Below are 72,089 nucleotides of genomic sequence, written 5' to 3' on the forward strand. Positions count from 1 at the left end.
TGGTCCTCATTTATAACTGCAACCGGACCCCCATCTAGGGACAGCCATAGCTCTACTACTAAAATGTAATTGTCAATTGCTTTGGCAGCCCGTAAAAGAAAACAATCAAGTGTAGAGTTCTGGAGGGGCTTTGGAGTATTCACCCTTCCCCCCGTTTGCTTCAATTTGGCCATCGTTTGAAAAAGGATAAAAGAAGGGAGAGCAACGCTGTTTAAAAAGAGAGTTAATTAATTTGGGGCAAATAGACTTACTTGTACAGATGGCCAAAGTTCAGATGGCTTTTTGAAAGGCTTTACATAGTGGGTGCAGGGAAGTAACCAGAACCAAGAGCCAAGAGAGTAGGCCCAGCCCAGCCTCCTCCGGGCTCCAACACGCACACCTGTGCACGTCCTGTGCTACGGGAGCCATGTGTCAGACTTTATACGCCTCCTGGTGCATTGACGACATGCAGGCACCTCCTGGCACAGAGGTAGATGAGGGATGCAGTCCCCAAAAGGTAAAGTGGCATGTGCAGCCTACTGGGATGCTGGACTCTGTGGCGGGCTCCAGTGCTGCAGGAGCCTGTAACTGGCTTTATGCGCCTCCTGGCACGTTGATGATGTGCAGGCACCTCCTGGTGCACAGGCAGATGTGGGATGCAGTCCTTGAAAGGAAAAGTGATGTGTGCAGGCTACTCGGGTTGCTGGACTCTGTGGCGGGCTCCCGAGCTGCGGGAGTCTGTGACTGGCTTTATGCAACTCCAGACACGTTGACGATGTGCAGGTGCCTCCTGGTGCACATGCAGATGGGGGTACAGTCCCCGAAAGGTAAAGTGGCGTGTGCAGGATGCTGGACTATGTGGCGGTCAGCATATTTCAGCCATCACACCAATGCCTCACTGTGCTAGTTGGCTTTCATCAGGACCTCACAAGGATCCTGTTAACATCCTATTTGTTTGCATTCAATTGTGAAACTTCCATTCACCATATTCAAACATGCCACCCATACTGATCCATTTGGTCGCTGTGTATGCATTTCTTTAGTAGCGTCCTATTTAGAGCTCCATCTGGGTAAGTAGATAGGCGAACCTCGTAGTCAAACTTTAATCACAGGTCTCTACCCGGTCACGAACCTATTTGGGTCCTCTTTTCCCCACATCCTAGATTCTTATTATACATGTTCCAACGTTACAGCCAACAAAATCTAACACAAGAGAGAGATTTGGCTGGGATCACAGAAGTTGGTCAAGCTGGAAAGACGGGATTGATCCCAGGTGTTCTGCTTTCACATTGTTCATTTCAGCCATTAGATGGACATATCTTTATTTCTGCTATTTCTACTGTTTTCCATCCATTGTTAATGTTTTGCCTTTAATTCTTGGCAAATTAGGGTGAAACTTGAGTGGCGGGCAGATGCTGCAACTGTGCACTTTTCACTTCAAATAAGGACTGCCTTGCAGAAGCCTGCTTGCTCCTCCATGACTCAGATATTTAGGTTTTGTGCAGAAGTATCTAAATCTGCAACAACACAACAAAAAATTATTTCCAAACATTTGAAATCATGTGCTTTATTTACCAGTTCCAATCACTAAATGTTAAAGAGCTTTTTTCCCCGAAAGGAAGACACATTGCATTTTTGTAACTCTGGCAATATGAGAGCGCTGGATATGGCTATGTTACATTTTGTCAAGTTGTTACCCTACCGAGGTATGGGTGTTTTTGTTTTTTGCCCTTCTCACACCTACCTACTGCAAGGATGTTGCAAATTTGACAATGTACTGTTTTGAAACACAATAACACAGGATAGCTTTGTTGTTATGATGCTCTTAGGTTTGGTAGACTGATGTATTCCAGAGTTATGCCATCTATGAAATAAAAGCTCATGTGTGCCTCCCTAGGACTAGCTCCTTCAGGATGAGGTTACAGTGAGTAGGTGAGCTCACAGGTCAGTGTTACTCTAAACAAGTAGTCCATCAATGGTGCACCATGTTGAAAGTGTAATATATCTAGGATATGCAGAGGTCTTATCAGTGAGCAAGGTCTAGTGTAGATTTGATTAATAGCGATAGTTTGTGGTGTCTCTCAATGTTCCTACATCTCACAAGTTGGGTAGTTTTTCTATGCAAACTAGTAATAATTGTTCCGAAGGCCATTATTTTCTTGAAAGTGCCAGTTGGGACTGGAATTGCATGTGCCATTTTCTTGTGAGTGACTTTTGTCACCATTTCCTTTTCATCCTTGGATACAGTGCAGCATACACATTTTTTGATGGCAAGCTGATACCTCTTACTTTCAAACTTATGGTTCATTCTTTGTGTCTGCATTCTGGTGGTAGGGATTCCAGGGTGAGCTGTCAGGTTGTTCTGGTAAATGTGAGGGTTGTTTGGCTATAGTTATGCCAACAAAGACAACATGAGAGATATCTGCTGCTAAATGTGAGTTGACATTTTGGGACTAGTGTGTAATTTGTAAAAACATATATGCAGAGCCCCAAACTTTTTCTTAGGGTCCTACTGCTGAATGCCAATGTTGCAAAACCCTTTTTATTTCACTACCCTAAAATTGCTTATTCTCGCAGGTTTTTTGTCATCCTCTTTTCTGCATTCATCATTGTTTTCTTGTCCCTCTCCTTTTTTCCCTTTCTGTCTTTCTCTCTTCCTTTGGGTAATGGTTTGTTGGAGAAAAGTTACCCACAGTCTCCTAAAATGAGTGCAGGTGGATAAGTCTGAGTAAGAATACTTCGCATAGGAGAGTGGTTTCACCTCTGGAGAGCGCGGTCATCTAAAGCTATTGCATCTACATGGAAATGTGGGATATAATGCATAGTTGAGTAGGCTGGTGATAGTGTTAGTTTGTTCAATCCTTGGGTAAAGGAAGCTTTATGCTGACAAAAGGCAACATTGTTTTATGTTTAGCTTACAAAAGTGTGAATCTTCTGTCTAAATCAGGAGGGTTTGCATGTATGCTCAAATTGCACTCAAATGCATAAACTTGCTAAACATATATATGAGGTGCTTAAGATCTGATGTCACTTCTTGTGATGCCACTTCCTGTAAAGTCGTGGCTTGTAATGCCACTTCCTATGATGCCAATTGATTTGATGCCACCTGTGATGTCATGCACCATGATGTCATGTGCAGTGATGTCATACCATGATGTCACATGTGGTGATGCCACACGTTGTGATGTCACTTGCATACTGCCTAACCAGGTTAGACCAGGTTAGTCCTCCTACCTCATTTTTTAGGACATGTGCCCTGGTTATCATCCTCAGACAGATGGACAGACAGGGAGAGAGAACCAATGTTTAGAACAACACATAAGATGCCGGTTTCTACAAACTGTTGCTGATTGGGATAAGCTTTTATGGACAGTGGAATTCACATACAACAATATGCAGCACAGTTGAATCAAAATAACACCTTTTCAATGTAAATATGGTTATCATCCCCGTTTTTGCATTATCAACTCCAGTATCTGTCGCTGGGGTCCCAGCGGTTCAGAATTTTTTAGAACAGACCGAGGAGTATCAGCTACAAGCTCAAAGTATTCTGGATCAAGGTAAACTTCTACACAAAAGATATGCAGATAAACATCGCGAGCCAGTCCTAAATATCAGGTTGGTGACAGTTTTGGCTATCAACACAACATATTCATTTGAAGGGGCTTTGGAAATTCCAATCATGAATTATAGATGCAGTATTCAAGTTTTTAAGGTCCAAGTGCTCTCTCCCTGGGTTAATAATGCCCCTTTCTTTTGAATAAGCGTAGGACGCTGCTCGAGGTTTGGTCCTTCCTTGCCTCTGTTATTAGAAATTATGTAGGGGTTGAGCTTGTCCTCCTGTTTAATTTGAGATTATTTATTAGTTTTTTTACATCCTTCTGATGTAGCATGCAAAGAAACACAATAAGACCTGTTTCATTTGTGGTATTGCTTTTTTAATTCTCAGATCAAGATTTTCATCATATTCATAGTATCTTTCAACAGCTGGTGATTTTTGGGCAGCCGACATGTGTTTCGCCCCCTATTAGTTAATTGGCCTTGGGCTTTCTCAAGGCTTCAAAAAATATGATGGATATCAGAAATCATGGGGTCCAATCAAATCGAATGTGGCCTCCACCACGTGCAAAGTGAATAAAATCCTCGAATGCACTAGGCAAAGTAACCCCATTGATTGCTGAGTTGATATCAAGCAGAAAGGTACATTTCCCATGATGCCAGGGAGTGTGACATATTGGTGTCAAAAGGATTTGGATCAACATGTTACGTCACAGAGTGCTACAACATGGTTAGTTGTTATATTATGAGGGAGAAAAAAGTGTAATGGAAGTGCTGGCAAATGCAAGTTTTCAGTGTGGATGAGCAGTCTAAGCACATCATGTGTCAAATGAGGCATTGAACATATATTCCATGCACAATTTCTTTGGCTTGGTGTGGTGGACAGTTCATCAGAAGCGGTCGCTCCCCATGCTGCTCCCTGCTCCTACCTGCGGTATCGTAGCTCTAGACTGGCTGACCTTGTTGTTTGATATTCCACTTATTCTACATTGTGTGCTGCTCGCTTGCCTTATTGCGCTGTTGCTGCCTGATTTGCCCCTACCTGCGGTATCGTAGCGCTAGACTGGCTGACCTTGTTGTTTGATATTTAATTTACTTTACATCGTGTGCTGCTCGCTTGCCTAATAGCGCTGTTGCTGCCTGATTGTGCCAGTACTGCTCGGCCATTTGTTCTCGTTTGTTGAGGCTGTGCCCCAAAGTCGTCCTGCTTCGCTTTTTGGCTCGCATCCATTTTGTTGTTGTTATTGCACCTCCCAGCCCGGCTCTCCACCCCGCTCCCGCCTCCCAGCTGATCCCCCTCCCACAGAAAGGTTAGGCTCTTCCCTCGCTAGCGAACGCTGTGACCATCCTGAGTGCTTCAGAAGCGGTCGCTCCCCACGCTGCTCCCTGCTCCTACCTGCGGTATTGTAGCGCTAGACTGGCTGACCTTGTTGTTTGATATTTCACTTATTCGACATTGTGTGCTGCTCGCTTGTCTTATTGCGCTGTTGCTGCCTGATTTGCCCCTACCTGCGGTATCGTAGCGCTAGACTGGCTGACCTTGTTGTTTGATATTTCACTTATTCTACATTGTGTGCTGCTCGCTTGCCTTATTGCGCTGTTGCTGCCTGATTTGCCCCTACCTGCGGTATCGTAGCGCTAGACTGGCTGACCTTGTTGTTTGATATTTAATTTACTTTACATCGTGTGCTGCTCGCTTGCCTAATAGCGCTGTTGCTGCCTGATTGTGCCAGTACTGCTTGGCCATTTGTTCTCGTTTGTTGAGGCTGTGCCCCAAAGTCGTCCTGCTTCGCTTTTTGGCTCGCATCCATTTCGTTGTTGTTATTGCGCCTCCCAGCCCGGCTCTCCACCCCGCTCCCGCCTCCCAGCTGATCCCCCCTCGCTCCGCCCCCTCCACCATCCTCTTATGACAGATGCTTTTGCGCGCAGCGGTCGTGCCCCATGCGTGCCGAAGGTGCGCCAAAGGTAAGCCCGTCTACGCCCGTCCGCGCCTGGACCGCGCCCAGCGCCAGACCCCCTGGCCCCCGCAAAATGCACCCCACCTGCATATCGTATGACGCCGCTACCCTCTTCGCCCTTAATCCCGGACGCACACCACAATGCTGCGAAGCTGCCCCAGGACACACCCATGGACCCTTCGCCTGCCAATCCTGCAAGTTCGCCTGCATCAGGACTCACACCAAATCCACTAACTCCAAACACAACTCCGAATCTAACCACCTGAAATGCATCCTGCTGAACACCCGCTCTATCCACAGACACGCCACTGAACTCTGGGACCTACTCGACACTGCATCACCGGACGTCGCCTTCCTCACAGAAACCTGGATGAACGCCTCATCAGCGCCCGACATCGCCATAGCCATACCGGACACTTACAAGATCATCCGAAAAGACCGCACCAACAAAACAGGAGGAGGCATTGCCATCGTCCATAAGAACACCATCCGAATCACGACCAGCTCCGACGATAACCTCGCCTCCGCCGAACACCTCCACTTCCAGATCCACACCGACCTCAGGACCACACTTAGAGGCACCCTTATCTACAGACCTCCAGGAACCCGCACACAATTCAACGAAGACATCACTGACTTCGTCAGCCCACATGCCCTCACCTCCGAGAACTACATTCTACTGGGAGACCTCAACTTCCACCTGGAAAAGAAAAACGACAGCAACACCACCACCCTTCTGGACAACTTGACCAATCTCGGACTCAAACAACTTGTTGACACCCCCACCCACCTTGCCGGACACACGCTCGACCCTATCTTCACCTCCAGCAAGCACATCTCCTTCGATCACACCACAGCTCTCCATTGGACGGACCACAGCTGCGTTCACTTCAGCTACAAAAAGACCTCGACCCACAACCCCCCACAACCTATTCCTCGAAGAAAAAATCACCACCGACCAACTCTTCGCATCGCTTAACCAAAACCCTCCTGCCATATCATCGGACCCAAACCAAGCCGCCACCAAACTCACACAATGGATCACCCACAGCGCTGACGAATTAGCACTCTTGAAAAACCACCAGATCAAACAAGGTAGCAAAAAGGCCCCCTGGTTCAACGATGACCTTAAGAAATCCAAGAAGTTATGTCGTACTCTCGAGAAAACATGGAGAAAAAACCCAACCACTGACAACCTGACCACCTTCAAGGACGCCACCCGCAAACACCACCAACTGATCTGATCCACCAAGAAATCAGCATTCAAGGATCGACTCGACAATAACGCCCACAACAGCAAGGAACTATTCAACATCGTCAAAGAATTTACCAACCCCACTGCCGGCACCAACGACATTACTCCCTCCCAAGACCTCTGCGACTCCCTATCCTCTTTCTTCCACAACAAAATCGCCGACATACATAACAGCTTTAAAAACCAGCCCGAAGAACAGACCACTCCACCCACCACCGAAACAAAACAGCACCCTCACAACCTTTGCGCCTGGAACCCAATCACTACTGAAGACACCATCCACCTTGATGAACTCTATCCACTCGGGATCGCCAACCGACCCATGTCCCCACCACATTTTCAGCAAAGCAGACTCCATCATCGCACCCCATCTCCGCGATGTCATCAACTGCTCCTTCAACACCGCTACCTTCCCAGAAAGCAGGAAACATGCCGAACTCTGCGCCCTTCTGAAGAAACCCACAGCAGACCCTTCTGAACTTAAGAACTACCGCCCCATCTCACTCCTCCCATTCCCTGCCAAAGTCATTGAGAAGGCCATCAATAGTCAGCTCGCCGCCTTCCTTGAATCCAACAATTCCCTCGACCCCTCACAGTCCGGCTTCCGTGCCAAACACAGCACCGAAACCGCCCTCATCGCAGCTACAGACGACATCCGAACACTACTGGACAACGGAGAAACAGTTGCCCTCATCTTACTGGACCTCTCCGCCGCCTTCGACACAGTCTGTCATAACACCCTTATACAACGCCTCAGCAACGTTGGAATACAAGGAAAAGCTCTGGAATGGATCATCTCGTTCCTCGACGGGAGAACGCAGAGAGTCTGCCTCCCCCCATTCAAATCAGAAGCCACCGAAGTCATATGCGGAGTACCACAAGGATCATCACTCAGTCCCACCCTCTTCAACGTTTACATGAGTCCCCTCGCATCCATCGCGCGACAAAACAACCTCAACATCATCTCCTATGCAGATGACACCCAGCTGATCCTCTCCCTCACCAAAGACCCAAACACCGCCAAAACCAATCTACACGAAGGAATGAAAGAAGTAGCCGAATGGATGAAGAACAGCCGTTTAAAACTAAACTCAGACAAAACGGAAGTCCCCATCTTAGGATCATCCCCCTCTGCCTGGGACGACTCATGGTGGCCACCAGCCCTGGGTACAGCACCCAGACCTACAGATCACGCACGTAACCTTGGCTTCATCCTAGACTCCTCCCTCTCGATGACCAGACAAGTCAACGCTGTCTCATCATCATGCTTCAACATCCTTCGCATGCTCAAAAAAATCTTCCGTTGGATCCCCACCGAAACAAGAAAGACAGTCACCCATGCACTGGTCACTAGCCGACTGGATTATGGAAACACCCTCTACGCCGGAACCTCAGCCAAATTACAGAAAAAACTCCAACGTATCCAAAACGCCTCAGCCAGACTCATATTGGAGATTCCCCGTTAAGTTCACATTTCCAGTCACCTGAAAGACCTCCACTGGCTCCCCGTCAACAAGAGAATAACGTTTCGTCTCCTCACCCACGCACACAAGGCCCTCTACGACATAGGACCCGAATGCCTCAACACATGACTGACATTCTACACACCCACCCGCCAACTACGATTATCCAATAAAGCCCTCGCCGTAATTCCGCGCATCCACATATCCACCATGGGAGGAAGATCCTTCTCCTACTTAGCGGCCAAAACCTGGAATTCTCTCCCCACTCACTTCCGCCTTTCACAGAACCACCTCTCCTTCAGGAAGCAGCTAAAAACCTGGCTATTCGATAAGTAATGCACACACCCTCCCTCAAGCGCCTTGAGACCCTCTGGGTGAGTAGTGCGCTATACAAATTCCTAACTTGAACTTGAACTTATTATGCTAGGTGCCTGTATTTAGATGTGTGACAGAAATTAATTATCCATGCTTTAGCATGGTTACGTGGGTTAATTGTAGTTTTTTTAGAGAACAATTTATAAAGTCAATTCATGCCACTAGCAGAATGCCGCAGGGGAACTCAAAGCCACATAACGCCCTGGTACCGCACCTGGAGGCACCGACGCTCCTTGTGCGCTCGAAGGCACTTTAAATCTCATTGCCTTGCCTGCTTTGCGGGAGTAGCTAGCAGAACACCACAGGGGGACTCAAAGCCCCATAATGCCCTGGTACCGCGCCTGGAGGCGCTGACGCTGCTTGTGCGCCCAGAGGTGCTTTAAATCTCATTGCGATGCCCACTTCATAGGACCCACTAGCTGAATGCCGCAGGGGGACTCAAAGCTCCATAACGCCCTGGTACAGCGCCTGTAGGCGCTGACGTTGCTTGTGCGCCCAGAGGCGCTTTAAATCTCATCGCGGCACCCGCATCGCGGGATAGTCACGGACGAGCACGGGCAAAGTCCGGGCCAAGTGCGGGCCTGTCCGTGCCCATCAGCGCTGTAAGAGGCTGGGCCTACCCTCTAGGCTTTTCGAGGGAGATCGGTGCTGTGCTAGGAACTGACCGCTACTAGCCTGAAGGCAATGGTAGGGAGGCGTTGGACCTTGTTCGGCCTTACAATTTGCAGATTTTAATACAAGCGTTGTACTGCTGGGCAAGTTGGCACGCCGAAGCAGAAGCAGGGTAACTAGTATTACTGTGGGAAAAATGAGTAAAAAAAAGATTGCTAAGGAAAAACAAGGGTCTGGACATGTTGGGACCCTGGATGACAGAATCTGTCCTGGCTCATGAAATCGAACTTACTGAGAGAAGGCTTTCTTTGGACACACTGATCGAACATTCTTCTTTGGGTGGAGGGACTTTAGCCATTGGCTGATTGAATCCTGGACAATTAGTAGATGAACTGAGTTCTGCTGCAGCTCCAGCGGTGAATCTATCTTTACCCACCACCATTATAGATGAAGACTACAATACAACTAAGGAGCAATTAACGTCCAATCATGCGGAAACTAACTATCCGGATGCGAAATCTAAAAAAAGAAAGGGAGGTGGTCCCTTAAAACAAAAAACACTAAAGCTGGTTTGTAAGGAGAAAGATACCGGGTGCAAGAGATTGGACACGGGACTTTCATCACAATTAAGAACTACTAGATCTACCAGACATAGTGAAATTTCCAATCAACCAGATTTGGAGACTGATCATCCTTGTAACTCTGACCTAATGGAAAGATTAGAGACTATGATGTCCGCATTACTGAACCTTATATTGTATAAATTGTCTAAGATAGAGGGAAAATGATCTTCTCTTGAGGCCTCTCATCTCTTAAGTCAGCCTCCCCCTGATACTACTATGCTAACTGACGTAGTTAGACCCAATCCCCAACTAGTCATGGTCCCCCTTACGTTGCCTGATGGGCCAAATGTAACTAATGATAGTATGGGAAGCCATGCCCTACGACAGTCAATGGGGCTTCCTACTGTTTTGCCTGGCTCTGTCAGTGATTCTGGTAAAACACTGAGAGCCAACATACACAAAAAAAATGGTAGGACACGGACACAGACAGAGGTACAAGAGAACCGTGAGAATTCTGGTTGCTCAATGTTACATAGTGATCCTCAAATATTTACTAGCCCCATAGTTCCTCGCCAACATACTATCCCATCTGTACTTACAATTTGTTTAAAGGAAAGGTCACAATCAGCGTGCTTGGGAAGGAGACCTTCTCAGCACCATGATGAAAGTGGTAAGCCTAAGTCAAGATTAGATCTCCCCCAGCTGCTTGGCCGTATGTTATAGTTCTAGCTAATGTCCCAGAACTGAAACCAAATATGATAGAAAATACGGAGCAGCTAATAAACAAATCCCAGCATTGGCTATCTAATTGCCTAGATGAAAACTTTAATGCCCACCATAATATTATTATGGATAGGAGGGTTTCATGGGTAGGAAGAGTTCCCAAAAGTATTAAAGGTGACTGTATAATAGTGAACTTTGATAATTATCATATAGTGGGTGAACTATTATCTGTCTTACCAAATATACCATATTTTCACTCTGAAATGTTTGCTTTACCTTTGGGTATCTTTTATAAACCCTATCCTTCACCACAGTTGTCTACTGCTAGATCACATGTTACCTGGAGGCCATCCCGTTACCCGTTTAAGCAATCTCTTCCCCCCTTAGTCTCACCGTTCCCTCTAAGGAATAGATTTGGTGCTCAGGAAGGCCTGTCCCCCTGTGACTCACTGGATTCTCAGACTATATTATCTAGTGGGGATGGCGTTTTAGATCTACAAAAGCGTCTCCCTAGCTATAATTTCAGAGGTGACACTAGCCAGCCACCAAGTCAGCCTAAACTTGTCCAAGAGTCCACAACCTCAAGAGAACCTCTTAGGATCTATAGTGGCTATGTCTTGGAACATTGCTGGTTACAATCAAAAAATGTCTAATATCGACTAGCTGTCCTTGTTATCTACTGACATAGTGTGCCTTCAAGAGACCTGAAAAATAGATCCAATATTTTTGAATGGGTATTGCTCCTTTCAAACTCCTGCTGTACCATCACCTGCTGGTCGGGCTAAGGGTGGTTTGCTGATGGTACTTTCTAACGCTTTTCCTTTTAAAGTGAAGTCATTCTTGAATATGTCACCGTATCATCATATAATTTTTAATTGAATATTGTGTAGATTATTGTTGGCTTCTTGTTAACTTTTACAACAATAACTTTGGTAGTAATCATGCAGAGGTGTTGGCCGCTCTGGAAAAAGATATCAATGACCTACAAGACAATATGCACCAAACCCTGCGGTATAATGTGGCTTGTGGATTTCAACATTTACCCATGTGATAAGATTAATGTGTTAGCTTGTGGAGTACAGGATGATGATGGGGAGAGTGTTCCTCATTTCTGTCACACGGAGTATGGTAACACCCTAAATAGATTACTAACAATAAATAACCTTGTATTTTTAAACAGTCCTGAAAATTTAACTGGTCAATTAGACTTTACTTTTTTAAATCATTTTTCCTCTTCTACCCTTGACTATGTGTTAGTCTCTGTAACTATGAAAGGCCTTTTTCCTCATTTTGAGCTTGTACTTTACCGATTCAGTGATCATGCTGCAATAACTTTTTTATGCCATTTGTAAAGAAAGTTGATTGTGCTTCTAAACTCCCTATAAATCCCGTAATTGAAAGAGAAAATCGGATTGTTCTGAAGTGGGAAAAAGTAGACACTGGGAGATTTTTGGGCAACTTAGTGCGTCTTGGGGAGATAATGCTGTGCTTAGATCCAGTCTTACGTGACAGCATGCCTTCGGATTTTGAGTTAATTGTATCCGACGTCAAAAATAACTTAAGCTGTATTATCCGTAATGGCCAGCGTAAAAAATGTAGTTGGTTTGATGACGACTGTGATTAATCACTAAAGAGTCTACATATAGCCTTGAAGTCCAAACCTAAAAATCTAGCATTGGTCAAATATTTGCGTAAAGCTTATTAAAAAGCAAGACTCACCAGGCTTAAGACCCTAAAGGAAGAATGGTGGGAAAACCTGCAGAAGGCTGCAATATTAAAAAGCTTGCAGCATTTTGGTCTCTGATTAATGCTCCGTTTTTAAAAGACGAGCAGGCTATGACCACAGATACCAATGTTGATCAGGAAGCATGGGTGACCCGTCTTTAAAGGTCTTTTCGGAGCGACGACATGACAATTCTACAATCTACTCCCCAAATTTTAGAAGGTGTTGGGCCTACTGCTAGTTTTACACTTCCTGAAACTAAGCGTGCTCTAAACCAATGCAAATGGGCAAAGGCTCCGGGACCAGACAGAGTCCCCATTGACTTGTTCTTAGATAAACAAGATCTTTGGGCCCCCCTTTTAACAAATGTTTTTAATAAAATTGCCCAAACAGGTGCACCGCTAGCGCTGAAGACAACTGTATTCATTCCAATATACAAAAAGGGGGATAGGTCGATTGCGAAAAACTATAGACCTATCTCTCCGATAGATTCTACTGCTAAGCTACTTGTTCGATTGATTTTAAACAGTCTAGAGGACTGGGCCTTAGAAAAAGAAATGTATTATTCCATGCCAGTTCGGCTTTAGAAAAGGAAAAGGCACTGTGGATCAGTGTCTGAACCTCAGCCTAATTATAGCGAAATATACAGCTGCAAAAAAAGGTCATCTCCATTTAGCCTTAATGGATCTGTCCACAGCCTTTGACTGCGTGGCACAGCCTAGGCTGTGGCAGATCATGGCGGCAATTGGGATTTACCTGAATAATATTAATATCATCCGAGACCTGTATTCAGGTGCTTCAGGCAGTGTTTGCTTTGGAAGGGATGGTGAGTGCACCAGGTCTTTAAAATTGCAAGAGGTGTAAGGCAAGGGTGCCTTCTTCCCCTCTTCTTATTTGCACTCTACACCAAGTGTGTAGAATCTGCACTGTTGGGTTCCACTCCAGATGTCCCTGATATTAATTCAGCACAGCTGCCAATTTTATTATATGCGGACGACACAGTCATTTTAGCTCGTACTAGTAACGCAATGCATCGTCTAGTCCTGGAATACACACAATTTATTAATAATCTAGATATGAAAGTTAATTATTCAAAGTCTTTTATTCTAGTAGCAGGCACTAGGCAGCGAAATCAGCCACAAATTACTACTGTAGGGGAAAAAATGGGAGTCGTTGCTTCTTTTAATTATCTGGGGATTCTGTTTGACTCCGAAATTAACTGGCAAAAGATGATTGCTAACAGATTTTCTCAGATGGAAAAGAATATTGGAGCACTAACTAAATTCATTTAAAAAAACTGCCCTAAAACCAATAGATCTAATAAAAAGAGCATACCAAGCTACGTCTGTATCCACTGCCACCTATGGAGCAGCTGTTTGGGGAACTAGAGATTGTGAAAAACTGCAGACAATTGAAGATACCTTTTTAAAAAGGGTCCTCTCTCTGCCAAAGTCATGTGCCAACTATAAGTGCCACATGGAATTGCAAGCACCTTACATTACCGATAAATTTGCAATGGCGCCCATTCTAATGTGGCACTCAATAAGGCGAAATGAGACCCTTGCTCTAACAAGAGACATAATATAGGATGTTTTGAAATTAGATGGGGTAGGTAACATTACTTGGTTAACTTATGTTGAATCCACAAAGCAGTTGGGCTACATCGACTTTTTTTGGAACCTACTACTTGTTGTTCGATCTCTAAGGATCTAAGGATGACCTAAAAGCGCATTTGCTTTCTAATCGGCAGATAAGAAGGGAGACAAAAAATATCAATCTTTCAACAATAAAAACATACTTGGCTTCCCCTAGTATAACGCAAATGGATATAAATTCAATATATCTATCCTTCGTCACTAACTTACAACACAGGTACATCCTGGTGAGATATTGTTTAAATTATATTCTGCTTATGTTAGGTTCTCCTAGTAACGTTTATGTTGTTTCTGACCTCCCATTTTGTTTCTGTGATGAGCAATCCGTACAGAATGATATACACTTTTTATTCTTCTGTAAATTTTATTGTAATGAAAGAAAATGATTTATTATCCCCATTATGCGTAAAATGAACTTCAAACAGTGTCGTGTAGCCCTTTATTACCTGCAATTACTACCTGACCCTTTTATCTTTTTTCTTTGGCGTCCTTTTTGTTATCTACACTAAAAAAAGAGACGTACAATCTGCTAAAATGATATCCCGAATAATTAATTGATTTTACTGCATTTTGGAAATAATTATGAATTTCTATTTTAATCCAATAATTCTCTTTACATTTTTACATATTTTTACCTTACTGTAATGCTGTGAAATGCTGTTAAATGTTTATTTTCAAATGTAGTATACTTTTTATGCCTACATTTTATCATCAAGTCAATTCATGAAATAACAGATTACCGCTTGTAATATTTAACACATCTTAGTTCTCAAACTTGCATATATCTTGATTAAACAATTGTATTCAGCAGAAGAGTTGAACTGGAAGTATTTTTCTGTATAGAAGGAAAGTATAATACATTGCATGATGTCGTTTGGGAATAACTTTGTTAGAATAACATTTGCATCATAAAGTGATGAACAGCAGTCTTGTTAAACAGATGCGTTCTGAGAAAAATAACATGTACTGTCTTATTGTATAAGGGTAGATTTTTAGAGTATAAGATTCCTTCTGGGGTTCTAGGGGTAAAAACGGCTCTTAGGGCCAGCTGCATTAAAGGGTTTTGCCCATTCTGTGTCCATGGGAAAATGTGTTCATGCTTATGGTCCTTAGAGTCTAATGTGTTGTGCTCAGTGCTCGAAAGGAGATAGCTCCATCAGTTTATCTGGAGGACAGTAAAAGAGAACATCCAGGTCAAGATAATTAAACTAACAGAATGCCCACGCTTACATATGAATGGGGACCCAGGGGGACCTTGGCACGAGCCGGTGTCCCCCTGGGGTGATTCGCGTGGTGGAACAATCCACCCAGCGCGATAGGTAGGCAGGCTTGGGGGCGGGGCCTAGTGTAGGAGCATGGGGAGGCGCTTGCGGCGGGATCGTTTTCTGAGGGGTTTCAGCCGGCAGTCTCACGTTTGAGGCGCTTGAGGCTGTTTTTTCCCCGCTGTGAAGTTTGGTTTTTGCTGCTGCGGGATTGCGTCGGTGATGGACGTCGTCACAGTCTCAGGTGGAGTTGTCCTGGTGTTCCTGCAGAGATGGAGGTGAGTTTTGGGTGCCCGCATCGACTGGTGGCCCGGGGGTGCGTGACGCTGTGGCGGCTTACTGGCAGTCTGTGCGGCGCTCGCACTTGGGGCCGGCTGCTGAGGTGATATATTTCTGCGTTTTTTGTGTAGCGCGGTCTTTGCCAGAGGGCGCCGGAGCGCTTCACAATGGGAACAGTAAATAGTCACTTCAGGGCCACAGGAACCCCCCGCCCCCATATAACAAACATCCCGCAAATAACACACAGACACAAGTGTTAAGATTGGGAAAAATTGCTGCAGGTTTATTGTTACATACAACATTATGTAATCACGTTGGGTTATCTTACTGGCAATCCAAGGGCAGGCCGCATTCTCGCCACCTGCCCGCCTGATGAGCCAATCAGCACAGTGGCGAACCACCCAGCTGCTGATCATTATGGTAATAAACTACTCACGCCCCTTGCGGGGCGTATCTAAGCAACCCCCGGTTGCACAGGCCCACAACCGCCCGAAGGACTACTGGGGTGCCGTCTCGGATTCCTAGCCTCCCATGAGGTTCTAGGTTAGGCTCTGGCACCCCTATGTGCCCGCTGAAGTACTGTGTTGCACCTCTCTGTTTCCGGATTGCCCTGTAACTCCGCCTGCAACGAAAAGGAAACACATTAAAACTCCCTCAGGAGCCCCCCCATAGCTGACACTCAGGGTTAGAGGTAGGGAGGGAAAGAGTGTCCCGACGTGTTAGACGCAACGTCCGGAGCGGCAAAGAGGCCGCCACAACGGCCAGTGGGGGGAGATATACCCTCTCCCTGCCAGCCCCGGACGTGCGTCACAGGTCCGCCCACCTCCACCGGGCAACCTGCCCTGAGGAGGGGTGGCAACCATTAGCTGGGGGGCGGGGGCAGCCCTACGTGACTAAGGGCCCGCCCTCCTGATGGCCACCGGGTGGCCTCGGGCAGGCGCATAGTCACTTCAGGGCCACAGGAACCCCCCGCCCCCATATAACAAACATCCCGCAAATAACACACAGACACAAGTGTTAAGATTGGGAAAAATTGCTGCAGGTTTATTGTTACATACAACATTATGTAATCACGTTGGGTTATCTTACGGGCAATCCAAGGGCAGGCCGCATTCTCGCCACCTGCCCGCCTGATGAGCCAATCAGCACAGTGGCGAACCACCCAGCTGCTGATCATTATGGTAATAAACTACTCACGCCCCTTGCGGGGCGTATCTAAGCAACCCCCGGTTGCACAGGCCCACAACCGCCCGAAGGACTACTGGGGTGCCGTCTCGGATTCCTAGCCTCCCATGAGGTTCTAGGTTAGGCTCTGGCACCCCTATGTGCCCGCTGAAGTACTGTGTTGCACCTCTCTGTTTCCGGATTGCCCTGTAACTCCGCCACAGCCCGTGCGATGGTCCCCGCCGCCGCACGGGCCCCCCACCAACGCTACTACCTTTACCTGCAACCTTTGCTCAGAAGAGCCTCTTTTAAATAGAGGAGGAATAGGTCAACGCCCACAGGCGTGAGATGAACCCCATCCGTCTCAAAAATAGCCTTAGACTTTGTCCTAATGTTTCAAGTTTGAAGAAACCCCGCCCCTCCGTATGGGAAGATTTCTTCATGGCGCTGTGCTTTACTTCCTAGACCTGACAATTGCTTGGCACAACTTAGCGCCCCACCAGAGACCTGATCCTGACATGAAATACCTGCCTGAGGAACCCAGGCCCTTCTGCCACTAATCTGCAGCTACCCCGGGTCTTACTCCTTTGCAACATTATTGTAACCATCCCCGGGTCGTGTAGTCATACTACCAGGTAAGTGACAAAGTGAAGAGGAGTGGCCCCTACTGCTGAAGGCGCTTCGTATAAATTAATAGACGTTCCAGCACAGGCCGTGAAACTCAAACACCCTTCACGACAAGCGCCAGCAGGCTACACCCAGCTAAGTTACAACCTGCTGTAACGCCGCTCTCCGCATAACATAGGACAGTGTGCTTATGAAAACGCTTGTGCTGCTATAGTCAAAGAGCACAGAGGCATAGAAGGGATAAACATATATTACTATGTAACTAGGACGATGCCCATGCATGTGCCAATACAGATAGGGACTGGAACCAAGTGCACACTAAGATCCCGACCTGCATCATGACATGCCTGCTGACCAAAAGCCCCTCTGACACTAAAGAGCATATACCCCCGTGACAAACCCTCTACAGCCATAGTGTCGACTATCCCAGGTTCGAGGGGTCCCCCGTAACGTATAACTTCTGCCGAAGCACAGTTCTCCAAATTCAACAGTAACTGTGCTTAGTGAATGCTTGTGCTAGACCTGACTTTGTCCTGAATCGTTTCATGTTTGAAGAAACCCAGCCCCTCCGTTGGGAAAATTTCTTCATGGCGCTGTGCTTTACTTCCTAGACCTTACAATTGCTTGGCACAACTTAGCGCCCCACCAGAGACCTGATCCTGACATGGCAGCATGCCTGAAGAAACCCAGGCCCTTCTGCCACTAATCTGCAGATACCCCGGGTCTTACTCCTTTACAACATTAGTGTAACCATCCCCGGTCGTGTAGTCATACTACCCGGTAAGTGACAAAGTGAAGAGGAGTGGCCCCTACTGCTGAAGGCACTTCGTATAAATTAATAGGCGTTCCAGCACAAGCCATGAAACTCAAACACCCTTCGCGACAAGCGCCAGCAGGCTACACCCAGCTAAGTTACCACACTGCTGTAACGCCGCTCTACGCATAACAGAAAGGCGGTGTGCTCAAGAGAACGCTTGTGCTGCTATACTCCGAGCACCGAGGCATAGAAGTATTAACATATCATACTATAGCTAGGACGATGTCCATGCATGTGCCAATACAGATTTGAAAGGTATTAACAGCAGGCATCACCAGCCCTCTCGGGTTTTAGTCTGGAACAGCTTAGGCCGTGCTACCTCTAAGATAGCTTGTCTGTACGATAGACTTACGATCAACACACAGGGATTGCAGGGGCTGAAACCAGGTGCCCCCTTAAGATCCCGGTTTTTCAGTGTGCTAAGCGAAATTTGGTATAACTTGTGAGGTGGACTTACATTTTATATACAGGATGGCAAAGGTAAACAGCTGGTATCACATGCCCCCAAGACCTGGAGGAAGCTCAACCATGCTACCTCATGACTAGCTTGTCTATAAAGTTGACTTACGACCCCCGCCAAGGGGTTTCTGAACCAAGGTGCTCACAATATTGGCAATATCAACCTCAGGCCATCTCCCCACCTAAGGAGGAGCACAAGGAAACCAACGGATACTCAGATTCATCACAAGGCTGTTTGGACGCAAGCCAGGGGAGCCAAACCATGCTAACCCTGAGCGAGAAACCGTGAGTCCAATTCCTGCTATGAACCCATCGTGCAAGCCACCACCCATAATAGTGAAACGAACAAAAGGGGGCTGGAATACCAGATAGACATTCTGAGTCTTCATCCAGCTGTTACTTTAATTCCTGAGCAATTCTATATTGAGAGACTTCTGGGGGCCCACTTCTATCAGTAATATTGGCAGTCCAGGCTCAGGCAGTGGTTGCAGTTGCTCCACTAGTACGAGAACTGAGTGAACACTGCAGGCTGTAGACCCTACATACGACTGGGAGGCAGCAGGAGCTCCCGAGCTGATGGCTCAGCGGGTTGGCTGCCTTCCCGATACCAGAGCCTTGAAGAACAGACAGACAACAGCAGAATTAAGGACGAGCAAATTTGACTATTGTCATGTGACCTTACTACAAAGGTTAAGTTAAACAGTGCAGGTCCCGGGAATGTACATAAGCAATACTATCTCTACCACTTGGTAAGGCCCCAGGATTGATATGTGCATGGTTATATAAGTCCTATTAGCTTAGGGCTAAACCTAGGATTTGCTACTATTCTAATTTTGGCACTTCCAAGGTGGACTTCCATACATAAAACCATTCTAAGACAGTGCAGTCAGATAATATCCAAAAGTGAGGGCCCCACCCAAAGAGCGCCACAGAAGTCTGTCATATGTATAATATTAAGGGCCAATATTAATTCCCACACACCCAAAAGAGTCACAATACGCGGCTCGGGGCTCCCCATAGCACACAACGTGTAATCTATGGGGTGCCTGCTGTTCTGTAATAAAACAGACGCACAAGCCGCCAAATTGCATAAGAAGTGACTGAAAATTAGCATCTTTGGCACACTGATTCCACACTGTTGTGGCCTACGTACATTCTGTTCTGACCTCGCGGCACTATCTCATATGAGATAATGTTAGATGGAGTCCAGAAACGCTCCAATGGCCTTACAAATGCGCCCGAGCAGGTGTCCATTCACATTACCTGTACACTGAGCGCTCAGCTACGCGCCTCCCCTGGACCGAGCAGTCATTCAAAATCTGCTGAGCACACATGACCCATTGCTCAGCACCTCTCCTACGGGTGACAGGCGCTCATTCACCTAAACGCTGTGCACACCTCCGCCGTGTCTGTTCCATGCAACCCCTGCATGAGATGTACACCAGCAATCGGTTGTGTGTACCTATTGTACACACTATGCAGTAGCATTAGCTTGGCTGGTGTATCGCATATGTCCTGGAACATGGATACTCGGTCGCCTGTATCTGCTGAACGCCTCGTGCATACTTAGCTTACTGTTTGTCTGGAATAACACCAATCTCTTACTATGGACACACAGTTACCGTACACATCAGTCACATCATACCGTTCTAATTGAAAGATTGTTTTTTCTATGCGGCGCTCTGACCCTACAATAATGTTCGTGCCAGGGCTATGTCGCATAGTGTAACATGCACACGCCCCTCTTCTCTTCATGAACACAGTGCGGAGGCAGAAGGCGCAATGGAGAGCTACCATCCTATCCGACTATCTCCATCGCCTCCTGCAACAGTGAAAAATCGCTTCTGTATTATTGTATAATAAAGCGCATCTTGCCTGCTGGGAGGCATAGGCCTGTAAACCAGACAACGCAGCTGGGTAGAAGATCCCGAGAACGTTTCCCGGTAACCGGCAGAGAAAGGAGGCTGTACAATCGAGAAGACGAAATGCCAAGAAGCCTACAACGTCCTCTATGGCCAACGGCAGCCAACTGCAGGGTGGGGGAGACAGCCCGCGACCCTGCTCCTGTCTCGACTTGTATTGCGCCCGTTGTAGTATAACATGCAGACCCGCACTAACCGAAAAGGAGACGCCCTATTGTGAATGACCGAAGGCGGCAGGCTAGCAGCCGGATAACATCCTCTTCTTAATTTGTGACGAGGAATTTGTTTTAACGTGTGACTCAACTGCAAGTTCAATTGATGTCAATTTGCCACTGAGTCACAGACTTTTATCTTTACCCCACTAATGGTACTTATTTGATCAATCTCATAAGGATGAAAGACTTGAGAGGACCTGCTGGGCATTGAACCTGCGACCATGTGGAACACAGGCCCCTGCAGTAGGTACCTTAATCCACCGAGCCGCCAAATCCAGGACCTAATTAATTGCAGGAAGCGGATAGTCAAAATTATCGTGATTATGACCTAATGACCTAACATAAATTCATCGGTGGGGTACAAAGCGTTGCTGAAGAGCGCATTCTATCCCTTCAGTTATTGCAGCCACTGGGTGCTTACTATTCAAGTTTATCAGGATGATGCACGCACACTAAACGTCCGTATTAATGCCCATGAAAGTCGTAGCAGCTGCTTGCCCCTCTGCCCGGACCCAGGTACGAAACCCCAGGGTAGCATGCCGTGCTGCGTGCAGAGCACACTACACACCACAGAGACGGATGTATAATATGCAATCCCCGCTGCCTCCGAGTGACCCCGAGCAACGAGGGGCCCCCATGGGGAGGAGACACCGCTGCCCTCACTGTGGGGGAGCGACGGGGGCGGGGGGGCTACGAGCGAGGCCATACCTGCAAGCACGCGATGATGGCTGGAGAGATGAGGCAATTTAGTACATTAATAAAGCCTCTTACAGCAAACCGTATAGCAGCGCTGACAATTATTACTATCCGACGCGCTGGCTGCACAAAAGTGCGATATATGGGACTGAGTGTAATACTAAGGTCATACCCCTGACATACCGGGCCGGGACACCACTCACCCCGCACTGACGGCGGATACTGCTGTGCATAAGATGACGGAGGCCTTCCTTGCACGCACACCGTCAGCGCCAGGACTGTGCTCATTCCAGGGTTGTGGAAGGCAAGTGCGACCGATCCCAAAATTAACACCTTAATTTTATATACTTTAAATTTATGTCCGCACTGTCTGAAGACACATCACAAACCCTGTGCTAATGGCAGAGCTCTAAGAACACACAGGATCCGGGTGACAAGACTTACAGCAGCTATCCGGGACTCACAACCTAATGCCTCATGGGGTGAAGACGGGTCGTTTCCTGCCTGTGTTTCAGACGAGAGATTCACCCCCACTGTTGCGGTGCTCCCCTGTCCGTCCTTAGCTCCGATGCCTAATGTTCCGCATACAGCCGTAACCCATTGGGGGATGGATGCGAAAGCTTCTAGCCTCTATTGCTCCGCGCCAGCTCACCGACCCTGACTGTAGCAAAGCGAGACCTACCCGAAGCCAGCCAGCCGGGGGGGGGGGGCATACCGGAGAAAGCATGTCAATGGCAAGGGAAATAGCGACATTGTACGTACCTATAAAACCTGGCATGATAGTATGCACAATTATTCCTGACATAACCCTAGCGCCGATGCTAGTGTGACGCCGGCACCCAGACGAGTATAGCGCCCACACCACGACCGCCTGCTTACCGGCATCACGGATGTACATTAGCGCATTTTATATAACTCGCGGTCATTGCCCACGTGTGCGCTGTAACACCTTTACCACCACAAAACTGACGGGTTGTGTGTGGGGGGGTGGGAGGGGGATGTTGGTGTATGGGAATGCCGCCGCATGGGGCCAGGGCCTCAAGCCTGCAACCCAATGTCCCCCCTCTACATGCTTCATGACCTGTGCCCGTGCGCCCCACCGCATGCGTGCCACCCACTATGAATGGTGCGATTTACAAGCCTGAACAACACTGATCCTAATTTCTGTAATACAGTGAAAATAATACATGTGGATAATGCGGGCATCGATCCCGCTACCTTTCGCATGCTAAGCGAGCGCTCAACCATCTGAGCTAATTCCCCGCCAAAACATGAAACAATACAACCGTAATGACCCGTGCACCTAGGCTCACCCGTTCGCGTACTCTGCGTAGAACTTGCCCGTAGCCCTGTACACACGGTAACATGGCCGCATGCCGACCTCAACACAACTTAATGTACCAACGTACTGGGCATTATTTACTCCGCGTACAACTTGCCCGTAGCCCTGTACCCACGGTAACATGGCCGCATGCCGACCTCGACACAACTTAATGTACCAACGTACTGGGCATAGTTACTCCGCATACAACTTGCCCGTAGCCCTGTACACACGGTAACATGGCCGCATGCCGGCCTAAACACAACTTAATGTACCAACGTACTGGGCATTATTTATTCCGCGTAGCACATGCCCGGAGCCCACTACACATGGTAACATGGCCGAAAGCCGACCTAAACTCAACTTAGTGTATCGTCGTACCGGGCATTATCTAACCTCACCCGCGATCGGACCGCCGGGCAGCGCACACCGGCCTGCCACGCCCGCCGAAGACTCCCTTATTCTAACTCCCTCACGGGACCTGCATGGAAACACCTATGCGCCGCCTCGGATAGCATAATGTTGGGGAGGCGGCGGGCAGGAGAACAGGCGGAAGTACTGGGCCAGGCTGAGAGCAATCGGGGCGCTCCCTCGCACACTGGACATCGCGACCGTACCCGCTGACGTCCTATTGTCCCCTGCAGCTTAGCCAACTGTGGCAAGCCGCTAAGGAAACACCGCTCCTGGACAGTACAACTAGGCGATGGCATGCGGAGACGGGGGGGGGGCAGAATCCCCACTTCGCATCATACCCTGTAGCCAGTTTTATGCCCAAGGGAGGGGAAGGGAAGGCCGGACCGTGGACCTCCGTCTCCTGCGGCAGGCCAATATTGCCCGGAGAAGCCCGTCACCCCCACCTCCACAGCGGCCCGGCGCTAAGCGGGCCGCCTAGCCATAACTCTCAAACCTCCAGAGAGGGAGTAGGCGGAGGGGGGGTAATGCCCGTAGGCCTCCGCACGAGGGTCACTCACCGCATAAATTTGCCCGACGAAAGAGTGTCCCGACGTGTTAGACGCAACGTCTGGAGCGGCAAAGAGGCCGCCACAACGGCCAGTGGGGGGAGATATACCCTCTCCCTGCCAGCCCCGGACGTGCGTCACAGGTCCGCCCACCTCCACCGGGCAACCTGCCCTGAGGAGGGGTGGCAACCATTAGCTGGGGGGCGGGGGCAGCCCTACGTGACTAAGGGCCCGCCCTCCTGATGGCCACCGGGTGGCCTCGGGCAGGCGCAGATACATGAGGAGAGAATAACAAATTGGCGAATTACTAAGGGAAGTGATAAGTTACATGAGGCAGAAGCGACAATTGTGCGCAACAGACTACATGGGGTAGCAAGCGGTGCTATCCAGGAGGAAAAAGTGACGTGCGCAGGTTACAATGAAAACAAAGTACTATTAGAGGTATAATACAGCGTAATATGGCAGACACTCAAGCATAAGCACAAGAACAAACATTACGTAGGCAATGGTGGCACTTGTGCAAGTATCTAAAGCAAACAAAAAGTGAGAGGTAGCAAACAGTGTGTTGAAAGAGAAAAGTGGCGTGTGCATGTTGCAAGGGTTTACCAGGCACAGGTACAAGGATAATGCTGCAATAACTGGCAAACACTCCAACCACAGGAACGCACATGGTCATGGGGAGTGGAGTTTTTTCAGTAATGGGAGGTCTTTCTTCATTGGTGTGGCCCCTCTTGTTGGTGCAGATGAACGCTCTGCTGGCCTGGTGGATTATTTTAGTGACAGTGGGGAAGAGGAAGGGGTTTTTTCAGGAAGAACCCCTTCGTTTAATGCCTGATGTTCACAATGTCTGCACAGGACCTGGTGGAGTTTTTGGGGGGTCGGTGGGAGATGTTGTTTTGGCCCCGCAGCCTAGAGACCCTCCCAGTACACAATCACTTTCTTTTAATAAGAACACAAGTATCTCGGATGACATTGACCCCCTCAGAACCTATTTTGGGTGATGAATTTGTGGAGATTGTATATGAGGTTGAGGAAGGGACCCCCATGGACTCCGATGGTAAGTATTCAGACAAGTTTAACAATGTGGCAGGCAATGTATCTCTTTTTCCGGTGTCTCGCCCCCCCTCCCTCTCTCTCGTTAGATTCGATTCTTCATTTGGGCCTGAACGTGGTCAGTGGGTCTGGGTGAAGCATTCAGGTCCTTCATCATCTGTCGTCGGAGGTTTCTCTCAGGCTTTTGGAGTTGGTAAGTTATCGACGGCTTCTGGCAAGAGCGGTGAGAAGTCTTCATCACACTCAGCAGGTGCTGCAGAGTCTTTTCTTCCTAGAATGGCGTCTACGAAGCAGGTTGCGGCTTTTGGTAAGGTTTTCTTCTGCACGTGGTGGATCAAGTGCGGATTTAGACACTGCAGCTGGGTTCTCTGAACGGAGGCCTGTGACCTATTGGACATTGTATGATGGGGGGTTGGGGATGGTGAGGTACCAGGCAATAGTAATCAGAATTTTGAGGTTTTTGAAGATCATTGTGATCAAGGTATTTTGGATAATGCAAATGAGGGGTTTATTGTGGAAGTCTCAGTGGGTACTGCCAATTCTGGTGATATGAACATGGTCTTTCTCGGTAGGGGGGGGGTCAGGGACAATTATTTCTGCTAGTCTGTTACAGAGGTCAAGAGCAGACATTACGACAGATCGGGAACGGAGTAGTGGACATCGTCGTCGCAACGATCCTCATGAGTTTCAAAGACGTTCTGCTCAGTTGACGACAGGTAAGCCTCATTGGCGGGCTGCTTGGACACAACCTTTAGCGGGCAAACATAATACGGATGTTTTGGGGGGTGTTTGATTTGAATGTAGACCATCCTTTGGTTCTGGGGAACAGCGAAGGTTTGGAGAATGTTACCGTTTGGACCGACAAAATACGGGGTGAGAACAAACAGATTTCGGACGGGCACAATTTCAGTTCTGGGCAGCTTTCAAGTCTTATTAATACAAAGCTCCCTTACATGGGTTTTTCTATGCCTTTGGCGATGCATCTCTCTGAAACGACAAAACAAAAGATATGGCAGCATGAGTTTGTTGATGTTTTCAGGCTTTTACATAGGCCGACCCCAATTAAGTTGCAGTTGTTTGACACCTTGGTTGGAGATTTATCCTGATTCTGCTGCAGCTTCCAAATTATTCAGGGGTTGTAGGGAGGGTTTTCACAATTGGTTACCAGGGGCCTCGCTATCATCGTTGGGCGGATAATTTGAAATCGGCCAAAGAATTCCCACAGATGGTTCAGAGGAAATTGGATGGGGGAGTTAACAGCTGGGAGGATAGCAAGTCCCTTCAGACAGTGTCCTTTACGGAATTTGATTGCCTCTCCTTTGGGAGTAGTTCACAAGAAATTGGCAGGTGAGTTCAGATTAATTCATCACTTATCTTGGCCGGCGGGCATATCTATTAATGTTTTCATCTCTTCTTCTGATTCCAACGTATCTCATGCTTCTGTGGACCATGCTTTAGGACTGGTGAGGTTATCAGGTACTGGTTCTGAACTAGCAGAATGTGAGATTCAGTCTGCTTTTTGTTTGTTGCCCATTCATCCATCTGATTTCGAGCTCTTAGGAATGTTTTTTGATGAAGCCTTTTACGTTGACAGAGTATTACCTATGGGTTGTTCGATATCCTGTGCTCTTTTCGAAACGTTTAGCACTTTTTTGCAGTGTTGTCTCATACAAAGAAGCAGGCACAGTTACCATGTCACTACCTTGATTATTTTCTTTTCATTGGTCGGGCGCATTTGGATCAGTGTCGCAGAGTTTTAGGCATTTTTCAGGACATGGCAGAGGAGTTTGGAGTTCCTTTGGCTCCAAAAAAAAGAAGAAAAAAAAAGAAGGCTCTGCCACTAAACTCACATTTTTGGGTATTGTGATTGATACTGAAAGTATGACAGCTCGTTTGCCGGCGGCTAAGGTGTCTGAAATCAAGTCCTTTTTGCTGGAAGTGGTGTACAAAAACGAGATTGAATTACGACAGGTTCAGAGGTTTTTGGGGTACCTGAATTTTGCCTGTCGGGTGGTCAGGGCTGGCAGCACTTTTTGGAGAAGGTTGGGGATGGCGTTGTCAGGTGTATACCTTCCTCATCATAGGATTCGACTTACCAGAGCCATCAAGGATGACCTTTTGATTTGGCTACGATTTCTCGATGAATTCAATGGTGTTTCTCTCTTTTTTGTCGAAGATAACACAATATGGCAAATTCAAATCTTTTCAGATACGTTCGAGGCTAATGGTTTTGGCCTGTTTTGGGAGGGTCGGTGGTGCGTGGAGAGTTGGCCTCAGCATTGGCTCCAGCAAGGGCGCAGGATTGCTTTTCTCAAATTGTTTCCTCTCATTGTAGCTTTACAGGTTTGGGGGGAGGTGTTTCGGGATGGGTGTGTTCTGTTCCATATCGATAACATGGCTGTGGTTGCTCTGATTAATAACCCAAAAAAAAAAACGAGAGATTTGTGGGTTTTGCGACTGTTGAGCTTTTGCATGTTAGAGTCTCAAACTAAATATTGTTTTTAGAGCAAGGCACATTCCAGGTGTTAATAATTCAATTGCAGACGCTTTGTCTCGCTTTAATTGGCAGAAATTCCGATCTTTGGCGCCAAGGGCGGACAACTTCAAAACTGCGGAGCCGCAAAACATTTTGATGCTGGGGGATTGAGGATCATCGAACTGGTTGAGAAATCTATAGCTCCTTCCACCAGACGCAGTTATCTACAGGCTTGGGCTGAGTTTTACTCTATGCCAAATCTCAGAACATTGCGGGGACACCAGTTGGTAACGATGGTTTCATGTTACAGTTTGTTTTGTCTTTAATGAACAAAGGTTTGTCCCATACAACTATTGCGGGTAATGTGGTTGGGATTTCATTTTATGGCCAATTCTTGCTGGGTGAGGATATAGGGGGGGTTTGTTACGTCGAATGTTGAAGGGTTTCAGTAGGGAACGGGTAGATTCTTTGCCTCTGCGAGAGCTGGTAACTTTTTTGCTTTTGCAACAGTTGCTGGTTCAGTTACAATTTTGTTGTTATGATGGTTGGGAGGTGGCTCGTTTCAGGCTTTGTATGATTTGGTTATTCTTTGGTGCTTTTAGAGTTTCAGAATTATTGGGTTCGAGGGGTCAATTGGGTATTCACACCAGTGACATTCAATTCCATCAAGGGTCATTGAGGATTTTATTGAAGAAATTGAAAAAGGATCAATTGGGCAAGGGCACATGGATTCATTTAAATGGTAGTGGTGTAAGTGAATGTTGCCGTGTGGGGGAATGGGAGTCCTTTTCTGTTTCTCAGGTTTTTCAACTTGGGGCGTTATTTCGACATTGTGATGGGGATAAGATTATCAGTTTTCAGCTATTGGCAGTGTAGCGTCAAACATTGTCCTTAGTAGGAAATGACCCTTTACAATTTGGTACACACTCCTTTCGACTTGGGGCTACTACAGAAGCAGCAGGGTTGGGTTGGGGTTAGGAGGATATTAAAAGGATTGACAGGTGGAAATCCGCGAGTTCTCGTTGTGTTCGTTAATAATATGGCTAGTGTCTAGTTGTATGCCATGGTCTAATGTTGTTTTCCCGCTTTAGGTCAAATTCATAATGCCATGCCGAGGAAAATGCGTACATGGATTATAGGCCACTCTTTCGTACAAGGGTCAGCCACATTTGCAGAGCAGCAGATTTACGGCAGATCACTTGGACCTCCCAGTAAAGGATATGAAGTTTTCTGGAAAAGGAATGGGGGTATAAGGTGGGAGGGTCTGTTCTCCTTGCTGTCCCGATTGTCGTCTGAAAGAGGTTTTCCTGATTTATTGATCATCCATGTAGGTGAAAACGATTTGGTTCCATTATCGAGTGCCAGAGTCTCCCGGACCCGCTGATCGTATGTAAGCTGTTTTTAAAATACTTGACTATCAGGCGTTGATGCGTGGGGCCATTAGGAGCCAGGAAACGCGCTTTTTAGAATTTCGCCGCCGCACTTGCTGACAGTTGCGGACAATTTTAAATAGAATTACAGTCTGCCTAATTTGCTACCCGCATAGCCAGTATTCTCCCTGCATTGCCTGGGCTCGATATTGTAGCCTGCCCGCCCGGTCCGACTCGGCAATTAGAGCCGTAGAGCGGAGGGCGGACAGGTAAGAGCCAGGCACTTCCGCTAGAGCAGAGAGGTTAGCGCTCTAGTGGTGAATCTCATAGGGCTATTTAGACCGGAAGAAGCAGCCGGCTGATCGCGGTAGGGAGGACGGTGGCAGAGTCTCCCCGACCCGCTGATCGTATGTAAGCTGTTTTTAAAATACTTGACTATCAGGCGTTGATGCGTGGGGCCATTAGGAGCCAGGAAACGCGCTTTTTAGAATTTCGCCGCCGCACTTGCTGACAGTTGCGGACAATTTTAAATAGAATTATAGTCTGCCTAATTTGCTACCCGCATAGCCAGTATTCTCCCTGCATTGCCTGGGCTCGATATTGTAGCCTGCCCACCCCGGTCCGACTCGGCAATTAGAGCCGTAGAGCGGAGGGCGGACAGGTAAGAGCCAGGCACTTCCGCTAGAGCAGAGAGGTTAGCGCTCTAGTGGTGAATCTCATAGGGCTATTTAGCCACGTCATCGCTCTAAGTGCGCAGCGGTTGCGCGCAGGGGTGCGCCTAAGAACGCGCCTAAGACAAGCCGAAGAGAAGCCCGTCTGCGCCCGTCCACGACCGGACGGGACCAGGGGCCATGGGTTCTACATCTATGACCCCAGGATCTGCAGGTAATAATATCATTTCATACTCAGCACAGGCATTGCGAAGATTAAAACCAGCTTCTTTAGTAGCCTGTAATGGCGACAATTGGCCGTGTGTTGACTGCACTTTCTCTTGTAATGTTTGTCGCTTTCAGGCATCCTTAACTCACCCTGTCATCGTCAACTATACTACAGACCCTACCTTTGTCTCTGCAGAGTCACATTGTCCAAGACCTCCCACAAACTGTTTCAATCACAGAAATATTGAAGCAATTTCCACTCAAATCGGGTTAACTGGGCTAAGATGTTTTTTGTTAAATATTCGCTCTCTGCCCAAACATTCCCAAGAATTATGGGATCTTATTAATACAGTTATGCCAGATATATGTTTCCTCACAGAGACCTGGCTAAAACCTCACACAGTGCCTGCCATTAAGTTGGGGATTCCGTCTGGAAACAAGATCCTCAACTTAGATCGCCCTACCAAAACTGGTGGGGGAATTGCTGTAGTATACAAAGAGGGTCTGAAAGTCTCCTTGCTCGATCAAAGATGTTGTACTCAAATGGAGGTCATGATTTTTATGATCTGTTCCTCCTCGAAGACATATTGGAAAGGAGCATTGGTCTATCGACCCCCTGGACCATGTACAGGCTTTTCGCTCACTCTCATGGAGCTTAGCCCCTTATTTTAAAGCCAAGGAAGACTTTATTCTCCTTGGAGATTTTAATATTCATACTGACCTACCTAGTCACCCAGACACAATTTCTTTGCTTTCTGACCTTTTGATACTAGGATTGAAAATCCGGAATAGTGGCCCAACGCATCTGGGTGGACATACGCTAGATCTTGTTTTAACCAATTGCCCTAAAATAAAATGCTGTTTGCAACTCCTGTTAGCTGGTCTGACCACTATATAGTAGGATTCACCCTACTAGGTCTTCATTTACCACATCAAAAGTCACTCCCTGCAATATGGCGTAGACAATGGCATAAAATAACCTCTGAAGGATTTCAGAAGGTTTGGATAGAACCCTCCATTTCCGAAAATGATACTGTTGAAACAAGTCTTTCTAAGTTTGATAAAGCCCTTTTAGAAGCAGTGGATTTGCTTGCACCTTTGAAACTACATAAGCAGTATCACAAAGGTAAGCAGGAAGTATGGTACTCAGAAGATTTGAGGGTAGAGAAACAGAGGTGTAGAAAGTTGGAGAAAAGTTGGAGAAAGACGCGTACACCCAGCAGTAGAAAGTCTTACCTGGAGGCCCTAGCCACCTATCATAAACATATAAAATTGGCAAGGAAAAACAGTCTTGCTTCTCAAATAGCGGATGCAGGGAACACCTCCAGAGGACTCTATAAAATTCTCCAATCATTCGTTAAACCTGTGGCCTGTGAAAGCCCCGATGATTTCACCCAAACTTTATGCGATGACATCTCTGATTTTTTTCACAACAAAATAGAATCTATATATGAGAAAATAACACAACCCTCAAACTTTAAAAATAAAGATGACCGTCCTTCCTCCCAGAAATTGATGAATGAAAGCAGACGATTCACTACAATCCCGGAGGTTAGCCTGTCTGAGGTCACGGCTTTGTATAGTCAAAATAAATCTGGATCTCCAACCGATCTCCTGCCCGCTAAATAATTCCTTTAGGAAGCCTGCTCTCCTCTGGGCTTCAAACAGTAATCAACCTCTCTCTTAAGGAAGGGCAAGTGCCCAGTGTCTGGAAAAAGGCGATTGTGAACCCTATTCGTAAAAATACGGCGCTGCCATGGTCAGACTTGAACAACCTCCGCCCGATCTCCCTCTTACCCCATCTGAGTAAGATGACTGAGAAACATGTCAATACACATGTGTCCAAATACATCGAGGCAGCGGACGGTCTGGACCACTCTCAATCTGGGTTCAGACCTAATCACAGCACCGAATCAGCTCTCCTCTCCATCACCGATACCATCCGGATGGCACAGGATAGAGGAGGCTCTATGATTCTGGTGCTGTTATATTTGTACGCTGCCTTCGACACGGTGTCTAATGACATTCTTATCAGTCGTCTCAAGAGGGTAGGGATAGGCGGAACCGCTCTGGCATGGCTAGAAAGTTTTATTACTGGCCGCTCACAAAGTGTTCGATTGGGCTCCCACTTCTCCATCTCTAGAGAGCTCACCAAGGGGGTTCCACAGGGCTCATGCCTAAGCCCCACATTGTTCAATGTGTATGTGGCCCCCTTGGCTGAAATTGTGAGGGAATATGGGTTCACACCAATATCTTTCGCTGATGATACCCAGCTTTTGTTCCCTTTCCAGACATTGCCGTCAGCAGTTAAAAACTCCTTTGCTGCAGGAATGAGAGCTGTATCCAACTGGATGACCTCCAACTGCCTGCAATGCAATGTGGGCAAGACGGAGGTCATGCTCTTCGGAGAGGCCCGGCTTTTATGGTCACCTGAATGGTGGCCTCCCGAACTAGGCTCTGCCCCTTGTCCTACAGAGACAGTAAAAAACTTGGGGTCTGACTTGATCAATCTCTGATACTCAACGATCATGTTAACCAAGTTACGGGATCCTGTTTTAGGGTCATTGGCCTTCTAAGAAGGGTGTTTCCCTATTTAGCGGACAATTATAGGAAGACTTTAGTTCAGGCATTGGTTATCAGTAGATTAGACTACTGCAATGGGCTGCTCATCTCTGCCAATGAGGAACAACTTGGCAGGCTCAGATAGCCCAGAATACAGCTGCCAGACTGATCATGAATGTTCCATCTAGATCTCCTTCTCGTCCTCTGTTGAACAGATTACATTGGCTACCGATTCGCCAGAGGGTGAAATTTAAGATATGCTGTATAATTCACAAATGCCTGTTTGGCTCTGGCCGAAAGAACTTAATAGAAAAATGTAGACCTTACGAGCCAGCCCGCACTTTGCGCTCTCAGAATCAATCTCTGCTCCAGGTGCCACGTATTAAAAAGGAAAGGCAGGGAGGCCGAGCTCTATCTTACAAAGGCCCCATCCTCTGGAACTCCCTGCCTCTTGCCCTTAGGCAAAATTTTTATTTAGCCACTTTTAGAAAATGTTTAAAGACACATTTGTTCCTGACCATGTAAAATACTTTTTTCGGTCCTGACTGTCTTTTATTATGAACATAGCTTTGTTTACGAAAACAAGCGCGGAGATACCCCTTCGGGGGTCGAATTCCTGGCGCTATACAAGCGATTAAATAAAAATAAATATAACCCTGTTAAAATAAATGCAATTGGATTTAGCGGTCATAGAGAACAATTGGGTGAGTACATCGTTAGTATGGACTGAATTTATTTACAGGCATCAGTGAAGGGGGGCTCATAATCACAATGCTATGGAGAAGGCTCGCAGGAAGTTGAACCGTGCTATGATATTTTTTATGTCCTGCAATGGGTATTAAAGTTCTGACGCATGACAACATCGCGGGTATTGAGACACATCTGTTTCGGGAGGATGGGGTACACTTGTCCCAAATAGGTCAGGCTTACTACTTGATGGAATTGAGGGATCTGCTGGCGGTTTTCTGGGGTGAACACCTTTGGTGTGATAACATTTCACAATAGTTTTTTGTTTTGTCTTCTAGGTCATTTGGGGTGGGGCCAGGAAAACGCTTTGGTTTTCCTGGATGGCGCTTTTTGGGGGGTCTGGATAGTCTGGAGCGGGCTTATCCTTTCCCTCTGGGGTGGGGGGAGGGTAGACGGAAAGCTTGTTATGAAAATATAAAGAGGGAAAAAGGAAATGAATGGATTCATACAGTATGTGGGGTATTCTTTATGAAGTATTGTTTGGAAAGATTTTGAAGCAATTTATGATAAATGTTTGAAATATTGAAATGAGGAATTGTTCCGTAATAACTTAGTTATCATGTTAGAAGTGTTATTCTATCTGCTTCCCCGTCTTAATAAAGTGACCTTTTTTGCTAAGTTAAAATGGGTGGATTGTTGTTATTGCGCGATGGGGACCCAGGGGGACCTTGGCACGAGCCGGTGTCCCCCTGGGGTGATTCGCGCGGTGGAACAATCCACCCAGCGCGATAGGTAGGAAGGCTTTGGGTGCGGGGCTTAGTGTAGAAACCTGGGAAGGCGCTCGCGGCGGGACCGTTTTCAGAGGGGTTTTAGCCGTCAGTCTCGCATTTGGCCCACCCACCCATCCCCTTTTTTAATTATTTATTTATTTATGTTTGTTAAAAAATAATAATAATAATAATAATTTACAAGTCACGTTAGGACAGGTAGCAGTTTTTATCCTTTTGTTATTAGTTTCTCTTTAGGCGCTTTTTGGGGGTCTGGATAGTCTGGAGCGGGCTTATCCTTTCCCTCTGGGGTGGGGGGAGGGTAGACGGCTTGTTATGAAAATATAAAGAGGGAAAAAGGAAATGATGGGATTTGTACAGTATGTGGGGTATTCTTTATGAAGTATTGTTTGGAAAGAGTTTGAAGCAATTTATGATAAATGTTTGAAATATTGAAATGAGGAATTGTTCCGTAATAACTTAGTTATCATGTTATAAGTGTTATTTTATCTGCTTACCTGTCTTAATAAAGTGACCTTTTTTGCTAAGTTAAAATGGGTGGATTGTTGTTATTGCGCGATAGTGAGCTGAATCTCTGACGAGCAAAGTTTTTTATGTGCATGAAATTCAAGTGTCTGAAAAACTTGCAAGTCCATTAATGCTAAACAAAATCGTATTGCAATATTGGCTGTTCCTATGCACGTGATAAATGAGAGGGAGAGCGCAAAATATGAGTACATGTAACACTTACAGGGTTGGTTCATCATGTTCCATCAGGTCCAGGGTCTAATCCCTCCCAACTAATCAGTGCTGGTGGTTTTCGGCGTATTGTATGAGCGCCATATTTATTAACAAAAGGACAAGTCCTTGTCCAGGAGGGCTAAAAACTGAGCGCCATTTTGAAATGGTTCCATATTAAAATCAAATGTACGTATCAGCATCTGCTGTTTATTACTATACCAGTTATGTGCATCAATTAATCAGGTATCACGACTAATCAATACTTGTCAGTCAGACTAGTATGTCCTTATTCAGACTTAACTCGTATCTAGTTATAGATTTTTAATCCAATATCCCAGGCATTTGTCAAGATGTACCGAGATAAGTTCAAAGACTGTAGAGTGGGTTTTGGATCCGTGGTCTTATCATATTATACTCCATGATGTAATTTAATTGCACGAATAATGTGTTTTTGGGAGGGCAGAAAAACGTTAGCTGGACACATTGAGAGATGTCATCTTATTTAAGCCACACCAGCAGGGAGGAGGCCATGTTTGAGTTCTCAGCGAAGTATGTATTAATGCAAGTATCGTCGAGTAGGGCAGGCTGCATAGGCCTGATGGGGATCGGGGTTGGAACCCTACCTTATGACAGAGTAATTTCCAATGGGTTGTGGTAGGAAACTGTCTGAGATGCTAGGAATAGAGGAGCCTGTCAAGGTGAAAGCGTAACTGATGAGGGTACGATTAGAACCCAGATTCTCTCTTACCCAAATTGTGGCTTTGCTGTACATCCAAGAGATCCCACCTTTCTATCCACTGTCACAGTGCTCTTGCTTGCCAGATGAGGGCAGTGCCTAACACAGGGGGTTGGAACAGTCAAGTGTCATGTCCACAACTGTGTTAAAATCTCATCCCAACACCCATGGGCACAATACCCAATCTGCTAAAACTGTCAATAGGTGGGCTAGGATTGCATCTTACTCCATGTTAGGTGCATGCACACAGTCAAAATTGACGGAAGCTCCATCTAGTTCACCCCTTACTAGCAAATAACATCCCTGTGTGTCAGTTCTAGTATCCAAAACCTTAAATTGAACCCCAGCTCGGAGCCATACCACAATCCCCCTCACATATACAGAATATACTGTGCAAAATAATTGTCTCCTCCATTTGTGATGCAATTTCATAGCCTCCGGTACAGTGAGATGAGTTTCTTGTAAAAATGTGATATGAGCATGGTGCCTTTGTAATTGTGCTAATTTCCTGTGTCTCTTATGCACAGTCCCCAACTCTCTCACATTCCACATGATGATCTTATAAGCCTTAGGTACAGTGTGCATCACAATACTGAAAGCATTTCCCCCCTTGTGGGAACACCTGGATCCACTCCACACCACTCTTTACTTCAGCTGCATATGACAGATAACCAAGTCTAACAGTGAAACAACTTTCCATAATAGTCGGTCCAGAGATGTAAAGTTGTTTAACCACATAATAAACAAACAGCAACCAAATAACCAAGGTAAACTGTGGGCCTCAAGAAAGGATAATAGCACACCCAGTGTGATAACATGTGTGCATAGAACAAAGGTTGTTCAATCAATTTGGCTCATATGGACCCAGATCCACAGTAGATCCTGTGATCCAGCATAATCAGATGTAACATAATGTCTAGCCGGCACACAGCCGGGAGACAGTCAGACTACCACATACCACAAACTGCTGCAGGAGGTCCCATTGGAGGGAACAGTGACATATATGCATTCCTCGTACCCTGTAACCCAGTGAGAAAAGGTACAGCAGTGTGTCAAAACAGAGTCCCCACATCAATTAAGTTATCCAGGAGTACACAGGGAAGCGTAAACACCGTCTGTAGAGAGCAACCTGTAAAGGAACTTAATTTAAAGTGTCATATAGGCAGTACTCACGACCTTCAACCGAGCAAGCCATGTGTCATTTGCAGAGTGATCGAGGGGAAGATCGCTCAGTAGCCCGAAAAATCTGAGTCTGAAGTGCTGCCCTGTGAGGAGTTGGAACTGATGGATTTCTTGGACTATCGCAGCATCATTGCTGATCGAATCGCTACTTGCAGACCCTCCAGAACTTGTCACGTGAAGGTTTGCCACTCCAGGTCAGCCCTGTCTAAAGTCCTCTGTCATTGCCTCCGAGGGGCCCGCCGTGGCTTTGGGGGACTCAGTCTTGGAGGCCTGCCCCACTGGGAGTCTGGGAATTGCTGCTCTAACCAACCACATGCTTTTTCTGGTGTTTCAAAGAAGACGGTCTGCTGGTCATGGATCACCTGGAGCCGGGCTGGGAACAACAGTGCATACTGAAGGCCCGCCTTGCAGAAGTGTTTTTGACCTCCTGGAAGGAGGCATGACGACACTGAACTGTGAGCGTGTAGTCTGGAAACAGTGAAACCTATGCATTTTCTATGTGGATAGGCACCCTTTCACATGCAGCATGTTGTACTGTGTCTCAGTCCTTGAAATTGAGGATTTTAGCCACCATTGGCCGTGGTGGAGCCCCCAGGATAGGCTGTCCAGAGAGGACCCTGTGCACTCGTTGCACCACAAACAGTTCAGAGAGCCCTGTAGGTACCACCACCATCTGGAGACAGTACTCAATGAATTGAGTGGCATTGGAGACCTCTGTGCCCTCCGGAATTCCCACAATCCAGTCATTATTTCTGCAAGCCCTCCCCTCTGCATCATCTACACTCTCCTGGAGTTGTTCCACCTGTCTGCACAAGTGGTTGAGTTGAAAGGAGTGATCTACCTAGCCCAGTAATAAGACAGCAAGTGTCTGTTCATTATGCTTGACTCTGTCAGCCAATTTCCGTTGATCATCCTTGAGTAGGCCAATGTCCTTTGTGATGGCCCTTATTCATTGTTCAATTTCCACCGACCAGTCATAGATTTCTTAAAGGATAACGTTCAACCTGTCTACGTGAAGTGGTACTACAGTTGGGGGAACATAGTCCTCAAGGGTATGGGTCCTGGAGCTCTTGGAGGGAGTCGAGCGGGAGCAAGAGGTTGGGTCTGGCTTCTCTGACTTGTTCCTGGTGAGTACCACCATTGTCCCAGCACCTCCCAGGGATGGCCGTGAACTGGATTGGCAAAAACACCAATCCTACTGCAGTGGTAGCACATCCAGAGGAGGCCAATGAGGCCCCAGCTTGCATGGGGCATGAAATCCAGCAGGGAGAAGTCTTTTAGTGATGTGATGAGCAGCACAGGAGAGAGGGCTACCCCCCATCATCGACCACCTGCACAACAGGACAGAGGTAAACCACTGATTATAAAGTGAACATGCAGTGGCACATCATTAAATCTGGACCAGGGGAGCCTCAGATGGTTCTGGCTTCACGCAGCCTCCAAACAGCACTCTATAATGACTGCAGGTGCAGGTGAGTTGCCCACAGGGCCCCGTCATTGACTGAAACCTATCTAGCACCTCTCTCAAGTTCCAGGGCTTCCTCCGGTTATTTCATCCTGGGCTTATATGGAGGATCCCTCACTGAGGCAAGATGGAGGTCCCGGTCGATGGTGTAGAGTTGCAGGAACACCAGCACTATCCCGGAGCAGCTGCAGTCGGGAAGGAGCAATTACATTAAAAGGGGGGTCCCCCGTGCAACAACACTGGCAGATGCATAGCAGGCTATGGTGCCTGTCTTTCCCCCACCTGGTGGGTTCGATGCAGCAGTTACATGGTCGCAGCAGCGCTGCTGCCAGGAGAAGGTAATTTACATCAAAGGGGGCCCCACCCAATTGCATTGGCAGGCGCCTACTTGGTGGGTCCCACACATGAAAGTTACATGGACCCATCAGTGCCACCACCGGCCCCAGCCGGGCTCCCAAAAGTGGTCCAAGGTCTGAGTTCACTCTCTGTAATTGGGCATCAGTGGACTTCCGCTGTGGTCCTCCGCTCCAATGATAATAGGTGGGAGAAGGCACAGACACCTCCATAGACAGGCTGGCCTCTGTATAGTGCCCCACATGCGGTCAAGATCTCGGGCCTCAGACCAACCCAGTTGCATTGTTCATGGCAGAGCCAGCCTTGGGGGTTTCAGTAGGTAATGTGGGGGCTGCCGCTCCACAGCAGTCTCACTCAGCAACACCGCTGCCTCAATTGTTCTGGGTCATCGGGCCTTCACGCATCTTCCTATGAGTTACAGCAAGGTCTTCTAGTGGAGCCTTCTTGTGTCTACCAGCTGCACTCCCCCTCACCTGGATGTTGCAGTCAATGGCCAAAGAGCAATCTTCATTAGTGCATCGTTGTTCATGGGGCTGCACGCTGCCGGTATTGCCGCTGCCACATTTGGTCGACTCCACAAAGCCAGCTGAGGGTGGGAGCCCCAGGCCTGTCCAGCCACCACCACCACAGTGGCGACAGCAGGGACAAAATGGTAAAGTTGCAGCTCCAATCAGTTTCAAACCACAGTCCTGGACTACCTAGGCAAGGGGCTGCTGGTGCTTTAAAGGACAGAGTATGCTGCGGTGGCTGCAGATGCAGATCATGAGGGCCGAGTTCAGGAGTCTTTAAAGTATGCTGCTGCCATCTTAGTTGGTTAGCCCCATGCCTTCTCCCTAGGAACTCCTGTAAGATCCAAGAGGACACATCCTGGTTAAAATCAGATGCCTCCAACAATTTCAGGGATGCAACCACAGGAGTAATCACACATGGAGGGGTTTGGCAATTTCCAGAAATTACTCACATAATAATATCTTTCTCAATTTAGGTCAGTATACTCTTCCGTATTTACTAACTCTCACCTTCAGCATTAGTGTAATGTGAGTTTTCTGACATTGAAACATAGTTATCTTCTAATGTAAGTCTACAAATGGAGATGAGACACAGTCTGGATGGATACATCCACACTTACAAGTGGAACCAGTCTTTCACATACTATCAAATGTCATCTGTTGTGTAGCATAGTGACATTCATGCACAATTGGGTGTACATCAAACCATTTATGTGCGTATTTGACCGTGACCAGGTCTCCTGTCAGAAAATAATAATTCCAGACAATCTGTTGGTTAGTTATTAAATTTACCCAGTTTCTATCACTTAATTTGTTGCGTAGTCCAGCAATATTCCAGTAGCGAAGACTCATGTCAGGAACTAGGATACCAGTGTCAATTGCACCCAGCAGACCACATTTTTTGGGGGGAGTTGGACAGGGCTGTCAAGCCTGTTGAGTGAGGGAGCAGTAGGATGAATAGGTACAGCATCAGTAAATAAATCAGTAGTAAACAACTGAGCTGGAATGCCCACACCCTTTTCCTTCAAATCAGTTGGTAGTGGGGGATGAGTATTTCTGTGCATCTAATTTTTTAAATAAGTATGTATGTATGTAAATGTATAGGCATTTATATAGCGCACTACTTACCCGTAGGGTCCCAAGGCGCTTCGACCGCTGCGAAACCCTTCCTGGCTTCCCTGAGAGATGGTCCCTTAATGGGTATCTCCAGGGTGAGACCAGGCATCCCCGGCGGTCTGGTGGGGCCGTTAGTGAAGATGAGGCAAGCTAATGCCCAGAGTTGCCGAGTGTAAACGCTGATCAGAGTGGGCACCGAGGCGAGAGAATTATCGAGTCCGCTGACCCTGGTCCAGAAACCTGCCGCGCCGGGAATCGAACCCTGGTCCCGGGCCGTCCTCTGATCTCGGGTCTGCCGCCTCTAACCAGTGAGCCACACTACTTCACTAGTAGAATATATTAGCTTGTCCTGATACGCTGTATTGTTTGCTACCTCCTCAGGTCCAGCATTTTCCACAGTTGCTCCAACAAAAGGGAGTAACAATGTACCAACAAGACAGTCAGTTGACCTCTTTCAGAACAGCAAGCGATTGTACGTTGGCACTGTGAAATTCCTCCTGCTTTCAGGGTAGCAAATTGCGCTAATAGAAGAGTCGTCAAATCTAGGTCTGCTGAAAAATTGCAAAGGAACGAGGGGTATCTCTTGTGAAAGACCTTAAAAGTTACAAGGTCTGCTCAAATAAATCCTACCAGCTTTGTATCGAAGAAATTGGTTACAATGCAGTCACCCGCTTCCATCTTAGGAGTTTGCCAATCCATGGAACCTTTCGAATGCCAATTATACCATTTGAGAGTATGTTGCTTCTGATGCATCCAAGAGTGGTACTAAACCAGTGGATAACCTTGTCCTTCAACTGGTGATCTGTTACAGACTGGATTGAGTGCAAAGGTGGTAAATTGTTTAGGACTAACACATATGGGGTGTACCCTGGGGTATGCTGCAAAGTCTGCTGATTTCTGTTGCCATCCATTTCCACTGAGAAAGAGTTAATAACTCGAAAGAGAGCAGACTTTTTGTTAGGGCACTGAACGGGACCATCCAAATCAGTCTATGGTGGGGAGCTTGGGATGACCTGATTTACCTGATTAGCTCCCTTGTCATCAGCAGTATCCACATTAGAAGTTAAGATTGGGGGGACCATGCCTATAGAGCAGCGTTGCTGTCCTACTTCTGTGGGTGGGCCAGATGGCTTATGTTGGGCATGTGTGAGCAGTTCTTTAAGAGTTCTATCAATATGCCATTACCACAGGGTCAGTAAATTGGCATGGGCTCCTTTCCTATGGCCAAGATACCCCAAAGTACTAGGAGAATGTGTGCCCCGCTGTCTCAGTTTGTACTTGTTGTTGCCCTTTGTGGTCAAGAGAGCCGACCTTGTTCTTGATCAGCTCTAATTCAGAGCACTTTTTCCCACCACTCTTAGGCATGTGCACTGAGCGCACTTTGCCTTTCTTCTTTTTGTTTGGCGGGTAAATAGCGGCATCTATAATTGGGGTTTTTCCAGTTCTGAGCTTATGCATCAATTTTACAATATTTAAATCCCCCAAAAGTGCACAACAGTTTGGTGGATAGAGCATCTTCACTAGCGGTCCCCTCAGTGTTAGTTCAAATGCTTACAGAATACCCTGCCAACCTCAAATTTAGCTTTAAAAAATAACAATTTTCTCACATTTCTGTGTTGGAGCACCGTGCCAGCACAACCTTCCTACCAACCAGCATTCCCCTCAATCTCTCGTGTAAAATGATAAATGATACCTCACTTGTGCGGTTGGGCCAAGAGCCTACGACTGAGAAGAGTAAAAAATTTAGAGATTGAGTGAATAACGTAGCATGCTCTAAGCGCTACATTTATTTTATATACGTTTTAGGCTGGCTCTGCATTGGACACCCACACAAGTGAGGTATCATTTTTATTGGGAGACCGAGGGGAATGCTGGGTGGTAGGACATTTGTGCCGGCACATTGATCCCACACAGAAATGGAATGAAAATTCGATTTTTTTTAGCTAAAGTTGAGGTTTGCAGGGGATTCTGGATAGGAAAACATTGGGGGAACCATGCAAGCCACACCAACCTGGACTCACCGGGTGTCTAGTTTTCAGAACTGTCCTGATTTGGTAGATTTCCCTAGATAGCTGCCCAGCGCGGGAACATAAACGCAGGTGACTCCGTTGATAATTTTGAAGCCTCCATAGTATGTTCTGGGCCATTTCCTGTTGCAAGCACTAGGTCTACCCACACAAGTAAGGTAACATTTTTATCAAGAGACCTGGTGGAATACTGGTAGGAAATGTGTGGCGGCCTGGTGATTCCATAACTTTCCCACGCAAAAATATTGAGAAAAGCTAGATTGTTTTTGCTAAATTTGAGGTTTGCAGGGGATTCAGGGTAGGATAATGTTGCAAGATCCATGAAAGCCACACCGCCTTGGACTCCCCTGTGTCTATAATTTTCAAAAATATCTGGGTTTGGTATGTTTACCTCTATGCCTGCCAAGCCCAGGACCAAAAACTCGTGTCTTCCTCGCAAAACCAAATCTTTTTGTGATCGTTAATTTTTAAGTCTCCACAATCTGCTTTGATCTATTCCCTGCTGCGGGAAGTAAGTCCACCCACACAACTGAGGTACCATTTTTATCAGGAGATCTAGGGTAACTCTGGGTGGGAGGAAATTTGTGGCAGCCTGGTTATCCTACAGAATTCCGACACAAAAATGTGAGGAAAATGTGATGTGTTTAGCTAAATTTAAGGTTTTCAGGAGATTCTGAGTAGGAAACTGTTGGGAGATCAATGCAAGGCACACCTCACTGGAATCCCCTGGGAATCTAGTTTTCAGAAATGTTTGGGGTTGGTAGGTTTTCCTAGATGGCCGACAAGCTCAGGATCAAAAGTGCAGGTGACTCTATCGACAATTTTGAAGTCTCCATAGTATGTTTTGGGTCATTTTCTGTTGTGCTAACTAGGGCTATCCACTCAAGTAAGGTACTATTTTTATGGAGAGACATGGGAGAATGGTGGGTGGTAGGAAATATGTGGCAGCCTGGTGATCCCACAACTTCCCCACACAACAAAGTGGGGAAAATGGGAATTCTGTTTGCTAGATTTTAGGTTTGCATTGGATCCTTGGTAGGAAAAAAGTGAGGGATCCACGCAAGCCACACCTCCATGGACTCCTCTCAGAAATATTTGGTTTTGGTACATTTCCCTTGATGCGCGCCGAGCACGGGGCCAAAAACCCAGGCTAGCCCTCTTGTAAAACCAGGTTGTTTTGTGATAGGACATTTTGATGTCTCCTCAATATGTTTTGGGCCCTTGCCTGTCACGGGTACTAGGGTCACCCACACGAGTGAGGTATCATTTTTACGAGAGACTTTGGGGAATACAGAGTGGGTGGAATTTTGTGGATCCATGCAGATTCCAGAACTTTACACCACAGAAATGTGGAGAAAATGTTTTTCTTTTTACAAGGTTTGAGGTTTCCAAGGGATTCTGGGTAACAGACCCTGGTGAGAGCCAGACAAGTCACCCCATCCAGGATTCCTCTGGGTATCTAGTTTAAAAAAATGTATAGGTTTGGTAGGTTTCCCTAGGTGCCGGCAGAGCTAGGGTTCAATATCTACAGGTACGCACTTTGCAAAAGTTTTGACTGTCGAAATGTGGTGTCTCCATGTTGTGTTTTGGGTTGTTTATTGTCGCAGGCACTAGGCATACCCACACAAGTGAGTTACAGTTTTTATCAACATACTTGGAGAAATGCAGGGTGGGTGGAAATTGTGTGGATTCACACAGATTCCAGAACTTTCCACCACAGTAATGTGAGGGAAATGTGTTTGTTTTTTATAAAATTTTAGGTTTGCAAGAGATTCTGGGAAACAGAACCTGGCGAAAGCCAGACAAGTCATCAAATCCTGGTTTCCCCTGGGTGTCTAGTTTTAAAAAATGTATATGTTTGATAGGTTTCCCTAGGTTGCAAAATCTAAAGCTAGGCACTTTGCAAAAAAAGGGTCAGTTTTGACTGTAAAAATGCGGTGTCTCCACATTGTGTTTTGTGCCATTTCCTGTTGCGAGCACTAGGCCTACCCACACAAGTGTTGTACCATTTTTATTGAGAGACTTTGGGGAATACGGGTCGGGTGGAATTTTGTGAATCCACGCAGATTACAGAACTTTCCACCACAGAAATGTGAGGAAAATGTGTTTTTACAAAAGTCTGAGGTTTGCAAGGGATTCTGGGTAACAGAACCCTGTGAGAGCCAGACAAGTCACACCATCCTGGATTCCCCTGGTTCTCTAGTTTTCAAATATGTACAGGTTTGCTAGGGTCCCTTGGTGCAGGTTGAACTAGGGTCCCAAATACACAGCTAAGTACACTATGAAGAAAAGTTCAGTTAACACTTGAAAAATTTGATGTGCCCATGTTGCGTTGTTGGCCGTTTTCTGTTGCGGGCACTAGGCCTATCCACTAAAGTGATGTACCCTTTTAATAAGGAGACCAGGGGGAATGCTGGGTGCATGGATGTTTGTGGCACCACGCAGATTCCAGAACTTTCCATCACAGAAAACTAAGGAACATTTGTTATTTTGACAAAGTTTGTGCTTTGGAAAAGATTCTGAGTAACAGAACCTGGTGGAAGCCCCACAAGGCACCTCATCTTGATTCCCCTGGGTGTCTAGTTTCCAAAAATGTATAGGCTTATTGGTTTCCTTAGGTGCCATCTGAGCGAGCATCGAAAATCCACATCGAGGTACTTTGGGAAAAAAGGGTCTGTTTTCACTTGAAAAATTTGATGTGTCCACGTTGAGCTTGGGCCTCTTCCTGTTGCGGGTACTAGTACTACAGACACACATGATGTACCATTTTAATTGGGAGACTTGGGGGGATGCTGGGTGTGTGGAAGTTTGTGTTGCCCCACAGATTCCAGAACTTTACATCACAGTAATGTGAGGAAAATGTGGTTTGTTTTTCATAGTTTGAGGATTGTTGGAGATTATGGGTTACAGAACCTGGTGAAAGCCACACAAGTAACTCCATACTGAATTCCCCTGGGTGTCTAGTTTTCCAAAATGTATAGTTTTGCCTAGGTGCCGAATGAGCAATGGTCCAAAATCCACAGCTAGGCACATTGCGAAAAAATTGTCAATTTTTACTGGCAAAATGTGATGTGCCCATGTTGCATTTTTGGGCCGTTTCCTGCCGCGGGCACTACACCTACCCATACAAGTGAAGTAAGCTTTTCATAAGGAGACTTGAGGAAATGCTGTATGCATGGCAGTTTGTGGCTCCCCACAGATTCCAGAACTTTCCATCTCAGAAAATTGAGGAAAATGTGTGTTTTTGGATAAAGTTTGAGGTTTGCAAGGGATTCTGGGTAACAGAACTTGGTGAAAGCCCCACATATTACCCGATACTTGATTCTCCTGGGTGTCTAGTTTTCAAAAATGTACAGGTTTTCTAGGTATCCCTGGGTGACAGCTGAGCGAGGGTCCAAAATCCACAGCTTGTCACATTGAGAAATAAGGGTCTGTTTTCATTGAACAAATATGATGGGTCCACTTTGGGAGTTGGGCTGTTTTATGTCATGGGCACTAGGCCTACCCACAGAAGTGAGATACCATCTTTATCAGCGGACTAGGGGGAACACAGAACAGTAGAACAAGTGTTACTGCCAATTGACATTCAATGCATTTCTGCTTTCCAAATTTTAGGCAATGTGTAAAAAAGAAGTCTTTTTGAAAAATGTCCTTTAATTCACATGCTAGTATGGGTACCCACAATTTTGGAAATATGCAGATAACCACTGCTTATAAACTATATTTTGTATTCCCATTTAGGCAATATGTAGGTTTCCTTGATACCTATTTTCACTAGTTATATTTTACCAAATGAATTGCTATATACACGGTACCCAATGAAAAACAATTGCAAGGTTCAGCCCAGTTATTTGCTTTGGGTAACTCAGTTTCTTGTTAAACCTACAAGTCCTATATATCTGTGAAACTAGAATGGTCCAGCAGATGCAACGGTATATTGCCTTAAAATATCTGCCATTCATATTAGAAGTTACAGGTGAAATCATTGGCAACATTGGTTGTTTTTTCAACTCTACTGCAATATTTTTTTATTTCAACTATTAGTTTTTATAAAAAAACCTTGAAGGATCTACACAAATGGCCCCTTGCTGAATTCAGACTTTTGTCTACTTTTCTAAATGGATAGCTTTGCGGGATCCATTATTGCTTTCACAGCCATTTCCACCGCTAACTGGAAGGAGGTTGAAAGCACAAAAAATAGGATAAATAGGCTATGCCCCAGTAAAATGCTCAAACTGTGTAGAATGTTTTAGATTTCTGACAAAAGTCTACATGTTCCTGAAACTGAGAAGGTGGAGATTTTATCACCACAAACCCTTTGTTGATACCGTTTGCGAAAAAAACACTTTCTTCTGCAGCACGTTTCCCCAATTTATCCCCCAAAATCAAGCTCTATTTTGGCTAATTTTCTAGTCCCCTCCATGGGAATTCACAAATCCAGGGTACCTTTAGAATCCTCAGGTTGTTAGAAAAGAAGGATGAAAATTTGGCTTGAATACCTTATGTGGACAAATATTACAGGAGACTAAGCACAAACTACCCCAAATAGCCAAAAAAAGAGCTTAGAACGGGGGAGGCCTAGCATTGAAGCGGTTAATAAAGTAACTTGCAGTTAGCATTTGATGAAAAGCTCCTCTTGATGAATCTGTATGTAATGTTTTGAAATCAAATGTATGCAAACTGCTATCAGTAGGAATCAGGGTTCTAAGGGTAGATCTAATCTTGATTGAATTGGGAAGTGCTGGTAAATATAACCTTAAAAGCAAAACAATTAGTCGTGCAATTGCAAATTATTAATTCACCTGCTAATATAAGCCTACGTCTATTAGTGTTACTAGTGTCCATGGTTTAACTAAAATCATAGCGCTGCATAGAAAATAGCAACACACAGGTCTCTTCAATACATGTTTACTTGTGCAAATGGTTGATCTACAAAGTCTTTGCGAGTTTTCCTTACCCAACTCTGTTCTTTTCCTTAATGCCACCCTTATGCTGCTTCTGCAGCCTTTGGTCTAGGGAATCTTCTTAGTTCTTTTAAAAAAAATAATTCAATTGTCTCTAATAAAAGCACAGATCAAAGTTCATTCCAAAGATCATTAAAGTGACAAATTATGTCAATTCATTCAATGGCAAAGCAAATTCAAATAACTGTTCAGCCACAAACTTAAGTTCATGGAGGTTCAGTAGGAATCCCACTGTAATCCTAGAAATGACAAGAACCCCTCTCATTGTCATTTGATGCAAAGTACATCTATTTAGGGCATGAGTACCTCCAATAGGGTACTCTAGCTCTTGTTGATCTCCTGCATCCTCATTGTCACTCTGACCAGAATCCTCAGTATCGTCTGGGATAGTGTGGTGCACACGCTCTGCAGGCAGACTTAGTCTGTTCCTCTCCTGCCTTCTCGGACAACTAACCCCAGCTCCTACTCGGCTTGCCCCAGCACTAGGCCTTTGTCAGGATCTGAATCTGTTTCAACCAGCATCACAGACCAAGACTCTCCTGTCTCAACCTTGCGTATCTACTCATCAATACCCCCTCAGGCCGAGAATATGCAGTTTCGGGTTCTCACTGATTTTCAATAGCTTGTTCATCCTCTTCCCTCTGCCTTCCAGTGGCTGACTGCACTTCTAGGAGTTGCACTGTCACATCATCAAGGGGACACTCTACTCTGCAACTGTGGGCAGCATGGATCCAGTTGGGGAGGCTCCACACTTGATAGCAATGTTTTTTACTAGGATGACCTGGAATGGTCCATGCCACTGAGTTTCCAAACATGTTTTCAAAACATGTTTCTGCACCAAGACCAAGTCGCTTGGACTGAGATCATGACACTGCTCCTGGTGTGGTGGGGCAGTCAGAGCTCCAACCTGGTGAGACACAGAATGAATGTACCATATCTAGCTGGTCCATTAAAGTAGTGAAGAATCATACCATCGCTAATGCTCACAAGTGCATTTGTGGGCTCTGTTGGCAGTCTTATTGCTCAACCCATGATCATTTCATCCGGGAACAGTCCTTTCCCTGATCAGGAATGCTGCCTAGTCTCATTAACATCAGGCCACTTCAGAGATGTTGATGTTGACAACACACTTTGGCCAACCTAGATTTCAACGTTCCATTCACCTGCTCAAGAATGCCTGAAGCCACAAGTCTATATCTGCAATGTAGTGTTATCCTCCACTTGCAATGCTACCGACAACATTTTCATGACCTCATTGTTGAAAGAGTTCCTCAGTCTGATTCCAGAAAAGTAGGTCAACCAAACCTGGGTATCAGTTCCCTCAGTAAAATCTTAGCTACTGTGAGGCTATTGTTTCTCGTGGTTGGGTTTGCTTCAACCCAACATGTGAAGATGCATCAATCACCATGACATATCTCAGCTTGTTGCACACCGGTATCTCGATGAAGTCAAACTGCATCCTGTTGAGTGAATCTCCTGATCTTCCTACATAGTTTAATGTCACTGTGGTTCTTTCCCTACTGACACACAACACATCTGTGAGACAATCCTTAAGTCAACAACCCAAATCGATGGTTAAACCAGTTCTATCCCTTTCAACATAGTGGGACAATGAACATGTCTAACTATTCGGGACCATTAATCAAAAATGGGGTAACCCAAAAGATCTAGGACCTGGGTATTCAAGCAGTATTACAAAACAATGGTCCATAGACTATTCTATTTAAATATTGCAGTACATCAACACTTAATAATTGAGGCTTATGAGTATGCACATTCTACTCTGGTTCAATCAATGTATCAATGTCATAAAGCGCAACAGCCGAATATCAAGTGAAGGCAAATTATTATTTATTGCCGAACACAATTACGAACAATAAAACATTACATGTGGGTCATACTGGTTGCCCCGAGGGGAGCGTGCAAGATAGAGAAAAATAATTGAAAAAGATTGAAACAAGAGGGAAGATGAAAGATAAGTGACATAAAACACAAAACACTATTTTGTATATTTACAGTATGGATCAAAAATCATCCATTTGATTGGACTGGCCTCAAAACATTCAACGCATGATTTCGTACATTTCTTAAAACATAAAAATGTAATCAAATAATTGTGCACAGGAAAAAATGGGGTATCTAGGTCCAGGTCCAAAGGGGAGGGAGTTTTTGTCGATGTTTCGACTCGACTTAGGGTCTATTGGTAGCTGTAGCCTTGACCATGCGAGTCTTCATCAGGACTATAAAAACAACAACGGGCAACCTTAATTTTGTGGATGACCCCTCATGGGTCAGTTCCAGAGTTTTTTTTTAAAGATTCCTCAATCAATGATAGCGTCCTCCTTGTCTTCTGCTATTTGGCGTCGCCCACAAGAGAGGATCTCTGTAGTCGTTTCTTAATCAATATTGTAGGGATTTATGGAACAATTACGTCTCTTCTTATTTCTCGCCACGTCCCGATTCAGACGCGGGAAACTGATGGAAGGGATAGACAGTTGTCCGTAGTAGTGTCTCAGAATTAAAAAGCAGCCTGAGTCCCTGGAATAATTGCTTAAATTTAATGATGGATCAGATCGAACAGTACTAAAAGAAAATAAGGAAAAAAGAAAAAAGAAAAAAAGAAATAAGAAGAGACGTAATTGTTCCATAAATCCCTACAATATTGATTAAGAAACGACTACAGAGATCCTCTCTTGTGGGCGACGCCAAATAGCAGAAGACAAGGAGGACGCTATCATTGATTGAGGAATCTTTAAAAAAAACTCTGGAACTGACCCATGAGGGGTCATCCACAAAATTAAGGTTGCCCGTTGTTGTTTTTATAGTCCTGATGAAGACTCGCATGGTCTAGGCTACAACTACCAATAGACCCTAAGTCGAGTCGAAACGTCGACAAAAAACTCCCTCCCCTTTGGACCTGGACCTAGATACCCCATTTTTTCCTGTGCACAATTATTTGATTACATTTTTATGTTTTAAGAAATGTATGAACTCATGCGTTGAATGTTTTGAGGCCAGTCCAATCAAATGGATGATTTTTGATCCATACTGTAAATATACAAAATAGTGTTTTGTGTTTTATGTCACTTATCTTTCATCTTCCCTCTTGTTTCAATCTTTTTCAATTATTTTTGTCTATCTTGCACGCTCCCCTCGGGGCAACCAGTATGAACCACATGTAATGTTTTATTGTTCGTAATTGTGTTCGGCAATAAATAATAAATTGCCTTCACTTGATATTTGGCTGTTGCGCTTTATGACATTGATACATTGATTGATCCAGAGTAGAATGTGCATACTCATAAGCTTCAATTATTAAGTGTTGATGTGCTGCAATATTTAAATAGAATAGTCTATGGACCATTGTTTTGTAATACTAACTATTGGGGACAGCAAGCTATCTGGCAGTACAGGTCTTCCATCTACAGAAACACAAATGTCACACTCTTCTTTAACACAACCTCCTCTAATCCCACTCTTCTGTTCTGTCTCTGGTGTTTCCTTCTGCAACCAGTTTTCTTCTTCCCAAATATCAAATGTGGTTAACTAAAGGTTATAATTGGACTCATCTTTAGATTCATATACATATTCACCATTTGATGTTCAGGCCCAATGAGTACAGTATTGTGCAACCTCATCCGCATATCAGTCGCAAACTGTCGCTTAGTGATCACTTCCATGGGCCAAACGCTTAACAACTGCAATCTTGCTATGCAATTGCACTGTCTCCAACAATCTCATAACATGTTCCCTGTTTCATATGGGGCATCCAGATGACGTCATGAATCCCCTCTGTGACCATAACATTCCAAAATCATGAATGATACAAAAGCCATACTGACTATCAGTAAAAATCATGACTTTCAGTTGGTCAGAAACACAGCAAGCTCTGCTGAGAGTAGCAATTCAGCCACCTGTGCAGAAGACAACCTTCAAACTTCCCCATCACTTTAGAGACTGCATATACAGCTCTCAGGGTTTCTCAATCACTTCTAAGGCAGGACCCATCAACAAATAAATCAGACTCAGTTAGTGACTCGTTTTGTACGTCTGTTCTTGGCTTGGTGCATAGTTTACTGACATTGAGACAGTCATGCTCCACTTCTACTTCTCCATCGTCATTTTTAGGCAAAGGCAACCCTGCAGCAGCATAAATTGTAACACACTTTCTGAGGAAAATACTCTCAGCAGCAAGAATAATCTGTTCATGCTTGGTCAATCGACAGTTAGTCAAGTGTTGATTTGCGTATACATGTCAAAAAATACTCAACAGCTTAGGGAACACAAACAGTAAGAGTATGACACATGACAATACTTTCACATTGATCTATGCTGACACATACTGCTGCTACAGCTTTCAGGCATCCAGGCAGTCCTGCAGCTACAGGATCAAGAGTAGCAGAAAATATTTCACAGGTTTTCGTGTATTTCCATGCATTTGTGTAAACACTGAGAGAATGCTTCCCTCTCTCACTGACATAAAGAGCATAAGCTTTGTTATAATCAGGTAGTCCTAGTGCCAGGGTACCACACAGAGTTTTTCTCAGCTCTAGCAAGGCAATCAAGCAATTTATATTCCATAGTATAGGAGCCGACACATCCTTGTGTGTAAACCTCTGTAAAGGCTTGGCCACAGAATAACAAGGAACAACAATGTTTTTAATCTTTCTCAGGCCCTGTACTATGCAGCATTTACTGATAGGCTTCTGCAGGCCCATGGTTGGTGAGTTACATTTGAGCCTGGTTCTCATTCATTACTCTGTTGGGATTAAGACAACATTCCACTTCCAATGGCATGGATTCAATTAATGACATGGAGTCAATTTCTTTAATGTGACAACATCAATTCCAGTACTTGGGTCAATTGGGACACCACGTCCTCTACTCTTTTGCTGGTAACCATTTCGGCCTTGCATCACAGGAACTCGCTGCTGATACACACCTTGCAATGCACCAACATTCCCTACATACTGTTAACTCTGACTTCCTCTCTGTGCTGCTTTCATTTGTGCCAACATCAACTTCTCCTTCAACCTCTTCTGTTTCAGTTCCAATTCATCACTACAATATTTTGCATACCTCAAGATCGTATCAATTGATTTATTGTACCAATAAATGAAATGCTGTTGAATCATCATGCTAACCTCAGGTCTCAATCCTGTCACAAAGCTAGACATAAAACCTCTTACATCTTTGGATTCAAGATTTTCCATTCCACTGTGCTGGTTAAACACCTGCAATAAAATCTCATAGAAAGAATGCACAGTTTCTTTAGGCTCCTGACTTGTTCTGTCAATCTTAACCCAATCAATGTCTTTCACTGTTATTTTTCCTTTAAAAAAGGTAATCTCCGTTTGATACTTTTTCATCACCAAAGTCGACGGGGCATGAAATATCGGATTTCTCTGTGGCTCCATCTCTGGCCACTGTACAGCCGCTTCACATTCTGCCCAAAATACACTAGGCACCACAATGTCGAAAAGGGTATTCAAATCTATCCTCAATACCTGTGAAGGCTTTACAAATCAATGAGCCTGGTGTACCACTCCACTGGCTTATCTCCAAGTTGTGTTATGGAAATCATTCATAAATGACACAATATTACTCCTACTCCATGGTACATGAGCATAACCTCACCAGACACCCCTCGCAATAGACAATTTGAAGCACCTTCTCCATCTAGCAAAGAAGGAGGTGGCCATCCCTTCGCTTTCTTTGGGTCTATCTTCTTTGCCCATCTGCCTTCCCATTTGTCTAATTCACTCCATTTCTGAATGCTACCAATTAGTTTTCTAACTTGCATTTTAATTCCTGATGTTCTCATACTGGTGATGTCGTTTTCATCAAAATACTATAAAGCAACGGCACCCCCTAATTATTTAAGGTTCAAGAGGAGGGGGAAAAAGGAGCTACAAATAGAAACAACCTCTTGTCTAACATATTAAATTTGATTCAGGCAACTGCTCTGCTAATCTTCATTAAGTGTACAGCACAGATACGAGGGCAAAAGAAAAAATGATTTTCATTTGAGTTCTATTTTATTTATACAAAAACATTTTTTATCTCTTTTTTGTTTTTATAGTTCTATTTTTATATGTAAAAAAGTGTTCTTTTCAAACATAGTACGGAATAATCAATTGTTGACATTATCATACAATGAACATTATTTTCTAAAATTCAGAAAAGACATCACATTCTGTTATTTCCTTAACCATAGGAATAAGAAGAAGTTAATAAACCCCACACAAAAAGAATATCATAATACAAATGAAGTCAAGTTCATACTCTCACACACCTTTCTCACCAGAATAAAACCCACACAAAAACAATATCATAATACAAATGAAGTCAAGTTCATACTCTCACACAACTTTCTCACCAGTCAGTCTTCTCAGACATACAAACTAACACACCGTACAGAAAAATATTTTTCATAAAGAGAAAAAAAAGAGAACATAGGAGAAGCACATCTTAATTTGATCATAGCTTGATCTATTGAAAACAAATTGATATAAGGGGCATCAGTCCATCCTGTTAGTTTCCAAAGGCTTTCTTTCTTTGGCTGTTTTCCTTGTAGTGAAATTTTCAGATGTGCAAGAATTGGCCTACGTACGTTTCGGTGAAAAGATGGTTACATCACCTTCATCAGGGCCGGAAAAAGCAACAAAATCCAAAGAGACAAGTGGGGGTCTAGATATCTGGAATAACATAATACAACATTAAAACATCTGTGCTGTACATCTCATATCACCTAATTTAATGTTTTTAGTAAGCATTTTAGTGTGCTTAAAAAGAATTTCTGACCGAGAACCACTCCAAAGGTAAAAAAAGCAGAATTTATAAGAGAAGTGACCAGTGCTGATAATAATGGAATTTAAGGAAAGGCCAAGAGTCTACAGAGCGGAGTTCACCAACAAGTGAGAGAGCAAAATAAGTGATACTATATAGAACGAGCCAACCATCACCAGTATAAAGAGTTATAAGATCAAAAAATGAGTAGACCTACATCTTTAGTGCCAAGATATATTTCAAAAAGCGAAGTATAATGTGCTAAGTGCTGAAGGAGGGCTTCCTTTATCACGCTATCTATAAAAGGAATAAAGCTGTCAATTAGAAAGCTGCATCATGGATGATACTATGATGACATTATCATGAACCTAGGATGTACCTACTTACAGACTAAGCTACTGGCGGTGAATAGAAGAGTTATTCTGAAGTCTGATCAAGCGGAAAGGCACTTTGATGCTGACAGTCCAAGGGAAGATACATTAGAACGCTTCCAAATATTGCCTGTGAAGAAATTGCAGCGTAATGTTTCATGCGAATATAGGAAAGTCTCAGGTAGTGTCTACCATGTATATCTTAATAGGATCTTACCTATATTCAAACCCCGGTCGGTAGGACATATGAATTCCTATATTTATGTTCCAGAGTCCTCTCTTGGTTCGGTATTACTCTGGTCACTGTACTTCATTTGTCTACAGAAACAAAGAAACAAAAAGGGGGGAGTTGTCTAATACTCGCTGACAGCTGAAACCAAATTACTAGAGAAAAACAAATAAGCAAGCTACTTTTCAGCTCTAACCGACAATCCTTTCCAATCTAACACTTATGCTGTAGCTTTCATTAGAGTGTGCATCCTACGCGCCATTTTGCTAAGTGCTCAAATGCTAGAGTACATACACAGACTCCTACTGGTGCTGCCAAGTAGGTAAGCATATGAGGTTTTGCAAGGGAGAGGCGCGATATTATGTCAACATGGTATCATAATGTCCCTCAATGTTAAATCCTCTGGGAGGTGTAGACTAGTAGTTGGCTGTGATAGCCTCTGCGGAAATCGCATAGAACAGGCTGTTCTCTTGGGGGCTGCAAAAAAGCTCCATTTTTGAGCTAGTTATTACGGGCATACCGTGAGGGCCTGGTTTTATAGAATCGGCAATTATGGTGAATAACTATCACTATTATGTTGCATGGAGATATTAGCCCAGTGTGCCTAACCACTAACTATATGTAAGGGTCCTGAGACGCCGAAGAATGAATCTGCAAGTATCACACGAATCAGACTGATCTCACGGAGGCTAAAAACAAAGGAGCAACATGTTCGAGCTGACTGTTACTGACACCATAATGGGGCTTGCCATGGAAACATGTTTTTATAGGATCCGCAGTTATCTGAAATGGCTGTAACTATCGCCTTACATAGAGATATTCACCCAACAACCCAAAGAAAAGGAGCACCAATTTAAGCCGATTGTTACTGGCTCAGACGCTGAAATACGGCCCAAGATTTCTACTGATACCATAATAGTGTAGAGAATCAGCGGAGACTATAAGGCCTTACCATGAACAGACGCTAGTGTTCCGCCATAGTATACACGTGTCTCACGCGGTCAGAGCGGCCCGAGAGCACTTGCCGGCTGAATTTATGTTTGCAAACATCGCAGAAGCGTTATCGAACCATCGCGAGAATCAAACTAGTCTCGCGAGGCCTCCTAGAAGATGTAGTTTTTAAGTGCCATGTTGGTACTGGCTACTATGAGCAGGCGATCTCGTTTATATGTGGCAGATGGACGCCGTAGTGGAACTATTGTGGTATTAGTCAACCACGGGCAGTTTTTTAGCTATGGGGCCTAAATTTGGAAAATCGGACACTTAGCAAGTAGTCTTTTATAATATTTATTTTAAGGGGAACAAAGCAGCCTGAAAATGCTACCAATTAGTTTTCTAACTTGCATTTTAATTCCTGATGTTCTTATACTGGTGATGTCATTTTCATCAAAATATGCACAATAACTTTTCTGTAAGGATATGATGTTGCCTAAATATGCATTATACACTTGATCAAATTCAGACAGCTTTTTGTAAGCTTGTCTTGCACGCTTAGTGACATCTTTATACATGTATATGAGTTCATTTTTTTGATAGGTTTCTAATTCTGAAAGATCAAGATTTCCAGATATCATCTCATCCAATTCCTTTCTGGAGACTAGAGTTCTCTGCTAAACCCTGAACCCTCAGCTTCACATGGAGACCCATTGAAAAACCTAACCAAATCATCCAGTTTCTGCGAGTTCACAACATTTTTTAGTCAACAAGTATTAGATGTAATTCCTTCATGGGGACTACTACTTGAAATACACTGAGGTGAATTCAAAATGGACAGATGAGAATTTTGTGGACTCTGAGCTGATTCCTACAGCTACAGGTGTAAGTCCTGTCTGATTCATTATCAGTGGTACAGTAGCAACATATGGTGAAGTCATTATAATCGGGACCAAAGGAGTTCTTTCCATGCCTACCCCTCAGGGGGTAAACTGGACAGTATTTGACATACTTACTCCAGTAGGAGCCATCAAAGCATGTGTTGTAGTTCCTGATGCCTCAGGTTTGTACAAAGGAACATCGGGACCAACTGTAACCGGAACAGTTATTGCATCTGGGCAGTAGAAACACTAGAGTTAACAGGGGCTCGAATCCCTGAACTTTCTCCCATAAGGTTCTGACTTGTATTCACTCGGACGGTGGTTCCACCAGAGCTGCTACTGGTAACACCACCACTCATTTCTACAGGTTGGGTCACATTATGAGGTGGACAGGTTGACAATAAGACATCCAGAAAGTCATCCCTAGAATCGCTATCACTTTCTTTGCCTGATCCCCCAGCACTTTCTATTTTATCCTCCTTTTTCTTTTTCTCTTTCTGAGATTCCTCACTCGTCAATGCAGGATATAATCCAGTTCCCTCAATTATGCAGGCTCTCCATTTTTGTTGTTCTGCATCTCATCTACCCTGATGTATCTCTTTCTCTTTGACATGAGCTACATGATTCCAGGCATTGAAAGCCTCATAATATGCAGGTCCAGGATGTGGCTTCATCGTGTACAATAGCCTTCTCAGATTTTCAATAATTCCTAAAACAGATGTACCAAAGCGTGGAAACCTCAAAGCACCTTGGGGCATATTACCAACCAATAGAGATAATTTTTGTCTCTAACTTATTTAGAGACAAAAATTATCGCCGCAAATCGGCGATTTTTATCGCAGATAAACCTTGCTATTAGCAAGGTTTATCGCAAATGCGATAAAAAACGGCCGCAATGCATGAATATCGCTGAAAAGTCAGCGATATTCATGCATTATCGAGCAAATGCTCTTAGCCATGTTATCCACCTCCCATTGGATAACATGGCTAAGAACTGCTCCTGGGCAAGTGTTAGCTTTTGGAGATATTCGCGCTTAGCGCGAATATCTCCAAAAGTTGGTAATAGGAGATAGCGATGTTAGCAACTGTTTTCAGTTGCTAACATCTTGGCACGCCCACTTTGCATGTCATTAGTGATAAATATCACTGACATGCAAAGCGGGCCCAAGATGGTCACTATCTCCTATTAGCTGTCGCTAACTGGTGTTAGCGACAGCTTGGTAATAGGGAGATAATTTTATCTCCGCTTTCTTGGCTTTTAAAGCCAAAAAAGCGGAGATAAAGCTCCTTGATAATATGCCCCCTTATTTTTAAGTGATCTTAAGTCATTGATTCAGTCAACTGCATGTTTGAAGTGTAGGAAGCTGGCTCTTTATATCCTGGACCAAAAAGTGGCACACTATTTAAAGAGTCCAAGCAAACCCCAATCAGTTTACAGAGACACAAATGATACCCCAAATGCTGTATTTTACAATAGTGTGGGTGAGCTGTTAAGCATATCAGAGGATAATGCTAAGCATGTATTCACACAATGGCAGTAAGTGAGACACAATCCAACACCAACTTATAAAAATAACACATGGTTTTATATGAATTTAGATACCAAGATAATTGGAATCGGGTAAGTATTTTTCAAATTATGAATTTTTAGAGCTTTAAAAAGTTGACACTGCAATTTCTGGGTGCAGTAATGTTATCCTATGGGGGAAAAGCATGTACTGCATTCAGGCACTTAACAGCGACTTATGGGACTCTTCTCTGATACTTAAGGTGAGTATGGGGCAAGGTCCAAGGCCACATGAACAGGTCACCTCAGGAGCACTGGGTTGTCCGGGTGTAGATGTGTGTTAGGGCGGCAGGTGTTCATATCATTTCAATGGGTAATGGTCCACTCAGAAAGAGGCTGGAAACTGGGACTGAAGGACCAGCCTGGGGGAACCCACAGGGGGGCTCGACCATTTAGATGCTTGGGCATATAGTGATACCATTAGTCCACCTCTGCTCGGGCTGTGGGGCTCGGTGCAGTGGTGTCTTTTGGCATCTGGTTCGGTGCTGGAGTCACTCGCGGTTGGAGGGGGCTGCAGAAAGAGTTTGCAGGCGGTGACTGGAAGTCTTTTCTAGGGAAACCCAAAGATGGACTTTGAGGGTCTCCAGATCCTGTTGGAACCATCACTACCCTTGGACTGTGGGGTGTGGGTGCAGAGGTGCTTTGAGGTGCTGGGTGGTGGTGGTCCGAGGCTCTCACTTTGTCTTGTTTTTTTAGAAGAGGGTAAAACAAGACAGTTGGGCCACTCTTGGTGTGGGTTTCACTGTCCTTGAAGTTTCTCAATGTGCAGGTTGGTTTTTCTTGGCGCTGGTGTCCGGTCTAGTCGCAACAAGACTTGGTTGCTGCAAGGAGTCCAGTACTCCAGGTATTGGAGCTGTGCAGCTCAGGTCATTCCTGGCCTACCCCCAGTTAGTGGAGAATGGATCTGACCTGTAGGTGCACAGGTTCCTCTTCCTGGGTGGCTGTTGAGTTGGTATTCCCCTTATGCAGAAGGCCGGTGCACTGGCAATTGGTTCTTTGGTGCCTGCGGCTGTGGCGGAGTAGCTCCTCTACTCCAAGGGAGTTTCTTTGGCAATTGGCAAAGCACTGGCAGCCCTCTGCGTTTCTTGGAGTCTGCACTACAGCATGACAAGCCAGTTGCTCCACGAGGGTAAGGTGCAACAGGCAGGCTGGCATGGTTGTTGCCAAGTCAGTCGTGCTCCTCGGCTCTCGGGCCTGCAGTCTTCTTTGTCCACTCCTTCTTTTGTGTCGTTCAAAATCTGAAGTCTTGGTATCAGGGAGTCCACTAAATACTCAATTTAGGGATGCTAAGGGAGTGAGGGGTAGTAGCCAATGGTCAACTCCCCTGGGGTCACTACACCCCTTAGAAGACTCACTCTGCCCCAGAATTTTGAATTCCACCACACACAAGGTAGTGGAATTCCTAATTTCGTGTTCATTTCAGGCTGTTTACCTAAGAGGTGTGCCCACCCTGGTAGTGCAACACACATGCATAGCTTCTTTTCCCCCTTTCCTGGGTCCAGATGGACCCTTGACAGGGGGTGGCATCACCTCTGTTTGGGAAAGCCTTGTGTCAAATACCAAAGACAGCAGAGGCCTTTGAAGCTTCCTGCCTTGATATGCTGTTTTACCAGCCTTCTTGGAGGAGGAGGTGATAACACTTCTCCCTCTGAGAGCAGGGCACTCATCTCCTAAGGAGCCAGAAACTCATTTGTGGTGGCAAGCTGCACTGGACCAGTTAACTAGCAAACTAGATTACTAGTAGGATTCAGGTGGTATCTCTAAGGTTCCCCCTGGGTGCGTGTATTAATAAATCCATCAATCGAATAAATGTGGGTGTATTAATACGAGGTGTTTAATACCAACACCATAGATTTCAGTGAAGCCAATATGAAACTGGAAAACTCGTTTTGACAAGTGCCCTTAAGGTAAGGGTAATACCTTACAACGGCTTCCCTGCTCACTTGCAATATCTAGGTATAGAACCAGACATCACAGGGGCAAATCTGCTCATGAAGAAATGTCCTCACATAAAATATAATTCACCCTGCCTTAGGGCTCAAAAGCCTCCTGTAGAGGTGGCTTACATATATCAGATGCAGTGATTTTGGTATGACACACAGGAGTGTGCCACCCTATTAATACTCACTGCTATGCTGTTTTAAATCTTTTATGAACCACTGGAACTCTGCTGATTCTCCTAATCAAGACATGAGCTTTAAGGGCTCGGACTGGGTTTGGGCAAGGCTAGTATTTCTATGGGAGAAAGTCCACTCCCTTTGCTTCAGTAGCTGAACATTCAATAAGCTACCATCTGAAACAATGCTGAGCCTTACAACGTAATCTCATAGTTAAATTGTTAATTATTTTTCCCCATTGGTCATATGAACCTTTGTAAGTTGACATGAAACATTGAAAAGGAGAAGACATCATCCATGCATTTCAGCTATGTGAAGCCTATGTGACTGCACAATAAAGACCAGGAATCATTGAATATGCTTAAAGGTTTTTATTTGGATTACTAATCAATCCAATATAAAAATAACCTAAAAGTAAGTTCAATAAGTATATCATTACAATAGGTAAACTGAAATATCTCAGTAGGTCAAGGCACACTAGAATGAGATACAGAATTGTGATATCTACAACAATATAGAAACAGATTAATGAAAACAGGTATTCCATAAAGAAACTTCCTTTCCCTCTTTTAAACATAAGTCAGATAAAGGGTCATCTATCAAGGATCTCTAATTCAGGAGCATAGAAGGTGTCAGCATGATCACACTACAGTAAAAGTCTTAGAAAAAGGAAATAAGTATTTAGAACAAAGATTAATGCTTGTAAGAATAGGGCAGGCAGAGAGGTCTATACCTCTGAAAGTCCAAAGGGAATCAATGCTGATTCTAAATGTGTGAACACCAATTTCAAAGTAACAGGAGATTCCGAATTGTCCTTATCTCCTTTCACACCACCAGGAACTTATGAAATCATTACTAAAGTGCATCTGCAACATCGCTTCAGTTTCCCAACGCATTAAACTGAGACTGCAGTTCTCAACATTGAACATCTTGCCATTCTGGTACACAATGAACAGAAGGCTTCTTTAAACCATTAATTCTTCACGTTCACCTCCAAGTTGTCCCTCTAGTTCTCTCTATCAGCAGTCTAATACAAACAATAAGCCTTTCTCTAACTAACGAGAATCATGATAATTCACCTGCAAGGAAAGAGAAAACATTCTGACAAATCAAAATGTATTTTAACTGAAGTCTGTAGTCAGGCTAGTTTAACTAAGCATTTAATGTGCAATTAGAATACATGGGTGTACATCCACATGTATAACTTGAAGAATAAATGCAAAACATGAGCAAAAGAATACTTGATTACATATGCAAGCTCCTCACATATGCCTACAAAGCTCTCCATGAAGCAGTTGTGTTTAACAAAGACAAGGGAACCCAAAAGGTATGCCATAGGGACCTTGGGCAGTATCATGTTACAAAAAACAGTGGTCCCTATTCGTGGACACAATGGTATACTGAGCTGATAATCACACACCTGATAAGTGGTATGTCTTTTGTCCAGCCGGACAAGGAATTTATTTAACAATTTTCTTAATAAAAACTGAATGAACACATTAAAAACAAGTGGGCACAGCCGTGACCCACAACATTCAGACAAAACAACGAACAGAATGGTAAAAGAAGCAAAGCAAAAATATGTCTGTGTACTTGTAGTCAGTGTTACAGACAGAGATTGTTATAACCACACCATTGCATTTCACAATATTTGAAATGTCATATTGCATACGGGGGTCTTTTGGTCGACGACGTTTCGATGCCTAAGTTAAATGAGGGGCATCATCATCAGGACAAAAACATAGTCATTGTTGTCTTTAAATATTACACTGCCTTTTAACGCAATTCTATACATTTATACGTTACATGGGGAAAAGGAGGAGAAAAGGGGAGAAGAAATACATGAAATTAGGCATGTTGTATTGGAAACTTGCAACCTCATCTCTTCCATTAAAACAGAGTATATTTATGTGCTTGTGGTGGAGAAAAACGGCGCATTTGTGGGACTCAGTGCCCAGGACTGTGAAGTACAACAGGGAAATGACTTCATCGTGTGAGAGGGGTGTATTTGAGTGCCAGTGATGACAAATTAGCGGCGCATTGAGGAGCAAAATATCAATTCCCGTGAGGTCAGACTATTTAGGTGCACTGATGGAGACAATTGCTCCGAATTTCGATGTGACACAATGACCGGAGTGAGAACGGTCGGAAATGAGTAGTTAATGATGGCTGACAGTGAAGGTCTTTATACTATGAAACAAAATTGTAGACAGAGGCTGAACCGGGTTCCGTGGGGCAGTCATGTAGTGAAGGGCACAACCTTTATTAGTGCAGGTGAACATTAACACGGAGCATGCGACTGGGAAAAGTAGAGGCTAAAACCTACGCGTATCGCATCAGGCAATTCAACAGATCAGCAGATACCATGAACAATGGAGGAATCTGGAAAAATAAGGGTTGAGCATTAAAGGGGTCGAGTGCGACCGAGGGGGTGAGCGGCATGGCATGCTACTGGTAGAATAATTACCGGTACTGCAGTTTCCAGCGTGGAAAGTCATTTGGATTGGGAGCATAATAGCTCAATCTGGGGAGAAAGTTCAGTGGAGTCAATTTCCCAGCGGGGCATGGTGGGACTAGAGTGATAAGAGAAACGGCGCGTGCGGGTTACTTACATGCAGAAGGCGGCAGCGCTGTGGCGGACGGTGGGGTTCTGGTGTTAGAGAACTCACGTGTTGCAAGTTTTTAAAGGACCATGTGGTCTGCAGAAAGCGATGGTGGACTACGGAAGTGAGAGCCAGTTAGGCTGTGAACAGTGAAAAAGGACTAGGGAAGTGAAACCTCAAGTCATGGTGTGCAGACGCGGCGGCCATCTTAAGGTGGTGAATATTGTGAAAAGAGTAAACATTTTTCAAGTTAATCAGGCACATTGCAGTACATAGAATAACAATTAGAGGGTTATTTCATGTAAGCTTTGTTTACAGTAGGGAGGTCCAATCTTCGAGACGATTCAGGCCATTCCTGATGCTGTTGGTTTTAACGATCCAATGGAGTTCCTCCTTGTTGAGCAAAAGGGACATGTCTGCTCCTCTAGGAGGGGGTTTGATGATTGTTATCACAGTCCATACCAAGTCTTTGTCACTGTGACCTTTTTCAGAAAAATGTTCAACAAGCGGTGCATTAGCTGTCTTGCACCTTATCCTGCTTCTGTGTTGGCCAATTCATAGTTTCACTTTCTGGCTCGTTTGGCCTATATAAATGAGCATGCATGGACATAAAATAGCATATACAAGATTTGCAGAGTTGCAGTTAGAAAAGTTTTTACGGTCAAATTTTATATTTCGATACTCAAAAGTTTTGCCTCCAATGGTTGAGTCGCAACATATACAGTTTCCACACCATCTTTGTGTCTTATCTCCAAGTCTAGAAATGCGATGGATTCAGTACTGGTGGACAGGGTGTATTTTAAACCTCCGCTATAGTTGTTCAACCAATGTTGGAACAGTAAGAGATTGTCAGAGGATTCGGTCCATAACATAAAAATGTCATCTATATAGCATTTCCACAAGGCAATGTCATTGTGGAAAGGATTAGATGTGTGTAAGATGTTATTGGTCTCCAAATAGTCCATATACAGAATAGCCAGGTTAGGAGCAAAAATAGCTCCCATAAATCAAAGACAATAACACCAGTTCAGAAACCTCCAAACTCTTTGAACAACTGAATAAAATGATTGAGGACTTTCACAAATTTGAACTTAACAAAAAAACTACCAAAGTACGTAAAGACATTAAGAATTTTAGCCAAGAAAGAACATACCCTTATTTATCTAAAGACTATTATATAAACCGCCCTTTCAACGGCCCACAAAATCAAAGACCGTGGGGGAGGTTTAACAGAAGACAACAGTTTGTTGGTTTTTCAGACAGTTCAGCAGACTCCTCTGGACAGTCAGACCAAAGTGATAGTCCCGGTCCCTCTAACCGTCCTTTTTTAGAAGGAGGCAGAGGCCAGCCGCGAGGCAGAGGGAGGCCACCCCAGACATGGAAGAAACCACCGAACCCTCCAGGCGAGAGGTTCACACGCCGCCAACATTACAGTTGGGAGACATACCTAACCACAATGTGACTGAAACCGACCATGAACAAAGCTGCCTCCTTCCAATCTTCAATTTAACCAACCATACCCTATCTTGCAATGAAGTGTCACTCTTGAGCAAAGGCCTCTCCTTTGTCCTGACAATACGCCCCAATTTTCAAGACGTACAAATAGAACTTCTGAGATTCTTCAGGAAGATTCGCTTACACAGCTTCTTCGCTCTCAACCCATCCCCTCCCACCCATGGTAACACTCCCTTCAAACCCCCGTCTAAATTTTCCCCAACAGGTGGTATGATCCCGGCGGAGATACCAACTTTTGAGAAATTAGTATCAAAGATCTAAGCCACCTTGAGATCCAAAGGTCCTTCATACCATACAACATCACGCTTGAAGAAAAACAAGCAATCTCCTCCCCCAAAAACAACCAATCTCTCATAATAAAACCTACAGACAAGGGAGGGGGTATTGTGATCCAAGATCTAGAACTCTATAAACAGGAAATATTACGCCAACTGAGCAAAACTGAGCACTACTGCAAACTCCCTCGAAATCCCACAACGGAGATTCAGGAAATGATTGGTAAGGTTACCACAGAAGGACTCGACTCAGGTTTTTTGTCAAAAAAAGAATTTGATTTCCTCAATACCAAGTCTCCCCGCATTCCTGTCATCTATTGCTTACCCAAAATCCACAAAAACCCTCTATCCCCTCCAGGACGCCCCATAGTTTCTGGTTGCGGGTCTGTCTTAGAACCACTGGGCCACTATATTGATTATTTCATTAAACCCTTTGTGCCCGAAACCCTCTGCTATATCAAGGATAGCATGAACATGATTAACATGATAGAAGAACATCCCTTTGACCCCACATCCAGCACCATGTGCACGCTGGATGTGGAGTCACTATACACTAACATCCCACAGTATGACTCTTTACGTGTGATCGAAAAGGTACTTGATTCAAGGACACGGCCTCACAATGTCCCATCCTTGTTCATCCTACAATTACTTGACATCTGCCTTACGAAAAACTTTTTTCTTTTCGAGTGGCAGTTCTATGGCCAGGTTAGGGGTACTTCCATGGGAGCTATTTTTGCCCCTAACCTGGCCATTCTGTATATGGACTATTTGGGGACCAATAACATCTTACACACATCTAATCCTTTCCACAATGGCATTGCCTTGTGGAAACGCTATATAGCTGACATTTTTATGTTATGGACCGAATCCTCTGACAATCTCTTACTGTTCCAACATTGGTTGAACAACTGTAGTGGAGGTTTAAAATACACCCTGTCCACCAGTACTGAATCCATCGCATTTCTAGACTTGGAGATAAGACACAAAGATGGTGTGGAAACTGTATATGTTGCGACTCAACCATTGAAGGCAAAACTTTTGAGTATGGAAATATAAAATTTGACCGTAAATACTTTTCTAACTGCAACTCCACAAATCTTGTATATGCTATTTTAAGTCCATGCATGCTTATTAATATAGGCCAAACGAGCCAGAAAGTGAAACTACGAATTGGCCAACACAGAAGCAGGATAAGGTGCAAGACAGCTAATGCACCGCTTGTTGAACGTTTTTCAGAAAAAGGTCACAGTGACAAAGACTTGGTATGGACTGTGATAACAATCATCAAACCCCCTCCTAGAGGGAATGTCCCTTTTGCTCAACAAGGAGGAACTCCATTGGATCGTTAAAACCAACAGCATCAGGAATGGCCTAAATCGTCCCGAAGATTGGACCTCCCTACTGTAAACAAAGCTTACATGAAATAACCCTCTAATTGTTATTCTATGTACTGCAAAGTGCCTGATTAACTTGAACAATGTTTACTCTTTTCACAATATTCACCACCTTAAGATGGCCGCCGCGTCTGCACACCATGACTTGAGGTTTCACTTCCCTAGTCCTTTTTCACTGTTCACAGCCTAACTGGCTCTCACTTCCGTAGTCCACCATCGCTTTCTGCAGACCACATGGTCCTTTAAAAACTTGTCACACGTGAGTTCTCTAACACCAGAACCCCACCGTCCGCCACAGCGCTGCCGCCTTCTGCATGTAAGTAACCCGCACGCACCGTTTCTCTTATCACTCTAGTCCCACCATGCCCCGCTGGGTAATTGACTCCACTGAACTTTCTCCCCAGATCGAGCTATTATGCTCCAAATCCAGACGACTTTCCACGCTGGAAACTGCAGTACCGGTAATTATTCTACCAGTAGCACGCCATGCCGCTCACCCCCTCGGTCACACTCGACCCCTTTAATGCTCAACCCTTATTTTTCCAGATTCCTCCATTGTTCATGGTATCTGCTGATCTGTTGAATTGCCTGATGCGATACGCGTAGGTTTTAGCCTCTACTTTTCCCAGTTGCATGCTCCGTGTTAATGTTCACCTGCACTAATAACGGTTGTGCCCTTCACTACATGACTGCCCCACGGAACCCGGTTCAGCCTCTGTCTACAATTTTGTTTCATAGTATAAAGACCTTCACTGCCAGCCATCATTAACTACTCATTTGTGACCGTTCTCACTTCGGTCATTGTGTCACATCGAAATTCGGAACAATTGTCTTCATCGCTGCACCTAAATAGTCTGCCCTCATGGGAATTGATATTTTGCTCCTCAATGCACCACTAATTTGTCATCACTGGCACTCAAATACACCCCTCTCACACGATGAAGTCATTTCCCTGTTGTACTTCACAGTCCTGGGCACTGAGTCCCACAAATGCACCGTTTTTCTCCACCACGAGCACACAAATATACTCTGTTTTAATGGAAGAGATGAGGTTGCAAGTTTCCAATACAACATGCCTAATTTCATGTATTTCTTCTCCCCTTCTCTCCTCTTTTTTCCCATGTAATGTATAAATGTATAGAATTGCGTTAAAAGGCAGTGTAATATTTAAAGACAACAATGACTATATTTTTGTCCTGATGATGATGCCCCTCATTTAACTTAGGCATCGAAACGTCGTCGACCAAAAAACCCCGTATGCAATATGACATTTAAAATATTGTGAAATGCAATGGTGTGGTTATAACAATCTCTGTCTGTAACACTGACTACAAGTACACAGACATAATTTTGCTTTGCTCCTTTTACCATTCTGTTCGTTGTTTTGTCTGAATGTTGTGGATCACGGCTGTGCCCACTTGTTATTAATGTGTTCATTCAGTTTTTATTAAGAAAATTGTAAATAAATTCCTTGTCCGGCTGGACAAAAGACATAACACTTCTCAGGTGGGTGATTATCAGCTCAGTATATAATTGTGTCCACGAATAGGGACCACTGTTTTTTGCTCCATGAAGCAGGGCCAGCATATCTGAACCACCACCTTTCATTTCCGGTACCCGCCAGACAAGTTCCCAACTTGTTCTGGTCACTGTCCCATGGATTCACAAGACTAGAACCGGAAGAAGATGCTGCTCCTACCTCACGTCAAGACCTGGAACACCCTGCTACTCCACCTCAGGCAATCTCTGTCATTGACCCAATTCAGGAAGGATCTCAAGACCCGGTTCTACGACTGAACCTCCACACCCAGATGCATAAGCAGCCCCCCAGCGCCTTCAGATCCTCACAAGTGAGTAGCCACACTGTACAAACTCCTGATTGATTGATTGAGGTATATATTGAAGTAGAAGTGTAAAAATGTGAATAAAGAACACATGATTACATGTTTTAACTGAGTGGACAAGTACATAAATCTCTAATCTCTACAGTGATTGCAGTTAATTAATGTACTTAAATGTTTCACATATGTTAATAAAGTTGAGACACAAAGTGAACCTAATGTCAAAATGCGTGTATATAATTGCAGTTCTGTGACAAGTGAGGGTGGAGCCTAAATTGCGCTGCTACAATGATATAGCATAAAGCACTCGCTAAGGCGAAGGGCTTGTAAAGCTTAAAATATTGTAAGAAACCTTTTGTTTAAATGTATACTCTCACCTTTTGCCAATAGCATGTTGTAAGTGGTACAATACAGAAAGATAAAAGCATAGTGGCAGGGAGGGAGGGGCTTTATAAAGCATAGTGTGGAGGCATCTGTAAAACAACATCATCGTGGGAGGTCTGTCTGGGAGGTGGGACCAGGGATGAAACGGAAGACCAATCAGCCCCTGTGACAAGGGGGCAGCCCTGTAGGTGTCCCTTTGTCCTTGAGGGGACCCCCATTCAACCCAAGGCTAGTGAATAGCGCTGAGATATGGGAGACGCAGGGGCTACTCTTCACATTCTTCAGGAGGCCCCACAATTTTTCGCTTGCCACTTGGTGGAACACATATTAGTTTAATTGACTGTGACTGGGAGGATGGGATATGGGATAACGAGACAGTTTGCCTTGGTCTTAAATGTATGGCACCCTAGATGAGCCAATCTGTGTTTTCTCCCAAATATGATGTTACAACGTGTACCATTACTTGGCCCATACATTTTTCGCTTTTATTTCTTCTACTCTATTGGTCCTCTTATGGGTCTTGTTTTGTGACAAAAGGCTTTGGATATAAAGAGTTCCAACAGGCATCCAATGAGGACCAGAAATTGGATAACTGGCTACAAACTAGAAATATGTTTCATGTAAATTACTCTCAGAAAATTGCTATAAAGGTATACGATTATCACCGGAAGCCCACATGTCCTCAAGAAATGAAGGTAAGCCAAAATCATACACACCAAGAGCTCAGTTAAGGCAATACAGAATAATAGTATTAGTATTTGATGCTCTGAGATCTCTCTAATATGATCTGTTCTGATAATTGGTACATCCATTAAGAATGCACATTCATTTAGACGGAAATGAACCATGATAGCTGAGTCAATATGGCAAATTTGTTTAGTTTCTCAAAATTTAAGGAAAGAGATATTCATCAGTAAATTTGCATCAGGTTGTAAGATGATTTGGTCAAAAACTAATAAGATACCAAACCTCAAGAGTTCAGAAAGGGACATGAAACATACCAGTTCAAGCAGTCTCCCACGAAGGAAGAGACCAATAAGTGCATTTAGTGTATGCGTCACTTCAGAAAGGGAGCCAGGTGAGTTCACACCAGGCAAGTCAAAGTTGCAAGGAATGTGCAGCAAAATCTCCTTTCTCACGATTTGTTTGGGGTGGTAGAATTCCAAAAGTAAGGAAATAACCAGCAGCCCATCCATCACCAACTAGGGGGACTGTCAGTTAAATCGGGCAATATTATCTTCTTAAAGTTCCGGGGGTGGCACTACCTGGTGTCACCTCATCTGAGCAGACCACTCACTTCATTGGTCAGTTTGTAGAGGATGAGTGTCAGGTGACATAAAGATGACATAAAATGTGGAGAAATAGGTGGGACATTTATGCAGTCCTTAAGCAATCCATTATGTGAAACACTGGAACAAAGCTCCTTTAGCAAGAGCTAATAAGCAAGTTTAAGAGGTCAGTTTCCCAGGCAGATGATCTGGACTGCAATGACAAATATGGCAAAGTACAGTACATGAGAACTCAGGAAAGAAAAGAATGTTTCACTTTATTGGTTATATTGAGAAATCCTCACATGAGTAGTGGATTTAGCAAGTCAAGAAACTTCACGCATTCAGTCAGTCTCACATTAATTTGAGCTAATATAACGTATAATATATATATAATTATTAAACATGCATTGATAGGGAATATAAAGACGTTATGATTCTAGTATAACTCTGATGCACTTGAAATCTTTTAGTATGGTTAAGAATAACATGTGTCAGTAAGGTACACTGCTACTTTTCTAATGTACCAACGTGTAAATATATTTCAAAACATAAATTCAATAACATAAGTGAAATACAATCTCTGAAAGTTTTACTGATGTATCATTAATTAGGAATGTGTAACACCCACTTTTCTTTTTGTCATTTAAGTGCAGACGCTTACACACACAAAATATACATTTTAATCAAATTCACCATCATAATCACGTTTAATCATAATATTCGATTAATTCTCATTAGTTATGCACACATTTACTGATAATAAAGAATAATTAGAGGTAAACTCCATAACGTGAGAGCTCACCATATACACATTTCTAGCACACTTTGATGAAGTATAGTACTTTTAATTAGTAAATCACAGTCTATATTATTTACAGGAATATTATAATCTAGGCTACATCTTTTCTGCATGCTTTTATTATGCAGTAACTAAAACTTCTCTTGTCTTGTCATGTGTTCTTGAACCTGTAGTTGGTGCATCTTTAATATTTTTCTCACAGAAGTGTCATAATTGATTTCTCATGTCATTAAAAGTTTAAATTTGATTCCCTCTCCAACAAGCATGAGGAAAATTGGTAGTTTTATTGGATTCAGCAACCAGGTGGCCACCGAAGTGGCATTTTACATTTTAAGAGCTCCAACCCAGGGAAATCTAATAAAAGCTGCTTTATAGAAATAGGTTTACTCCACAAAAGACTAGTGGGTCCTTCCAGTATAATGCTCACTTGTACAGTTCCTTAAATCGCCATAAACACATTTCGCGGTTTTCCTTTTTTTTAGGCATCTAACTGACAGCCAGAAGATGTATTTTTGTTTGTTTAGAGAGTATCAGTTATATTACGTTAAAGGGTATGATATTTTGATAAACGGCCAATATTTGGAACGTACGGTAATGCTGAGAACTGTGCTGCTTGATTTTTAAAACATCGAAAAAAAAGCAATAGGGACATTGACCTCCGAAATTCTGCTTTAATCCTGGATGAAACCAAGTTCTTGTCTAGTTTCAAAACTACTGACAGAAATAGGTTCTCCTTTTGAAAGGTATTTGTATTAGAGCGAATACAACAAACCCAATCTTATTAGCAACGATTGTTAATTTGTTTTCTAAAACCTCTCTTCCCAACAGACTCTGTTCACACAGTCTGGTAATAGGCCTGTCACCACGTGTGTCAATCATCAAACAGAAAACAAGGTTAACTCATTAGAAGGGCTGGTTAGCCAATTTATTTTCCTCCTCTAAGGATGAGAAAAATAAATGATTTAAGCACCTTTTGAACTTTGGTGTGTGCCCATATGTGACTAATAAAGTGGCAAGTCACCCCTTGGTAGCCGGTTCATGGTTGTTCCTTTCGGTAACAGCTTGGTGACAGTCAGTGCAACAAGATTGGGCTGTTTACAATAACAGTGCTGGGACTAGTATCTGCTTAGATTCAGACAGACTATGGCAGTAATAATACTTGTAATGTATAGGGTACGTGCAAAGTTTTTATCATATGAGCAAAGTCTCACCTAGATCTTGGTTACTGGTCTACTTGTAATTGACAGAGTTTCCTGCTTTTCCTACAATTATGCCCTTGCGGTTTTTTCCACTTTATCTTCCAATTCTTCCTCTAAGCTCCAGAATTCAGTGAAACCTTTTTTCCAAAACAATTAAAACCCCCAACTTTAACATGAAAAATGACTCACAGAAAACTTCGCGAACCTAGGGACAGATGCACAAAATCGCAGGTTTGCAATTTCCTAATAGAAATTTTTGCGATTCGCTATTAGGAAATCTCAAACTGCAATGTACTACAGTGTGTTTAACACTGTTTGCGTTTCCCAAATCGGTCGCAAGGGACTTGCCTCATTAATATTCATGAGGCAAGTAGCAATTTGTGCCCCATTGGGTATGGCCTGCACTCACAGGGATGGTGGTGGTCTGATGGGGTCAGCAGACCACCATGTCGTTGACTGCTTTTGAAATAAAGGATTTTTTTTGTAATGGAGCCCGTTTTCCTTAAAGGAAAATAGGACACATTTAAAAAATAAAAGTGAAAAGCTATCTTGTCATTTTTTTAAGAGGAGGCAGTGTCCACATGGGACCACTGCCTGCTCTTATAAAATATTGCCACCCAGATTCACAAAGAGGAAAGGGTCCCTTGGGGACCCCTTCCCTTTTGCCAGGGGGTCACCCACTCCTTCAGGGAGTCATTATTTATTTATTAAGCAATTTGTACCGCGCAAACTAAACCCGAAGGTGTCAAGGCGCCTATTAAAACGGATCAAAAGTATGCAGAGCACCACTACAGGTATGCGCGTATAAAGAGGTGGGTCTTTAGGGCAGATCTAAAGGCTTGAAGAGTGGGACGGGACTTTACTTCGAGAGGGAGAGCATTCCACCATTTAGGGGCCAGATTGGAAAAGGCCTTGCCTCCCCATCTTGTCTTCCTGACACGAGGCACAGAAAGTAACAGTTTCTGTGAGGAACGAAGATTCCTGCCGGGATTGTACTGAGACAGGATAGATCCAACGCCCGTGGGGCTAGTTTTAGCTAGGGCCTTGTACACCATACACATGGATTTAAAAAGGATGCGATCCCCAACGGGGAGCCAGTGAAGCTGCTTCCGAGCATCGGTAGCAGAGGCACATTTGGGCAAGTCGAGAACAAATCTCGCTGCCGCGTTCTGGACCACCTGCAAGCGCTGCAGCTGACTCTTATTCAGTCCAGAATACAGCGCATTGCAGTAGTCCAGACGAGAGCCCAAAAGTGCAACGGCTAGTTGTTTTCTTGCCTGAAGAGACAGATAGTGCCTGATTTTTCCTAGAATGTGAATAATCCCCCAACAGGTCGAGATAGTCCTGTTGACCTGTTGGCACATACTAAGGATGGGATCAATCATAACCCCTAGATTTTTTGCAGAGGAGGTAGGATCGGGGCAGGCACCCAGTGAGTTCGGCCAC

Source organism: Lissotriton helveticus, chromosome 4_1 (genome assembly GCF_964261635.1).
Source record: "Lissotriton helveticus chromosome 4_1, aLisHel1.1, whole genome shotgun sequence".
In the NCBI taxonomy this organism is placed as follows: domain Eukaryota; kingdom Metazoa; phylum Chordata; class Amphibia; order Caudata; family Salamandridae; genus Lissotriton; species Lissotriton helveticus.